This window comes from Salminus brasiliensis, chromosome 16 (assembly GCF_030463535.1).
Source record: "Salminus brasiliensis chromosome 16, fSalBra1.hap2, whole genome shotgun sequence".
NCBI lineage: Eukaryota > Metazoa > Chordata > Actinopteri > Characiformes > Bryconidae > Salminus > Salminus brasiliensis.
This window is the reverse complement of record NC_132893.1, coordinates 3819774-3891690: the sequence shown is the minus strand read 5'-3', so window position 1 is coordinate 3891690 and position 71917 is coordinate 3819774. Positions and strand designations below refer to the sequence as shown.

The 71917-nt window shown below is 46.0% G+C and overlaps 2 protein-coding genes across 9 annotated transcripts in view; both read right to left on the bottom strand.

Annotated features, from left to right (window-relative positions):
• Window positions 1–21104, bottom strand: part of usp25 (ubiquitin specific peptidase 25) — a 36992-nt gene extending 15888 nt beyond the window's left edge. For both annotated transcript variants that reach the window (XM_072658963.1, XM_072658962.1), the window contains exons 1-18: window positions 20903–21104; window positions 15425–15502; window positions 15159–15303; window positions 14005–14128; window positions 13604–13766; window positions 11515–11601; window positions 10024–10161; window positions 9607–9683; window positions 9194–9267; window positions 7199–7350; window positions 5905–6032; window positions 5466–5561; window positions 4935–5099; window positions 4508–4770; window positions 3398–3468; window positions 3047–3275; window positions 2518–2763; window positions 1214–1353 (exon numbers count right to left, since the gene is read on the bottom strand). In XM_072658963.1, coding sequence (XP_072515064.1) covers window positions 1214–1353; window positions 2518–2763; window positions 3047–3275; window positions 3398–3468; window positions 4508–4770; window positions 4935–5099; window positions 5466–5561; window positions 5905–6032; window positions 7199–7350; window positions 9194–9267; window positions 9607–9683; window positions 10024–10161; window positions 11515–11601; window positions 13604–13766; window positions 14005–14128; window positions 15159–15303; window positions 15425–15502; window positions 20903–20944 — 2418 coding nt within the window. In that variant the 5' untranslated portion in view covers window positions 20945–21104. The remainder of the gene's footprint in view (window positions 1–1213; window positions 1354–2517; window positions 2764–3046; window positions 3276–3397; window positions 3469–4507; window positions 4771–4934; window positions 5100–5465; window positions 5562–5904; window positions 6033–7198; window positions 7351–9193; window positions 9268–9606; window positions 9684–10023; window positions 10162–11514; window positions 11602–13603; window positions 13767–14004; window positions 14129–15158; window positions 15304–15424; window positions 15503–20902) is intronic.
• A 9031-nt stretch (window positions 21105–30135) lies between these two features.
• On the bottom strand, window positions 30136–67961 carry nrip1b (nuclear receptor interacting protein 1b). 7 transcript variants are annotated; one of them, XM_072658831.1, is made up of 4 exons: window positions 67667–67961; window positions 56884–56956; window positions 54276–54408; window positions 30136–36657 (listed from the first exon to the last, which is right to left on the bottom strand). In XM_072658831.1, the coding sequence occupies exon 4, from the start codon at window positions 36288–36290 to the stop codon at window positions 32994–32996; it is 3297 nt and encodes a 1098-aa protein (XP_072514932.1). In that variant the 5' UTR covers window positions 36291–36657; window positions 54276–54408; window positions 56884–56956; window positions 67667–67961; the 3' UTR covers window positions 30136–32993. The 7 variants fall into 7 exon arrangements, with proteins under 7 accessions (XP_072514932.1, XP_072514935.1, XP_072514934.1 ...); XM_072658834.1 differs by lacking the exon at window positions 56884–56956; XM_072658833.1 differs by lacking the exons at window positions 54276–54408; window positions 56884–56956; window positions 67667–67961 and adding exons at window positions 51673–52100; window positions 52249–53231.
• Between the last annotated feature and the right edge of the window lie 3956 nt (window positions 67962–71917).

Genomic DNA, 71917 nt, shown 5'->3' with positions numbered 1-71917 from the left:
AAAAAAAAAAAAAAAAAACAAAACAAAAAAAAAAAAACACTTGATCGGAACATCCCTAGAAACAAAAACGATTAGTTATGAATAAAGCACAGATCCCAGGCATTCCCAAGCTTTTCCCTGAAAGTCCAGACTTCAAAAGCAAGTAGAGGCTTTTTGTGTGTCTGGGCCATTCATGGGTTTGGAAAGGTGTTTTTCTAAAGGTCTCGAAGCTGAAATGAGAAACTACCGTACGAGTTAATAAGAATCACTGTACTGTGCAGAGGTTTCCAGCACCTAAGGACATTAGTTCAAACCATTAATATCAGCAATACGACTGCGCTTGTAAAACTCCAGATCTCATCAGAACAGATTCAGGTGAACATAAATCCTGTAAAAAGGAGAAACAAGAGCTTCTCATTCTGAAGAAAGAAAGTAGTGAGATGAGCTAGTAGTAGTCGGTGAGCTAGTCTGAAGAACAGAGCTCGATTCCTCCAGGTTTCTCCTGGACGCCCCCCAGTCCAGCCAGCACAGCGTGGAGGATGTGTTCAACTCCAGCAGCAGCAGCAGCAGCAGTAGCAGCGGCGGCTCACCTGATTTACCATCATTAAGCCCTGATTTACCACCAAAGCAGGTGTTGATATGAGGAGAAGTCTAAATAACACTAGACTCCATGAGGAGAACTTTGGAGATGTTCTAATGATGAGCACAGTGATGGAGTGATTGAGTGTTTTACCCAGCGAGATAAGGTACCTAAAACCTATGCACAGTTCTGTATATGTCTAGAGCAATCAGACTAATGATGCTTGATGATGATGATGTGTTAATGTGTTATACGATGTACACAGCATGAGGAAGACTTTGAATAGCTGACGAAACCAGCTAGGAATCATGATTTGGAGCCAGTATCTGCACAGCAACCTCAAAATTCACTGTCTGCATCTGTTAGAGACAAGGCAGCAAATGCGCCTACTTTTAATCCCCCATTAAGAAATAAGACCTCGTTCATAGCCCAACATAAACGCCTACATCCCTGTCAAAGCAATCTCACAGCGTGTCCCAGTAGGTTCCTCCGAGTTCATAATGAAAAGAGAACAAACGAACTAAACAGCCCCACAGGAGTCGACCCAGACAGCCCTTGTCTGGCTCATCGCAGACATCCGAGGGGTAGTTGTGAGAGGGTTTGTGTGTCTGTGCATATGTGTGTGTGTGTGTGGGGGGGGGGGGGGATTCTTACAGCGCTGAGTAGTGCCTCGGGACTCTTCTCGTCCTGTTCGGCAGCAGCCTTGGAGATAGCTCTCTCGGTGTCCTCCTGCAGGTGTTTGGAGTCATCAGTGGGCGAGGGCTGCTCCATGTACTCCGGGTCCTGCTGGGGAACTGAGAGTGCGCACGCACACACACACACACACACACACATCAGCCTTTCCTTCCTTCCCAACTCTGTGGAGAGGCTCTTTCTCCACCTCTCAACTAAGATCTTTACCACAGCCAGAGAAATTCAGACCCACCAGGATTTCACTGATGCTTTTTTTGTGATCCCTGCAGCCTAAATACACGATTCTGCGGCAGCATTTCTCTAATTCTTCAGCAGTATTTGTGACATTTGTGAAATATTTATAGTAAAATATTTATATAAAGATGTCAAACCTTAAGTAATATAAATTGGCAAGTGCATCAAAAAGTATGTCATCGTAAGTGGCAACGTGCGGTGTCCAAGCACCAGTCAGCTCAATGATACCTTTGATTTACTGTTTTACCGCCCTCTATAGTCCTTAAGTTAACTTAGGGCAGGTATACCAATTGGGATAGCCGATAACGGGACAACGCATTGAAAATCTATGCACATATACACTCTACAAACTGCACAATAGCATCTGTACAATCGAGAAAAAGACTCTGGTATTACATATGTTTCTAACATGTTTCTGAAATACCAATCATTATTATAGAGCCCCTCAAAGGCAGATGTAGACCAACAAATTTGGTCTGTCCATTCCAAATTGGTCTCAATCAGGCAATGTATGCTTGAGTTGTTGTCAAGAAATCGATCTCAGAAAGCTCCACCCACACGAATGGGCCAACATGGTGCAGCTACAATCTGTTAGAGCCAATATTAGTTTTAAATGATTCATTATTTAATTATTATTAAGTCCATATAAGTCCAACTATTGTTTTAGGTTAATTTTTCATTTATAATTTTTTTAATCAAAAATCAGCAAACAGGAAAAATCTAAAAAACCATGTTTTTCAATGATTTACAACAGGAATCCACTAGACAAATAACAAAGGAATGGAAAAAGTTATTCATTTGTTTTATTAATTTGAAATGTATTAAGTGCCCCCTAGAGGCCAAAGCCTGTACCAGAGAGAAGTGTTAAAAATCTGCCCTGCTTTTGTGTAAGGCCGTTTCTGCATGGTTTGGTAAAGTAGAGCTACTCTGTGAGGTTTTCATTATTTACAGTGGAGTTTGTGTGTGAGAAATTACTGCACAACTGAATAGTGCTGTCCCCCCAGTAAAATACAGGTGTCCTGGAGTTTCACCTGTGTTGTCTGCAGGACTGGGCTCTGTGCTCATGGGCCGGGGGGCCGCCGCAGCAGCAGCAGCAGCGGCGGCGGCGGCTGCAGCAAGAGCCATCTTCTCCTGCTGGGCTTTCCTGGCCTGCATGGCATCCCACTCGACCAGCTCGCGCTCAAACAGCTGGTTATCCTCCTTCACGTACTCCTTCAGGTCCGGCGGGAGCTTGTCCAGACCGCTCAGCATCTGGCCCGTCTCTTTATCAAACTCCTCTGAGACACAGAGAGTCACAGCAATCAGACAGGATGGCTCTTAAACACTTACGAGGAAAAAAACGAGGCTTTTGTTCACTCGCTTAGCTGTCTGTCAGCGTTATGCAAACGTCTTATGCAACCCCCTGCCTCCCAGCAGCTGAAAACCAAGCATACGGCTCAAGCACACAAAAGCCTTTTTTTCCTGAGCAAGCGCGCTCTTTGCTTTAAGTGACAGGGATATTAGAAAATTACAGCTATCGAGCCATGGGGGGGCGGTGGAATTTCATGCTTGTGAGATTACCTTCAATGAGGAAGGGCTTCTTGTCGTTGATGTACATGAGGCAGTAGGCACTGGCGTTGCGGTAGCCGCCAAACGAGTCCCTCACCAGCTCCTCCCATGAGGACTTGGTGACGGAGATGTCGTTGTACTTCATCCAGCAGCGGTGGTGCGGGTCGTAGATGTATGCCCAGTAGTGTCCCGCGTTGGCCTGACCCTCGTGAACCAGGACCGCATGCAGCCGGTATGGCACCTGTTACACAGGAGATTTTTATTGAAAAACATGTGCTCATACCCAACACGTAAAGGACAAGCTCACTATGAAGCACTTTAAGCATTCTAATCTATCTGAAGGAGGCATTAGCTTGCACCCACCTGCATCATTGTTTTGTCAGAGTACATCAGCTCAATGGTTCTGTGGATTCTAGATATACTTCCTTGAAGATCTACAGATGTAGAGGGATGAGTGATTAGGAAAGCACAAAGCAGCAAAGCAGTGTACATACTGGATAATTCATGCATTTGTGTATCTATGTATGTGACATATTCCGCAAAGGTTTTAGACACCTGTGAGAGTTGTATTCTAAAAGCCACAGATTTTATTACATAAAAAAATTAATAAAAATGAACGCAAACAACAGTAAGTTTTAAGGTAAGGTCTATTATTTGGTTATTAATCCTAATGCAGAATATTATTTGTACACTATCTGGTAAACGCTTTTGGTTAGTCCCACAGGGTTGTAATTTAGGCCCTATGAAACTGATGTCAAATTGTGACAGTAGTGTAGATCTATAAATATGGCACATACACGGTTTTACTTATGTGGGTCTATATATATATATATATATATATATATATATATATATATATATATATATATATATATATATATATATATATATATTATAAAGCGTTTTATATAGAGTTTTTATAGTTTTTTTTTCTTTCTATTATTTATATTGTGTATATATTGATAATGTGTTTTGCATCCAAGTGTCTTGCTATCTCTTTGCTGCTGTGACACTGAATTTCCCCACTGTGGGACTAATAAAGGATTATATATATATATATATATATTTATTTATTTATTTTTTTTTTTTTAATTTCCATTTAACCTTTTCTTAAGGAATCCCAATTTTTCTTCCACGTCCAGTTCCCATCTTTCTTTTGTCCAGTTCTACCCACTAGCTAGGACTCCCTCAATCACCCAAACATGTGATGCTACCACAGCTAGAAGGGTGAGACCTAGCATGTGCTTCCTCTGAGACGTTTAAGCCAGCCAACTGCATCTTACCACTACCTGCCAGTTCTATCAGGTCAGCTAATCCATGCTGAAGAGTAACCCAACTGATCCGAACCACGAAGTGGGTAAAGCGTTGGGCACCAGTGAGCAGCACTACTGCTTTAATGTGTGTCTGTATTGATTCAAATTTGGTGTTTTTAAAAGCACAAAAACAGACAAATGATTTCAAAGACTTTCATACCTCTGGTGTCGTTCTCCACTTCGTTTCTCCAGCGGTGCAGGCAGCCCTCCAGCACTCGAAGCTCCTCTTCAGTGATGTGGCGGGGAGCAGGGTGCATGGGTAGGTCTGGGGGTACACGTGATTGGGTGAAGGGCTTGTGGATGGGCACACGCTGCTGCTGCTGTTGTTGTTGCTGCTGCTGTGGTTGCTGCTGCTGTTGCTGTGATGGCTGGGGTGCTGCTCCGGAGCCCTCTGCGGGGGCTGAGGAACCCTGCTCCACCACACTGTAAATGCAGACGATGCTTAAGACCAAGGATTGTTCATGCTTATGGTCCCCCTGAACAAAACCTCTCAAATGAAGTAAGTCACACATAAGCAACCACAATAGACTATATATATATATATATATTTTAAAAAAGCCCAAAAAGGAGGAAGAACTGGTCCTTGCCTTGGTGCAGGAGGCACCTGTGCGGTTGTGCCACCGGGTGGCGCTGACATGTCAATGTCCTCCACAGGCGAAGTGCACACAGGCTTGCTGGAGGCAAACTCCATTGCATACTGAAGGACATCCGCCAGAGGAAACCTCTTGGGGCCAGAGCCATAGCTGAGATACCTTCAACAGTGGAAGAGAACGTTCTGGTAAACGCTGATCTCACTCAGGGGAAACAGCAAGAGAGCGCGAGAGCAAGAGAGATAGAGAGAGAGTGCGAGTCAAAGAGTCATCTAGATTTCCAAGCTCTATAAATGGCAGCTGAACAAACCATGTTGTTGCCACGTCTGCCACACCGACAGCAAGTCTCCGCTGAGGCATTCGTGAAGCATATTCCTGCCAAATTCCCCGACAAATATTTACAGTGTAACAGCTTTTGATTAGCCCACTGAAACCATGTGCGAAGCCTAAAACAGAGGCGTGTGTTCAAACCCTACTCGCTAGATTTCACTCCCTGTGGTAACTCGGGCTTAGCTCTTTTAGCCTCACCTCTCCAGACGTTGCTGGAGGACGGTCAGATGTTCCTTCAGCCTCCTGATCTCTTCCCGCTTGATGCGTGTGATTTCTCGGTTCCTGTCCATGTATCTAAAAGGGAAAAGAGACGGTGGCTCAAATCTGACTTCAGCACTACTCATTCCAGCTGGATTAGATTTAGATTTTTGGAGAGCTACTATAATTTAAGTGATTGACAAGGGTGTCAAAAGTATTGACATTCATTCCTCAGGTAGAAGTGAGTAGAGATACTAGGGTTTAAAAGACTTCTATAGAAGCTGAAGTATCAACTTAAGCTTTTTACACCAGTAAAAGTGTAAAAGTACTGGTTTCAAAACTACTTCAACTAGAAAAGTAAAAGTAATGGAAGAAAAACAAAGGCCAGAAGCTTAGGCAGCGCCACAGGTGTCTATAGTGAGGTAACGCATAAACACACCTGTCCATATAGAGCATAGGGGGAAACTCCAGCTTGTTGTGGATCTTCTCTGGCCGACCTAAGGCTTGGTTGAACTCGAACCTGGACAGCTCGAAGGTCAAAACTGGTGGGAGTTCTGTGAACCAGTGCTGAAAGAAAGCAAAACAATTGTTTATTCATTTTATTACATGAAGATTTCATGTGATTTTCTGAAACAAACACCTGAGGAAGTTACCATGCAAATCATCTGAAGTAATAAGCGAGGCCTAAACTAACAGAGGGAGCAGGTTTGATGTGTATTTTCCACTGATGGCAAAGTAATGAGCGAAATGTTCTCCTAATTTTGTCTCGTAAACACCACGGCTGTGAGGAGCTGCTTTCAGCGCTCGTGCTTTGCCGGCGGCGGCCACTGCACACAGCCAAAACGTTACAAATCACTTTCTTTGCACCTGTGCTGAGAGAAGAGCCCGCTTCTCGGGTTTCTAACCGCAGGCTTTCCACTCATTTTCTCTGACCATGCTCCGTCTGAAAGCAGGGCTAATCAGAATATAGCAGCTGCTGAGGAGGCGGCCCAGTCAGGGTCAGTCCCAACCATTAGCCAAGAGCAGTGGGTGAGGGGTCACAGACGTGGGCATGGCCAAAACGTTACACAACGGAGTCAAAATCAACAAGCAGGTCTTAACTTTTAATGGAGTAATTTTGGAGCATTTCTATTGGTCCATTCATCATTACATTTTGATGCAATGTAAAGAACAACTACCAGATTCACATTTGCATGACATGGACAAATGTATTGGGACACCTGTTTATTCATCGTTACTTTCTGAAATCAAGGTTATTAGAGATATTATGCTCCTTTTGTTTAAAGAAGAGGTCTCTACTGTTCAGGGATGAAAGCTTTCTACTAGATTTTGAAGAATTCAGCGTCCAGAGCGTTAGTGAGGTCAGGATGTTGGATGATGATGATCACCACCCCACCTCATCATCCTCAACTCCTCCTAAAAGTATTGAATGGAGCACAAACCATCATCCCAGAGAAGAATCCAGTTCCACTGCTTCACAGCTCCGCGCTGGGGGGCTTTATACCCCTCTAGCCCACGCCTGGCTTTAGGCAGCATGGTGCCAATAAGTTCATGTTTGTTTATCTGCTCCAGAGGGTCCTATTCTATTGACAGTACTTCTTCTCTACAAGGACTAGACAAGCTGTGTGCTCATTGTGTGTGAGCGAAGGGTGCAACTTAAAGTAGCTGAATGCATCCATTAAACGGGGTGTCCACAAACTTTGTACACATAGTGCATCTATCTGAATCCTGACCTCTTGTCCAGATTTGGCAGAGTTCTCTGCAGAATGCAAAGACTCGATCTCGCCCTCCACCATGGCCGCCTCCAAACACTCATGCAGGTCTTTGAAGCCGTTGACTTGTAGCGGGTACTGCCCGAACATCTCTGTATTCTCAAATTTCTTTCCTGTGAATAAAAAAAAGAAAGAAAAACACAACACACGCAGGTATTAAAGACGGCATGTCCCTAGTTTACAGCTTCATTAAGCCTTCAGTGTCAGCTATACCAAGGCCAGAGTGCAAAAGTGGGTCAGGACTAACGTAACGGAGCATAGCTGTCCACACTGCGACAGTACTATAGAGACCGTCTGTTTATTCGGCATCCGGCCAGAGACACAAGTGTTGTCCCCTTGGTCCAGCAGTACACACGCAGAATGACACATACTACCAACTGCAAGCAGACGGTGCGAATCAGTGAAATGGGGAATCCCCACAGATAAGGTCGTACATTTAGGCCTACTCTATATCGGTCTATTAACAACCAGCCCTACAGTGAAGTCACCTCCTAATAACTAAACACATCACATGAGTGCTCAAACCAATTAATCACCCATGCAATATTGTCCTATGATACGAATCCACATAATAGTGTGTATATACCTATATAGGGACTTCATTACACATGCATTAGCACTGAGTAACACCACACTAAAAGCTATATTTGAGTATTCATGAACAGCTTGTGTCACTAAGCCTAAGCTCACATGTCGTAAATGACACTGCGTTGACGCAAGTTGCCTTAAACTAAAGTGACGGACATTTGTTCTATTTATAACACTCTTATAATGAGGCAGACGCTCAGTTAAAACACCACATAGCAGTTTTATATACTTGTACCAAAACAGTTGATAGATGTCTATTAAGGTGACCTAAGTGTACGATTCATTACTGCAACCATCTCAGCCTAATACGCTTACTCCAGAATGATGCTCCATAACAGTTTATAAAAGGAGGAACGCTCTACAACTTTAGTTTCAGCCAATAGTGCATCATTTACTCCATAAACTGCTAGCATAACGTCGCTGCCATGCAAACCTCCCGTCTCCATTTTCGCCGTTTTATACTTTTTGTCAATGTGAACTAGGCATTGTGTCACAGTTTCACAAAGAATGGACCAATGGAAATGCTCCACAGCAAGTCTCTGAGAGGTCCAGCCGACGAAGGCGCTGCCACTATGACCTGTGGATCGCTGGCTCGAATCCCAGGTCATGCTGCCTGCCATCAGCAGACGGAGCCAGAGAGAGCACAACTGCCTTGTTCTCTCAGGAGTGACTTGCTCTCTCTCTCTCCCCCCACATCACTTCAGTCAGTGTGATGCTGGCCGCCACAGGCATCTGCTAGCCAAAGCATCAGAGCTGGGTACCCAGCACTTTCCTCAGAGCACGTAGGTTGCCTGGTGACGTTGCATCAACGGCAGTTCGAAAAGAAGAGGTGGTAGCAGGTTGCCTCCCAGTGCCAGGAGCATTACATGTGATGAGGGGGGAAAGTTGGGTAACTAGCTTTCCAAATGTTGATAGGAAAATTGGGCAAACAATTTCAAGAATGAATAAATAAATAAATAAATAAATAAATAAATCACTTCTACTGACATTTTTTTTTTCTGGTAAAGTTGATGTTTTTGATGTAAGAGGCTTGGTCCGACAATGTTAATAAATACAACAGCTTATACATGTGTTGGCAGTGTCTGTGTAGACGCTTTTGTACTTCTTAAATATTTCATACTAATAATAATTATAAAAATACTATATAAAGGGGGGTGGGGTCCCATTGTTATTGTCCAGATCATGTTGCCCATCCCTGCTTCAAACCACATGTGCTTGTGAGCCACTATACCTAAAAAGTCATGCTGTCATGCATAACCAGCAAAACGTCAATCAGACATCAAGGATCAATGAAAGCCAATTACAGCTCATTGCCACTTGGGCCAAATATTGTCCACAGAGATCAAACAGAGCACAGTTCATAATTACCTTCAAGAACACCTACAGCCAGGAAACGCCCATAGAACAGCTCCACCATTGGGTTCTTTGGTTTTTCTCCTTCTCTGTGAAATGGGAAAAACAAGTATCTGCAGTGAGCCGTACCTGCAGACCAATGGGAATTCATCTGCACAGGGACGAAGGGTGTACTTTCTTATTTGGGCCACGATCAGGGGTTAGTCAATGGAACTAATTGAAGTCATATCATTAAATGCATCTCATTTATCATGACAGAGTTTTGGTAATGGCTAGATTACAAATGATCTGAAGGTCATGTATCATTTTGACTGATAAGGGTGCAGGGTACAGGAGAAAACATCAGGTGGATTGGCCGTGTAGGTCATTAAAAAAAAAAGTTTTGATGTTATGATGATGACTGCAGATTGATTAGTACCAAGACTTACCTGTCCTCCTCTGCCTTCATCTGAAAGGCATCCTCAAGCCAGTCTAGCAGTTTATGAGTGAACTCACTAACATCCTGCTGTTAAGAGACAGACACACACAAACACAGGTCATGAGAAGGTGATGGTTTCTGCACACAGGTCAAGCAAACTATTGTGAGGAATCACAGCGTGTCACAGTCAATGTCCCCTGTTTTGGTTTAAATCACCAACGCATATTAAAATGCAGCGCAGCATAAAAGGAGCCGATTGGGTCGATACCATTATTTTTGTGCGTGACTGTTGAACTATCGGCGGGTTTGTGGTCTGGGATTAACATTAAAGACGAAGGTGGTTCGAGGCGTTTGGAGAGATCGCCACATCCACTGCTCTTTATCCTGACTCAGCTAAGCTGTCAAAAACAGCAGCCAAGAAGCTTACCTGCTGTGACTCGCTGGACTTAAATGCGTCCTTGAGGATCTCCACGGCCTTTGATGGGTCCACATACTTCCTCCTGGAGCCCACCATCAAGGAGAAGAGATTCCTCAGCTCCTGCATGAAGGGCAGGTTCCGGTGCTCCTGAATGGAAATAAGCAGATAGGCAGTCAGCAAATCTTACGCCAATGCTGCAGAACCAGGACCTTAATCATGTAATTTGAGCCTCTGGAGCAGCCAGGAACCAAAAAAATGCCATTCCAGACTGTGTTTTACATTGTTTATTTGTTGCAACTTCATGTTAAGACAGGGTCTGTCAAGCTCAACCACCCAGTCACGTCACACAAATATATATAAACGCCCAGCTGAATAAACTGCTGGGTTATGTGTGCATTTTAGGATAGTATGAGCTGCTTAGCAGAAAGCTGCTGGGCTAGGAACTTTCCCCTCGAGGAGAACAGTGACCCATGCTAGGAGCTTGCTTCGGGGACACAAGAGAGAGGCCTTCATCAGCTCTTATGACCAGGATTTCCTCCCCTCCTCCTTCGATCACTGCTTGCAATGATAACAGATTACAGCCTAAACCCGGCAAGAGCTTTTCCCCCACTGACCACGAAGCAAGCGAGAAATCGAGTGCCGGGCTAAATCAGCGGCTTGTAGGTCCACTGGAAGCAGCTTAGCACAGATTAGAGGCTGTGGGTGCTGACCCTGTGGCACGCTCCTGGGCCAGGGAGGGAGGAAAAAGAGAGAAAGCACGAACGCAAGAGAGAGCACGAGAGAGAGGGTCGAAAAAATAAAGAAATAAATAAAAGCAAAGGCAGGGAGTGCCGCTGGTCTGCTGAGGTGGACACTGGGGCTGAACGTATTATCATCAAGTTGCTTAGCTTTTCTAGTTCCTGTAGAGAAAGAAGTACTGCCAATGGAATAGGACTCGCTAGAGCAGAAGGACATGAACCTATATTGGCACCATGCTGTTTAATGCCAAGCGTGGGCTAGAGGGGTATAAAGCCCCCCCCAGCATTGAGCTGCGGAGCAGTGGAAGAACTGTGTTCTCTGGAATGATAGATGGTGCTTTTGGGATAAGTTGAGGAGGAGTTAAGGATGATGAGGTGGAGTGGTGATCATCATCCAACCTCCTGACCTCACTAAGATGCTTGGTGCAAAATGCAATCAAATCCTCACAGCAATCATGGGTACTCCACTGTCCAGGAAAGGAGTGTTAGTGAGGTTTGTGAGGATGTTGGATGTTAATCACCCTACCTCATCCTAAAAATATATGATGGAGCGCCACCATCTTTCCAGAGACCACAGTTCCCTTCCACAGCTCAATGCTGGGGGGTTGGGGGGGGCTTTACAGTACACAGGATATATGATATAACCTGGTAGAATCTCTAAAGATATTCAGAAGTAAGCAGCTGCAGGCTCCCTGTGTAACCGTGCCGGAGAAGGCGAGCGTTTGTGCTGGACTGAAGTAAGGAGGTCCGAGGGGAAGCTCACCTTCTGGTTGCGGGGCAGGTCCTGCACCCTGGCGGGAGGAGAGTAGTGCAGCACCAGTCTCTGGAACTCCAACAGGTTGAACAAGGACTGGAAATATACAGCAATACTTAGTAAACATCTGTACTGCCCTGATTAACTTCACTGCAACAATTTTAAGGTCTCAATGTTCTCTAGATCGGAGACAAAAAGCTTAAAAAACGCAACACTTTGAAGCTATGCATTTGATCCCCCGCCTTATTAAACTTCCATTATAAAAGATTTTTAATAAACAACATCGCAGACTGTTGTATGGGTGGTCGTGACTGAGGCGCACCTCTTTGTTGACCCTTACGTAACGGACTCGACCGAGCTATCAGTATACTGTAGACTGCACAACTCAGCATGTCAACAGCAATCCCTGCAGCCTTCAAATGTGCTGTTGCTTCTTCAGGAGTCCAGTTACACACAGCAGGCAAACAGCATGTGACAGTGTATCCAGTGATCCTACCACATATCTCTTCATGGTTCAAATTTTACCACGAGACACCATGGAAGATCAGCACACCGCACAATGCTATCAGTAGAGGCTCTCTTGGCACAGCCAGAACAAACAACAGTCTGGTTACAATATGTTCCGTCTCTTTGAGAAATGTGTTGGGAGGTCTGCTGACCACATGGACGGAGTTTACAGAGCTATTAGGAGAATATAAACAAGTAATAAGCCCACCTCACGCAGACAACCGGGTCTCTGTGCAGCATTTCGAATGTGAATTTCATGAACAGCTTAATGAATGGTATTTTTGTTGCTCTGTTATGTAAGCCCTCCGCAAGAGTATGGCCATGCAAGTAGGGCTTCAGACTGATACTAGGGCTGCGTGATCCAAATTTGAAAACACTAAAATTGCAGTTATTAATGATATCCCGATCCGATTAGAGTATCTTGATGCTGACTTTTGGCTGATACTGATCCAATCTGATCTGACCTTGTGTTTCTATAAATAATACAACCCACTGCTTGGAGAAGACGTGCTAGTACACAACAGTGAGCCCAGTAAAATTTCTATTTTAGTACCAGTTCCTAAAATCAGACTCGAAAATTAGAATCCGATCTACTTTGCTTGGAGCAGCTTTCTGAACGACTGTTTTAAACTCTCTGGTGTTTTAATATCTCACAGTCCAGTCTGACTGACCTACCTGACCATTTAGCTCCCAGCTCCTTTAGCTACAACTCTGCAGTCTTATCACTTAGTGTGTGTGTGTGTGTGCGCATTAGCCTCCTCCTCGGTTCTGAATGCACCGTTCAGAGCTGGTTTAGAACCAAAGTAAGAAGTGTGGTTCTCTCGCTGGTTGAACAAAGCATTTCCACCATGGTTTGGTTTCTAAAGATGGGATGGGAGATAACTGGATAGAATATCTCTGTCGTTGCACAACTAGCTACAACCCGACTGAGCAGAGCGTAGAATCAAGCAACATTTTGTGGAAGAGTGAAGAGTTTAGATCCTCCTCTTCTGACTGATTACTCACTCTTTACCTGCTGCTTTGGGAGCTGCCTGCTGTTGCTGCGTCACGTTTACAACGAGGTTCTGAGTTAACGCTAAGCTAATGTTTTCCTCTTCCCCGAACTCCTACCGTTCCACCTTAAATAATGCAGCGGTTAGCTCTGCTGTTGAACTGTTCACAATGTAACTGCGGCACTATTTAAGGTGGAATGGAGAGTCAGCATTTGAAGCCAACTTTAGCTTTTGTTTTGGCTGGTTGGTTTGCAACAGTTGAGAATTATGTCTATTAATGGTGCTCATATGACGCCAGATGAAAAACCTAAGGTTTGGAAGTGTATTGGAACCTTAAAGCCATTAAAAATGCCTTGATCGGCACAGACATCGACATCCCCATCAATTACACTGCTACGTACTGAAACTGCACATAGCCCTTGCAGCATAGTCAAAAAGCACTTATCAAAAGCCCTCAAACAAATATCTAGACTCATGATTAGTCAGGATGCTTACAGCACACAACGTGACTGGCTAGTGGCCAATATCGATATTCCAAAGGCTGATATCACGATAATTATGACTAAGCGATATATTGTCCAGCCCTTGTAGAAACCCACCTGTATAACAGCACTGAACCAGCAGGTGTTGCCCACATTCTTCAAGCCCACAGGGCAGTTCTCCTGCCTCTTCCTGTCATGAGGATTGGGCGAGTCGCTCCACACCTCTGTGTGAGTCCTCTTCAGACTCGCCTTGTTCTCTGCTATGCTGGCCTCCAGCACTCTGAGGGCAGAGCAAAATGTCAATGTCAATTGCTGTGTCAATGCTGGGATTATCAAAATAATGCTATTCTGTACAGACGGACGTACAGTAACATGCATGCAGACATATATATATATTCTGTATATACAACAATTTGACAATTTTTCTCCTTCAGAATCACATTCAAGAACTGACCGCTCACTTTCTGCCTAATATATAGATCCCACCCCTCAAAAACTTAATTGGGAGGCTGACTCACCTGCTGATTGCCTGCTCCTCATCTGTGATTCCCGTCTCTCTAAAGGCCCGGTTAGACTCCTCCAGGCTGAGAGCGATTGCTCTCTGAAGGTCATCCTTATCATCGCCGGTCAGATCGATCACATCTGAAACAATACACATGCTTTAAATCTGTGGGGCCTGAGCCAAAGCCACTGTAGTTCTGTTATTCAACGACAACAACAACAACAACCCCCTGGGAACCTAAATCTGAGTTAATCTGGGTCCTCAGGGCCCCCAGTGAAAAAGTACAAACTCTAAAAGGGGCAGGTTTGCGTCAGCATACCCCCAACCACATTGCTCTAAGCAAAAGTTAGCAAAAGCTAAATCTGGCGGGCTACAGCTCGGGCCCCGTGTTGCCACTCACGCCTGGCACTTGTTGCCTTTTTGCTTCTCTGCAGAACTTCTTCGCTGGGTTTCACAACAGACGGGAGGTCCTGGCGAAGCACAGTAGTCAGAGAGATCTGCTACCTGCCGCACGCTCATACCGGCACAGCACGTAGACAGCCAGCAAAGTGGAGAAACACTGAGGTGATGGATGGGAGGGGGCCTGTGTATACCTATATATGCGCTGGTAACTCGGTTCCAGATATCAGAACCTCATTCATTAGAATATTAAGACCACACCCAGGTCTGATTAGTGCATTTCCCTGCTCTACCAGAACCTACAAACCTGTATTTGAGAAGGAAAGGCACAAAACAATGGAGAAATCTGGTCCTCCAGGACTGAAACTTGCCCACTCCTGGTTTACAGGGGTGAATGGTCAGGAAAGGACATCATTACTTTCATGACTCCTCCGATGATACTGCTGCAACGTAGCGCATTAGTCATTAAATTTAAGGAAGTGGAAAACCACATTTCCAAGTTGTGCTTTCCTACATACACTAATTTACCCTCCTACACGCATCGCTAATGAGAGCACTTCCCTTTTCTTAAAAGCTTACGTTCAAGAGATATGAGCTCTCTCATGACACTGACGTTATGATCTTGCTTTTAATAGCAAGAGATTTCTAGCAGGCCATGGTCAGTGCTTCGCTCTGTGCCAAGAGCGCATCATAAGAAGAATGGCAACGCTCCCCAGGGCTTGGGCCAAGCTTTGTTCTGTCAGGCCAGGAGAAGAAGATTTAAATACGTACTCGTGTCAGCCTGGCTGCCCACACTGATGTATCGGTCATTGCCAATCTGGGCAGTCTGATAGTAGGTGGCTTCATCCTGTTGAGGGACCTTGGCGTTCTTCTCAGTCAGGAAGGCTACCGCCTCAGCTAGGTCACCATTGCTGACCTTTTTGGGGGGGGGGAGACCACACAAAAACACTGCAAAATTGCTCTGGACAAGATGTTAAAACTCTCTTAAAACTAATGAGCAGTTGTGGAGAACACAAGTTCTCAGCCAGTCTCATTACCTGTAGGGCCTGCTGTAGCAGCTGCACATCTGTGGTGCCAGTTACTTCCCTCAGTTGATTCAGTAAAGTCTGCTGGTGCTGGGGACAGAAGAGGACAGAAGAGTTACAGTCTGTATTTCATTACCGAGCCCTGCTCTCATGGGAAGATCTGAATGAAATGCAAGCCATATGAGTGCTTCTCCTCCCTCCTCGAAAGGCCGCAACCACAGTTCGACCACAGTATGGTCAAGTGACCTTTAGCGGAACTCCACAGCTTTCTCACAGATCGGTACAAAGGCAAGCTCGACGCTGTTCATATGGAGGGTGGCCGCCTCCAGAAAAGCAGAGTCTTGCGGCAACAGAGTTCCTGGAGAGTTCCACCAGCAAACACCAGTAAATCACCAGCTCTCTGCCCCTGAACCACACCGGGGCCTTTCTGCAGGTTCGCTCCAGCTCCAGTGTTTGGGAGTAGCAGTTGCCCAGAGACACAGGAGCAGAGAAAACAGAGTCCACACCTTTTTGGAGAGATGGAGCAATAAATAATGCAGCCGCTCTTTCTCTGTGTCGTGTTTGTGCAGGGCACAGCTCTTTGTATAATAATCCCAGAAACAATGCAGAGTGCCAAGAGCACCAGAACGCAGGCGAAAATCACATACAGGGCACTCCTCCCCAGACAGGAATCTAAGGCAACAGTATTGGGTGAATCAACCAAAGCAAATCCTTCATAATTATGTTGATGTCGGCATCCAAACATTTTGACTCCCTCTGGCTTCTTCGGGACTGGGGTAACGGGCAACTACTAGGGGCGTAACGATACACAAACATCATGATACAACAGGAAAGCAAAAGAAACTAAACGTCCGCAGCAGGAGATGTGTCTAATAGGAGCTAAATTTAGGAATTTGAAGCTTAAGCCCAACCTCATGCAGTCAAAGTGGTCAGCAGATCGAGATCCACATCTAGTTTATCAGCACGATAAGGTCTGAAATTGTTTGCATGCAAGAGACACAGGACAGGGGCAGTCTCATTAGGCATTGCAGCATTGAGAGTAATGCAAAGGTCTTATTACTGTAAGTAGTATTATTACTTATTATTCTCATAGCAAGTTCTATTATATTATTATTATTATTATTATTATTATCATTATCAAAGACCTGTAGCTGTAGACCACCTCCATTAAGCTTACAGCGCATAACCATAGGCAGCGCAGATCTTTCCCCTGGATTCCCAGTTTGTCTAACGCCCAATGCAGGTCATGCAAGTTCCACTACAACTCGATGTAATGAACAGAAAGGCTGTGATGCAGGTCCTGCAGACGGCCGTTCTCTTCCGGCCAAGGCTGTCTGTCAATCACTTCATTCCAAAGAGTAACCCCGCCTTCTTACGATATAGTACACCAAGGTTTGCGCCAATATTAGCACAGGGAAAGCTAACTGTTGGAGTTAGACACTGGAGATGGAAAATGGGCTTTTTTGTCATTGAAACATATGGGGATGGGCGAAGCTACACATCATACTGCAACCAGCCAGCAGAGGCGCTAGACATGGATTGGAAAAATTACTTTTTATTAAATAACGAAGATCTGGGCTTTTGCTCCAAGAAAGAGTCAGCAATCTGCCCATTTATGATTTCAATTAGCCAGATTTGCATTAAATTGGCCAATGCCTTTTTTAATATTGCAAATTCAGCTTATAAAACATACTAGCCCAAATACTGCAGAAATGAACTGCAAAAAAATTACGATCATTAGATTTGAATCATATTTCCCAACCCTACCTAGAACGCAACCAACAATCTGCCTTTGCTGAGCAATGTCTATAAGCCTTGCTGTACAATGGAAGCGTCCAGAGACCATCGAAATGACAAACAGACAGGTTGTCAGGTCAGCTCTTCTCTACACAAAGATCTGTCAGGTAGATTTGTGTACTCCTGGATCTCCTGGATTTCTTGCTCCAGCACTTCTGGCTGAAGACCTTAAAAGCTTGATATGGTGAGAAGAAGAAGAATCCGGCGTTAGAAAAGGTCACGCTCAACCTTTCACTCACATTCAAAACAGACAAAGACGCTGCTTAAACAGTCTGTCTAACTGACATAAAAACACAAGCTGAGAACGCAGAAGTAACCAGACAGCAGTTCAATCAGTGCAATCACCAACTTTCAGCTTGTATAATCTCCAAAGAAAGAACGGGACGGCGGATGTGGGCTTGAGTGGTATGAAGCCCACTCAGCACTGGGCTGTGGAGCAGTAGAACTGCATTTTCTGGGGGGTCTGGAGGGAGCTCCATCCAATACCTTTGGGATGGATGAGCTGGAGTGCCAGAACTAATCATCCAGCATCAGTACCTGACCTCACTAATGCTCTGATGTGGGTGAATACAATCAACCCCTCATGGCAGGGTTCCAACATCCACTGTGAAGCATTCCCAGGAGAGCAGAGGCTGTTGATGCAGCAAACGGGAGGAAAACACAACAATACTTTAGATTTCAGAAGAAACACTGGAGGAGCAGGTGTCTACAAACCTATGGCCATAAAGTGGGGTTGCTCCACTATGCAGCTCCTCAGGTGTCTGCAGTGTTAGTGTTGGGTTTATAACAGTTTAGGTCATTGCGCAACCACACTGCACCACCGTCCTCATGACTCCACAACTCAGCAGTGGTGTCAAATACGGCTATTAGCTAATCGCTGCTTAAATCATCTGTGAACCAAACTCCTTTGTTGACATATAGCCAAGCGCCACAAACCCGTTGCCAAACCAGACACTGCAAACGCCAACCCAGTCACGTCTCGAGCTAAGGAGGGACCACAACACTTCACAACGGCAATCTGATCCAAGCCAAATCCAAAAAAAAAAAAAAGAAAAAAAAAGAAAAACAGGTGTTGAGGAGCAACATCACATCACACAGATTTTAGGCCAGACGCTCTTGCTTTGAGGTAGTCGAAGTGCCCTAAACACCACTATAGACTCTGGCCAGGTCAAACATAAACGGTTGCTGTAAGGCCCAAAGGCTGCTGTTAATTTAAGGGGGGATTTCCCTGATTTCTCAAACTTTCTTCATAACCAAAGAGTAAAGAAGTAAAGACAGATGTTCAGAGTGAGTTTGGTACGAGAAGCTCAATTCCAGAAGAACTTACCCAGGCAGAATTCTTCACACTGGCTATATTTGAAGCATTTATTGCCTGGAAAAGCTCCCTCACACTCCCCATAAATAGTCTTTTTGGAGTTCCCTCCATGTCCCCGATATCGTCACCAGCGTAGGTTCACCGGCGGTTCTGAACATCGAATAAAACGCCTATATGTGTAGCCAGTTTCTCTACAGTCTCCATCCAAACCCAAACTCTGAATGCTTAACCCCAGGCCATGTGTGGAATTCCCCATTAAACAGTGCAACACACATTACGCAGTTACTCAACAGTGCATGGCCAACGGTAGGACATGGGACTGTTGAAATAAGCCACGTAATCAACACGGAAAGCCATGGAAACACGGGAGAACATGCGCTCTCAAATCTGATACAGGATGAATCACAGCCAGATCCAAGATCAGATCAGTTTTAGCTGTAGTCATAAGAAGGCTATTACACGAAACTGGTAGGACTAGGCTGTCCAGACTCCATGTCAACAAAGGAAAAGTTCTAGGCCCAAAATAAGGCGTCTTCCACCGAAGACAGACAAGCATCCATCGTCTTCAAACGCAGACTGAAGACCACCCTCCTCTTCCAAAAGTACTTGGGCGAAGTGTGGTGTAGAGTGGGGCAGTGGTGGCTCAACGGTTAGATGACAGGGTTGTGGGTTCGATTCCCGGGCTCGGCAAGCTGCCACTGTGAGCCTTCCCTTCTCAAGGGCCCAAGACTTTACCCTCTCTGCTCCCCGGGCGCTGGAGTTGGCGGCCCACGGCTCTGGGTGTGTCACTAGCGTGTGTGTGTGTGTGTGTGTGTGTTTACCACCACAGATGGGTTAAATGCAGGGGACACATTTCGCTGTGACAAATACAGGCACCTTTACAGTATTGTGGTCATTCATACTGACCGAGTCCAAGCTTAGAGGGGTCTTTTGGGCTCTAGCCGATACAGTCGCTCTGGATGAGAGAGGGTCTGCTAAATGCCTTGGATGTAGATGTAAATGTTAATGCACACATGTGATACAGGATGGACCAGCATCAACAGCCAGACCTGCAACCAGACAGCCTGAGCTGTAGCTAGCTAGCTAGCATAGCCAGCTGTAGCTGTTTGACTCTGCCTATAAGACTTTTATTATTATTATTATTATTATTATTAACACATTATCTGTAGCTAACAGTCTTACCCTACTTCTCATCCCTGTCGATTCTTACTGCCATTTTACTTCGAGGATCAGCCACTTTCTTGGCTCCTTCTCTGCTAGCCTGCTCGCTCGTTTCTAGGCGTGTCACGCAGCTATGTCAACATTAGCATGCTGGCTAGCCGCTAGCGAACTTTCCCAGCCGCGTTAGACGACACTCCTCTTAAGAGAGCCGCTCGGCCGAGCTCGGCTGCTTTAACCGGGGGGACGAGGGTGAATGTGTCCGCTGGGACGTGCTGGACCACCGGGGAGAGGAGGGGGGTTGTGTCCTGGCGTGGCAATTAAGACTTAAGCTTAGCTTAGCTTAGCGAACTTTCCCCAAACTGTAGCTAGCGATGAACGAATCGTTCGGGTGAACCGAGTTGCTGGAGTGAATCAGTCCCACCGATTCCGAGTCCAAGTCAGATCATGAAACCTTGGTGGTGATTTTACTGCTAATAAATAAATAAATAAATAATAATTTATAATAATAATTTGACACACAATAATAACACACTGTATTTTATTAAAACCAACGTAATCTGAATCTGAATGTCCACCATATAGCTACTGTAGTTCTACAGTCTTTGTAAACTGTCCTGTGTCGTGTCCTCTTGACAGACTGATCGGACTGACTGGGTTTGGATGGGATTCCTTAATTTACTGTGGGTCTTAAAGGGAGATCAGACGTCCCATCACATACTCACATACACATAAACACGGTGTAATTGCAGGAACCCATTCAATAATCAATATAGTGATTATGTACATATACTTAATATAATTATGCATATTATATGTGTATATATATATACATACATACACTTATATACACTGCTTAAATATATAGCTATAGTGCTAGAGTATTATATGTAACTACTATGGATTACATATATATATATTTTTTTAAATAGTTTAAATAGGCTATATATAAACACACTGCTATATTTTAATACTACAAATAGAGATGTATTTATTGTATGAATTTAAGTCAATTAATATGTATTTATTTTATTATTTAAACATATTTATTATGTGAACTATTTACCTATGCACCCCCAGAACGTTTCACTAATCATACGACTCGATTCCGTTAAACGGACATTCCCAAAGGAATCGGCTCAGAAACTGAATCGAACTTCAGCGCTACAAACTGGCGCAGAGCGAAAACATTAGCTTAGCTTAGCTTAGCTTAGCCTTACCTTCTGGGAATGCTGCTGGAGGACATTCTGCTCCACAGTCATGGCTTGAAACGGGCAGGAGGGTTTGAAATGAAATGAACTCGGGAATTAAACGCTTATCCGAGCGAACCGGGGCGATGGAGCTGAAGTGCGGGTGATCGGAGCGGAGTTCAGGCGGAGCCCCCGCTGGAGAGCGCAGCCACGGGCTCCATCAGGACAGACTGCTCCATTAGCGCGGTCTGGCGGAGCGCCGCCAGCTCAGACATCAATAATAGAAACTGATACTCAACGCTGATCACTTCTGAGGACGTGATGCTCTTATTCATTTATTGATCATAAAATTAGATGTTTAAAATAAAAATAGATAGAAAAATAGATCAAAGAAAACATATATATTTTTAATATATTACATTATAAATTTATATATATTTAATATTATATAATACAACGTAATATATATGTACAATCATATGAAACCTCATAAAAACTCTTTATTTTTAATATATCTTTTGTAATATATTTTTAAAGTCTTTTGTAATATATTCAAACATATGGACAAGAAAAAGAAATGCATTTACCATAATTTGTAAAATGTAATTAATTTCCTGTGAGAAAAAAATACCCCCCCCCCCTCATTTATTACCACTTCAAATGCAACATTTAGGTTAGATTAGAATCAGAGGGGTCTATAGCTCCCCAGCATCAAGTTGTGGAGGAACACGACGAGTTAGGCGATGAGTTATGGATAAGGTGTGGTGCTGATCATCCAAGATCGCTGAGTGCAATCAAATCCTCACAGCAATGCTCCTTGTAGACAGTTACTCCAACAAAAACAAATACAAGATAAACTAGTTCTAATACCCTTGCTTTCATAAGGAACAATAATATATAATATGGTGTCCAAATACTTTTGTCCATATAGTGTATGTCTATGTGAAGTGAATAACATCATTTATCTGGTTCCAGTGGCTCCTGTCGAGGGGTGGATGTACAGTGTTAGGCTGGGTCTGGGTCAGAACATCTCCAAAACATCTGGCAGGTCTTGTGGGGGGTTCCCCGTATGCAGTGGTCCACAAAGTGCCTTACTTCAAGGGCACCTCAGAAGAAAGTGCGGAGCCAACCCCCTGGGCATGTGGCAGGTGATTGGTCGAGGAACCCAACTGGGAATGGTTTGTCCTGGGGTTCCACGTTGGCCCCACATATGGATGCCCACCAGGGTCAGTGACGGGACTAGGAGAGGTCCCAGCTGGGTTGGACACTGCTCATGGAGCCTAGATGGGACCTATGTGAGATTAAGGTGGTCTGTAACGATGGGGCTCATTTGGGACATCAGGCATGTCTTGTGGGGTGTTCCCAGAATGCTGCTGGGCTGCTGGGCTTCACTGTATCAGCTGAACCTATATATATATATATATATATATATATATATATATATATATATATATATATATATAGATAGAGAGAGAGAGAGAGAGATAGATGGATAGATAGATGAGTGAGGCAGGATTCCCTCCAGCAGAGGGCAGCAGTCATCCTTCACAACAGTGCATCAGAATCCAGCCTCCTCATTTTACCCATCTGTGGTGGTGACCCCAAACGCCCCCAACCCACACACCCACCCACACACTCGCGACTATGAACACCCGGAGCGGTGGGCTGCCACCTTATCACCCAGAGAGTAATTGGGGGTTAGACACCTTAGTCAACGGCTGTTCCTTCACTCCTATCCATCCACCCCATCCCGCCGTGTATGGAGGGCAGGGGCGGAGCCAACCCCCTGGGCACCTGTAGTAGGGCATGTCAGTAGAATTCTTTTAAAGACGGGGAGAGCAGGTGGTTGGTTGAGGAACCCGGCTAACATGTCCATGTGAGGCCTGTATGGCCCCGCCCAGCTGGGATCCAGAATGTTTAATCCTGGGGTTCCACGTTGGCCCCACATATGGATGCCCACCAGGGTCAGTGATGAGACCAGGATGGGTTAAACATGGGCCGGCCCCATCTGGATTGCACACTGCACGTAAAACCTAGATGGGACCTATGTGAGATTATGGGGGCTGTAACGATGGGGCCCATTTGGGAAGCACAGTAGATGCCCAACTTGAGTGCATGGAGGGTAAGCTTACACTCCTAACCCAGTAAAGATAGCCAGTGGGGAAAAGCAGAGGCAGTAGGAACACCTCCATCCGGCAGGCCTGCAGACTGAGTCGACTGAATGGTCCAGAAACTGGATGGTCCAGCAGATGGCACCAGCGCACAACAGATCCAGAGGGCGGAGCGTTGCATAACCCTGTTATTTGTAAGCCGCAATATAGGATACATGTAAGACCATATTGTTTCTAAGTAAGGTCATGTCCTCTGAGGCTACAGCGAGGCTTCCACCCTGCGCCGCGCTAAGCGGTGACCTTTTTTCTTCCTTCTGTTGTGTGAAGCCATTCGATTACAATAGACTTTTCTATTAAAGACATGAATCAGATTGGCCATGATTTATTGATGCCTGTTTTTCATTTATCCAGATTGAACCGCGCTGCGTAGGACGTCTCCGTTCAGATAAGCGGACTGTTGCAAAAGGAGCCTGCAGAGAACCAAGGTCACCTTCACACTGTCATCTGAAGTAATGATTAGTTCTGATTTTAGGGAATCTTTTCATGACTGCACAAAATATAGAAATGTTTATATAATATAAAATATATTATATATATGTGTGTGAGTGTGGCCAGAATTCCCAGTTCCCATCCAACACCTAGTTTATCCATTCAGGCCTTTCCTAAGGGTAATCAGACGATCTGCTGGTGGAGTCCATACAGTCTCTAGAGCCTACAGAGAGGACCAGCACCCAGGGCCCATTATATCAGCTCCACTGACCGTATAGGAGCACTTGGTAGGTCTATAAATCCAGGCTGTATCCATCTGTTTCTCTGCATACTTTATTATTAGCCTCCCTTCATCTTGTTCTTCAAAGGTCAGGACCCCGGAGGACTGACCACCGCAGAGCAGACAGTAGTATTTGGGTGGTGGGTCATTCGCATTTTCAGATTTAGCAAATCTTCTGGACGTTCCACTCATCTGAGAAGAACTAGAAGACTACCCTGTGAGAAGTCTTAAGGACATAATCTAAGGCCACCCTATATGGACAAAAGTATTGGGACACCTCATTCACCTAATTTCCTCCAAAAGTAAGAGTTGGAGTAACAGTCTCTGCTATACAGGGAAGAAGGCTTCCTACTTGGGTCCCTTGAGGGTTAGTGAGGTCAGGATGTTTTGATGGTCACCACCCCAACCTCATCCACCTCAGCTCCTCAGCTCATCCAAAAGTACTGGATGGAGCACCAACCATCATTCCAGAGTACAATCCAGTTCCACTGCTCCACAGCTCAATGCTGCTGGGTGGGAGGGAGGCAGGGGGGCTTCTAGTGCCAACAGAGAACCCTTTGTAGGACCTTCTTTTCTGAGCCACGTTCATTTAATCTGCATTGTTTATAATCAGTAAAGACTTCCAATCTCACAGCGAGCGCCAGAGGAACTGTGTCTGGAATGGAAAGGCTTACCTCGGCCTGAGCGCCTGTTTAACTGGAGCGTGCCTCTATCTTCATTTAGATGTGAGTGCGCACCGAGTATTGATTTTATGACTGCAGAAAGAATGAACCAGTCTAAGCTAGATGGATTTGGATAAAGGACACTGTTATTTATTCGCCGGGTCTTGCCACAAGAACCGCCTGACACGGAATTGCAAGTCGAACTGCGGCCTGTGGGTCTTCTTACCAGGGAGGGGTGGGGGGTTTCTGGAGCGGATGACCTGAGCCCGTGGACGGCCAATGTCAGTCCCTTCGGCAAAACGAGCCGGCGCTGTCAAAACAACTGAATCATTACGGCTATTTTGCAGAGCGAAAGCGTCCGTCTGAGAAGTATCGGAGCCGCTGAACCACCCCGTAACGTCTCCTCTGGCGCTCCCGACATATATCTTAACTGCTCCGCTAAAGGTTACCCAAGGGTCACTCTGATGTATTGGGCTGTGTTGAAAGTCTACTAACTCTTACCTTTGGGAGCAGAAATGAATCTCGGCGAGCACACGGCACAAATACGTTTGGCGCGGCCCCTCCGTGACCTTCCGTCTCCGAAGCCACGAAGTTCTAATCTCCAGCCGGTTCCTCCACGAGATTGGTTGACTCCGAGGCACCCTTTCACATTTGAGTGTGGTTTGTGGAAATGTTTACTCTGGGAGTGCACGACCCATGCAAGTTGGCTCAGGGGTGGTCATGCACGGAAGGACTTTATTCAAAGCTCTGAAAGATCACCCTAGCAAACGTGCTGGAGACGGTGGCGGATCGTGTGGAAGTACAATACCGTGCGGGTTTATTTGCATGTTATCGTGGAGTTTGGACTTTCTCCCCCCATCCCTAACAAACGGCCTCGTTGTGAGACCATCAAAGGTCCCCAATTATGGAGTTACGCTTGATTTCGGAGCGAGGAATCCATGGCTTATCGGCATTCCTTTCATTGCCGTTATTTATCTTCGCCTGACCCAATTTCCATCGCGAATGAAAAAGTCTGAGCGTGAATCAATTTGAAGCTCTTTAACTAATCATCCAAGACACGAGGTTAACACACACTTTGCCTGCTCTTCCAGAGCCGGGCCCGCTGAGCCCCCCACGCCGCTAAAGGCCCCGGAGTGTTAATGGAAAGGAAGGTAGATTACTGCTGTCTGCAGACATATTGAATGAAGGAAGGCCTGCTGGGAAGCAGGGTGGGCGTACGGCTGCAGGCCAATCACCCTCCGGCTTGGAGACGTCACACCGAGGCAAGGGTCACGACCTCTGAGGCTTAAGCAGGAGCTTCGAGAAGCTCACCTTCAACAGGGGTCATGGGGGGCCCTGCGAGTCAAAATAAGAATACTTTCTTACTTTCAATCTGAGACGGTTGAAATAGGAAACTCTTGTAGGAGACGCTACAAAGGGTTTTCTGAGAGAACCGCTATTGGTTCCTTAAAAAACCCTTTAAACACTATGAAGAACCTTTAATATGTGAAAAGAGAATGTTCTATATCAGCGTAAAAGTTTTTACTAGAAGTTGTAAACTAGGTGGAGGCTCCTTAAACTTTAGAAAGGTTCCTCGCAAAGGTTCCCCTAAAGAACCATCAACTTAGGGTTCCTTTACAGCATTACTTGTAAATTCTTAAAGAACTCAGGTTTCCTTGCTCACAAAATGTGGTTCTTTGTAGACGTTCTTCAGCACTTCTCATTCTGCAACTCTTTAAAGAACCACCATTGAGAAGTTCTTCATGGTTCTTGCATGGTATTATGGTGTTCATGGTATTTTGGTTCTTCCAGGAAACTTTATATTATATCAACGTTCATTAAACTTTAGAAAGATTCTGAAAATGGTTCTCATTCACATTCTCATCTTCTTTCAATCAAAAATGGTTGAATAAAGAACCATCAACTCAACTGGTTCCTCTATGGATTGCAAAAAATATTATTTATTTATTTTTATTTGCTTGGACATGTGGCTCGAGGTAAAGATTTGGAAAAGAACCAGGCCAGGGGCTCTGAGTCGTCCGGTGGACTAAGGCGAGGTCACAATGACCTGGGGATTGCCAGTTCGAGGTCAGTTAAAAGTGTACACGCTTACGAAAGAAGGTTCCTAAGAGTTTTTTAGGTTTGGACATATGGATTGTGCTGCCTGCCATCAGCAGCCGGAGCCTGAGTGAGCACAATTGGCCTCGTCTGCTAGCCAGTGCTTTAGAGCTGGGTGTCTGTCGCTTTCCTCAGAACGCGTTGGCTGCCCGGTGACGTTCGAAAAGAGGCGGTGGCTGGTTGCGCATGTGTCGGAGGAGGCGTGTGATAGGGGGACAGTATTAACGAGTGGGTTGGGTAAACGCTGATCGAAAATTTGGGAAGGAAAATTGGGTAAAAATGAATTAAATAAATAAAAATGTAAGAAAGGCTCATCACACTTGCACACTTTCACAAAATCTTTAAGCAAGATCCATCAAGGAAAATTCCTCTCTGGCTCGTTTTATGCTTCTCACATGGCATCTGTTCCACAAGAACCAACCATGGTCACCTTTTACTTTTTACGGGTAGACGTTTGTTTGGTTCTTGACACTTGCTCGTGACAGCAGTCACACCAACCCAGCCATAAAATGCATTTCCACACCTTCCCGCGGGTGTTTTCTGAAACAGAAGCTGAGGATCGCAATGAGGCGAGGTTAAACATTGACCCGGCCGGCCGTGCCTAAGCTCCGGAGAAGCACCGCGACTGGCGGTGACCTGCAATTGTCGCTCCGGAGCATTTGCTGTCGGGTAGCCTTCACTTCAGCAGTACAGAGTAAACGTCTGTACCGCGTCCAAACCCGCCGCCTAACAGCAGACCTCCAGATATCAAAGCGGGCGGACAGACAAACGGCCGATTGTGGACTTTTAAGCGCTGACCCCGGCTTAAACCTGCGACTCGTGCCTTTGCTCGCCTCTCTGTTCTGAAGCCAAAGGAAATAAGGGGTTATTGGCAGTTCAGGCATGATAAGAATCTAAGGATGGAGTTTATGGAGAGGAAAGGTTATTTGAAGTTGAAGGAAAGGAAACTCATTAGAGGATTAAGCAAAAGGGGAGTCAGGGCTCGGGTAGTAAGTCGGCTACTGCAGTGCAGACAAGAGAGCAAGATCGAAGGCCTTGGAAACACACCAGTTTTCGCAGAGTTCGCAGCTTGCTGGGCTTCATTTATTACAATTAAACGATTGGGTAAGACACCAACCAGCCATAACATTAAAACCACTGACAGGTGAAGTGAAATCTTCTGAAATCAATCGACAGCCTCTACAGTCCTTCTACTAGCTTTTGGAGCGAGCACAGTTCCTCCACTGCTCCACAGCTCAATGCTGGGGGGCTTTATACCCCTCTAGCCCACGCCTGGCATTAGTCAGCATGGTGCCACTAGGTTCATGCTTATCTATCTGCTCCAGAGAGAGTCCTATTCTATTGGCAGCACTTCTCAACAGAGACCAGACAAGCTGCACGTACATTTGCACATCTGCACATCTGCATCAGTGCAATGGGTGCAGCTTAAAGTAGCTGAATGCATTCATTAGAAGGGGCGTCCACAAACCTTTGGACACGTGGTGTATCAGGCAGCAAGTGAACAGCCCGTTCTTCTCCGGAGCCACTTCGACCAAGAGAACCACACTGTGACGTTCTAGCCGAGTCAGACCGGGTCAGAACATCTCCTAAGGTGGTTTTTGTGGCATGCAGGGGTCAGTACCTACCAAAAGGGCACCTACGGCCCTCATTGATGCGATCCATGGAGGCCTTGCCCACCTCACCACTTACAGGATCTGCCTCGGAGCTGTTCTGGTGGCACAAGGGGGCGCTACACAATATTATATATTTGAAGTTATAGTCAATGTAAGGTTTCCATGACAACATACATCAAAAAAGAAAACCTTAAGTCTTATTCTTAGTCTTATTGTTTTGTCTACAGTCCCCCAAAGGAAGCACACACGGTAAAGCAATCTCCACGATTAACGATCATTAAACAATCGGCTTTTGATTACGGGTGCCAATTTATTCTTCTGTCTTTGAATGGCACGTCAACAATTCCCCAAATCCCACCTCACCATCTCTTTCCTGCCATTGTTTGGGAAGTGGGAATTGGGAATTGGCAAGAGGACTTAACATTGTACCTTGAGGAGCCGAGGTTTAAGCCGTTACACATACACGAGCTCGGGCAGCTCAAGGACAGCAACTTCATTGATGTGGTTTAAAGAGGAACAGATGGATGAAGGTTTTAAATGAGTCTGGTTATTCAGCCACTGTGGTGCCATTTAGCCCTGGGAACTCTTAAACACTCAAGCTTTTCTTCACTGAACTAAAGTAAGCAGAAGCTAACTCACTTCACAGGCATTCTTCAGTGTAGTTGTGTCCTTCAGGAACGGACGAGACGTCCGTTCCTGAAGGACACAACTACACTGAAGAATGCCTGTGGAGTGACCGAAGCCTATCGAACTCTAAAACCTTTGATCTGCCATACCAAATTATTATCGTCAAGGTACAGTCATTATGTTTAGATTATGTTAAGTCACAATAGTGAGAAAATGTTGTTATTTTGTAACACTAGGTCAATTTTATTTTATAAAATTTTAATAAAATAAAATATTATGTAAATCCTGAGTTTTTTTGTTTATATATATATATATATATATATATATATATATATATATATATATATATATATATATATATATATAAAGTCAAAAATAATTTTTTATTACATAACAAAATTCTAAGTAAAGTTATTGGAGACCATATGCAAGCTGAAAAATGAGAAGTCAGAATCCTGAAAACGTCCAGACATTATTGCAAGAAATGTATATTTTGTAGTTAATATTTAGTAAAAAATTGGAAAAATGGCAAAACATCTCTTTATAACCATCTTATAGAGACAGCTAGCTATAAAGAGAAAATGCAGTGTTGGCGTTTTCAGCAGCAGCTAAATGTATTTTCGGAATTTGGAATTTCTTAAAACCTTTGATCTGCCTTACCAAATTATTATCGCAAGTCATTATGTTTACATACAAAGTCACAATACTGAGAAAATGTTGTTATTTTGTAACACTAGGTCAATTTTATTTTATTATATTTTATTAAAATAAAATGTTCTGTAAATCCTGAGATTTTTTGTTATATATATTTATATTTATATATAAAGTCAAGAATACATTTTATTACATTCATTTTTTTTTAGAAAAGTTATTTGAGACCATATGCAAGCTGAAAAATGAGAAGTCAGAATCCTGACAACGTCCAGACATGAATATTTAGTAGTTAATATTTACTATTTTGTGAAAACTAGAAAATTGCCAAAACAAATAAAACACTAAAATAAATCTAAAAGTCTGAGAAGCATTTTGAAATACATAATTTTAACATAATTAACTGAGAAAATGAAATAGAACAAATTTAAAACATTAATATTCATGATGATTATGAGAAAGTCATTATTTTAACATGAATAAAAAAAGACTACGTTGTGGGGGAAAAGCCATTTTTTGAAGTGCAAATCAAACTTATTTTGGAAAAAATAAATAAATTAGTTTTTTGAAAAATAATTCAACACAAATAATAATTGAATCTTAATCCAGTATAAATAAGCTGTTACGTCAACATATGATCTTAAATGTTTGAGAAAACAAATCATTTCAAAACAAAAAATATTTAAAACTACATACATTTGACAATAATAGCAATTTATTTAAAGATTCGGCTTTCAAACATCCTTCTTGCCACATGTAGAAAACAACAGACCTGTAACTTTGTGCATTTTGATATTTTATTCATATCAGTGCAAATAAAACACCAGAAAATAAACATTAAAAAATGTAAAACATGTGGTTGTCACAAGGTTATCATATGAAACTGATATTTATTCATTTCTTTTTTTGCTACAAATGCATTTCTTAGACGCACAGCAAATTGAACCGGTAACAGAAGAGGAAATCACACAAAAGTGACGAAAATGAAAAACCAGAAGCATATCCCTCCAAACTCTGAGCTCCATGGCTGCCTTTGTAGACTGGTGATGCTTTAAATAACCATCGATTCATGATTTCAAAATAAAAATACTCTTAAGACTCGACATTTCCCCCATTCCCGGTACTGATACACAGGTGCTTCCCATGCATCTGCATGCAACAGGTAGCAGTGTAGAGATCAGACGTAACACGACGTGTCGCAGAACAAAGATTATCATTAGCTCACAACATAGAGACATGCAAAAAAGAGTAGGGCATCCTCTGTCATCTTATGTACATTATTACATAGATATCATATTTACAATCCAAGACGATAAAAACTAGGCTTTTTTTTTTTTTTAAACAATACAAAATAGTAATCTTTCGTCATGAAAGCACTATTTACACAAATGTATCTAACCATTGTCAAAACATCCATCATACAGAGGAAAGATGGAATTAAACAGTCCATATGATTATGCTTTTTAAGACTGCGTGGTTAACGGGGGCTTAAAACCCGAAAAAGGACCTGGAAAAAAACAGCAAACAAAAAAAACGGGGGGTGGTGGGGTATGGGTTGGGGTTGGGGGGCAGGCAGGTATCTGATCACTCGAACAGACTTTACAGGTTCTTCTCACAGTAGACCGCCAGGTTCACATGATACTATTTCTCCAGGATTGACCAAATAAGCTAGTAACTACATCTAGAAGAGTCATTCTATGAAACCGGTGCCCTTCGCTTCTACGCTCGATCAGCTAAAAGTGTGCCAAAGTGTGTTTAAGCTTTTAATTCAGGGGGTTCTCGTTGAGATGATAAATAAATCAGTACAGTCCATCTGTATCTGTATTGACCAACATAAAAAAAACTTTAAATTTAAGTGCGTCCCTTAGTTTCAATTACCACCCTGTCACACGAACTCGTTTTGTCTATAAATATAAAAGTACCGTAGCTTTAAATGACATCACAAAGAGAAAGTGACATCATTATCCCCTTATCTCCTTAATTGGTACTGCCAACTAACCCACCCGACACTAGGAGGGCAAGGCCTAGTCCTCCGATACATGCGAAGCCAGACACCTCCTCTTTTCAAACTGCCACCGATACAAGGCTCAGAGGACAACGCCGAGCCTCCAGCTCCACCGCACCAGATAACAGACGCTCCAGGGGGAGTCCCAAGCGGCACGGCTCGGGATTCGAACTAGCAACCCCCAGCCAGAAAGTCAGAAGTCTTCAAATCTGGACCCCACATCTAGTCTCCAACACTGGATTTTGAAATCTTTGGTAAGTCGGACACTACAGGTCCAATCAGTTACGTTAACTGTTCCCTTTAACGTCCAGCGAGAACAAGATCCAGGACTGGACACTGGATTCGAGGCCCAGATTTGAGGACCTCAAGTGACATCAATTGAGCCTTTTGGAGCTGTTGTTACTTTTTAATCAATATTTCTACCAGTATGCTGACCAGTATTTGTGCTAGGTCAAGGACTTGACCACAATAAGAACTACGGCCGTTTTACGTTGAACTTTTAGCACTTTATGCAAATTTGGAAAACTGTAGTGTGGAAATGGCACATGTTACACAGAATGACTCAGAAACGGAACAGAAAGCAGAAATATTCTCATAGTTCATAAACATGAAGTCATCTTTCTTGGGGGGGGATGATGGGGTATAGTAAGTTTTCAAAAATGTCTATTTGACAGCATAAGCCTGTGAAATGCTACATATACTGTATGTATATAAAGTACAAAACAATGAATGATACAAAACTGTAAAAAGATAAAAGATACTTCTGACAGCTCAAAACATGACACTCAAGTTTTCTTTATCCATGCCTTAAACACCAAACAACACCTACAGATTCATTCCTGATGGAAAAAATATTAAAGCACTGTAAATTCAACATAGCTTACGAGGGGTGTTCACACTTTGCCAGCAACGTCATCCCGTATAAAACCTTATAATATAATAGACACGCATCTCTGGGCTCCATTTCTGTAGTGCATCCGGTTATCAGTCATCTCGGCTGGAATAGGACGGAAGGTACAGCCTGATGAGTGACGCAGGTGCGCTACCTTTTACGGCCCTTGTCGTGGCAGGACGTGCGGACGCCACGAACGCATTAGATGTAACTTTGTGCTTTTCACCGTACAATTTTAGTTAGCCTCGGGAAACAGGGATACCGTCCCGTTTAGATTTAGATGAGAAATGAATAAAAATCGAGGTGTAACATTTTGTTGGAGTCATCGATAATAAACGATAGGATGTTCTTCATTAATCTTTTAGATGTAGAAGAGTGAGGAAGCTTTTGATGGTATCGTACATTTTTTTTTTGTTTGTTTACCTAAACATGAGGAGCTTCTTATGTCTCGAAACGTGAAACCCAAGGAAAATGACAGTAAGTGACAAAAATGAGGTGACATTACCGGTTAGAGATTTTTTTTTTTTTTTTTTTTTTTTTTTTTTTTAGATGATCAGATTTTTTTTGGGTCAACTTGCATCATTAAAATCACATCTGTTGGTTGTTGTTTAAAAACATAACAAAAATAAAGCGAAATCTAACCAATAAAAGTAGCTTGCGCTCATTTCTCGAACACGTCTCAGTCTTTGGCAGTTCAGATTCCCGTTTTTTGTAAGGAGCCATTGAGATGCTCGCTACCGTTGCTTTGTCTCTCGCTGTGGATCGGCGAGCGCTGTACAGCGCTCAGTCTGTGCTCATGGTACCTGCCGTCAGCAAATGCCTCTTCTTTAACCGTAACCCCACAGTGTGTCCTTTGCACGTGATCCTGCATCTCCTTTCTGAGCTGGCCGTTCCCTCTCTGAAGCATATAGTACAATATAGGGTTAGACCTCGTCAGAGGCGGAGAATCAGGTCTGGCTTCACATTTGCCGTCCCCGCCTAGCGCCCACCTTGGTGAGCATTCGGTCTCTTTTTTCACAGGTGTGTGGGAGCCCTTGGCCCAGGGTGACCCCTGGGTGCTGTTTCCTGGCGGGGACGAGAGCGGTTTGAGATTACCAGGCCCTGAGTTAGGAGTCTGGGGGAACCACGGAAAGTTCAGGAGTTCAGAATTGTAACTGGGTTGAGTGAAGTTCCCATTGGCTTTGCAATGTGCCTGAGGGAGAAACGGGCTGGGCGTCCCCCGAGGCTGAGAGAGCTCTTTCAGACAGTTGTCTGACAAAAGGAGCTGCTTCAAAACATTGAAGCCTTGGCTGTCTCTCGTGGGAGCTTTACCCGCAGGACCCTTGACGAAAGAGTCCTCTTCTTTCGGGCTCGGTAGCCGCCTGCCGTTGCGCTCCTCGGGCGTTCCCGACACCTGTCGCTCGCTCACAGTATCCGGCGGTCTCTGGCAGAGTTCGCTGCTGAGGTGTTCGGCCAGCTCCAAGCAGAGTTTCCTCTTTTTAGGAAGCGGCCCCTGATAATCCTGTCGCTCCTCTTTCACTGTGCTCACATGCGGCTCTGGACGGGGACTCGAGTGATAGGTAGTGCTCTGCTGTTTCAACAGCTGGCTGAGAAGGCCGTACTTGGCGGCGGCTTCTGCGGGACACTCCTCCGCCTTGACATTGTCGTGTGCTTTAGCAAGGGGACTTTGTCTCTCATGCCCCGACCTCCACCAGCGCCCTCCGTCATCAGAGCTGTCTGAAAGAAGACTCTCCTCTCCTGGCTCTGTTTTGATCTTAATGTTCAACGAAGGTCCGTTTGAGCTGTCAGAGATGACAGAGGCCCCCGGAGGCCTTTCAAAAGCTCCCATGGTCGCCTCTGTGCTTCTCCTCCCACTGGATTTCTCCTTGTGGGAGGCAGTGCCCAGCAGTAGCTGCAGTACATTGCGCCTCTCCAGGAGGTTCTCAATTTGTGTGGATGCTGGAGGTGACCGCTCCTGTCCAAAAAGTGTGAAAGTGGCAGGGGGTGGTTCAAACAAAGGCGTTTGGTTCCTCTTGACTGGAGGAACTATCCCGTCAAGAAGAGACTGGGGCCTGTCGAGCTCAAGTTCTGGGCTTTGCCTTATGCTTGCAGGCCTGTGGGCTTGCAAGGGAGGTGAGGGGGATGGGTTCTGTAAACCACACTGAGCCAGATTTTGTAATAGCTTACTGGCACTGAACGCAGGCTCTACCATCTTTTCACTGGTGTGATTTTTAGACTTGCACAGGTCCAGGGGACTGGACTGAACAAGGGGAGATGAGTAAGAGTAAGGGGAAGGAGTGTTGCTTGTATCCCCACTGAGAGAGAACGTGGACAGGCCGCCACCCGCCAGCCGCTCAAGAACGTTCTGGGTCCGGCTCTCCTCCAGAGTGCCAAGCCGTTTAAGTGGGCCTCTGGCCACGTTGCTTAGGGTTGCGTCATGCTGCAAATCTGGATTATCTGCAATTTTGTTTACCTTCTCGTTATTTTTGCGGTCCAACAGTAACTGCATGAGAGTGACCTTATGATGGGATTTCATGTCTGGGCTCATTTCCAGCTCCCTGGCCTCAGGGACCTTTGGCCCGGGAGTCTCCGGCTTCCACTTGTTTATAAGAGTCTCTGTGAGCTTGTCCAAAGATGAGGCGGAGGAGGGGGGCTCTGACTTTTGGCTAGAAACTCGGCTCCTAGTGGAGAGGTCAATAGGGGAGCAGCTGGAGTAGCAGCTCTCTGCGTCACTACTGTCTTTGGTCAAGCTGTTCTCCTGGTTGGAATACTCGCTGTCGGACTGATGAGAGGAGGCTCGGCTAGGAGGTGCGGCGCAGTCGTCCTCCAGGTGCCCGTTCTTGGTGAGGTTCTTCTGGGAGTTGTGGTTGTTGAGGAGGAGCAGGAGCAAGCTGCTGCAGTTCTGCGGAGGCCGACTACTGTGTCTGTCAAAGGGGCGTTTCTCTTTGGGGGGCTGGGGAGAGGGCCGAGGGGAGCCGGCTGATAGGTTTTGATTTGGGGTCAGGGAGGGGCTCCTCTTGCTGGAATTTAATGTAGGTGAGGGGAGTGTTCCGTTTAGGGCGTTTAAGGAGCTTAGCATGTCTGGGGCAATCAGCGACTCTCCCATGCTGGGAGGTCTCTGATCCATCGTTTGCTGCGTAGCCATGGCTGCCAGCCTCTCGCTGGCTGTTCGGCCAGATAATTGTGCTTTTAAGGCCTGCTCTCGGGAATACTGCTGCAGATGGGCTTCACTGGAGAGCAACAGGGCCAACTGACTACAGGCCACGCTGGGCTTAGGAGAAGAGGCGGGACTGGACCTGCTCTTCACCAGACTGGCCACAGCTTTCAACCGCTCTGCGCAGGACATGGGGTCAGAAGCAGAGCTCTGCGAGCTGCGTGGCGACTCCGAGCGCCGGTCTTGGCTGCAACGGCGACTGTAAGGCACGGTGTTGTGGCTCTGTTGCTTGTTTTTCCTCATCAGGCCTTTGAGGCGACTAGAGGCTGTACAGAAGCCCTGGAAGGTGTCCTTGTCAGCGGGAGTACTCTCGCTACTCTCTCCATCAAGCTGCTTGTTGCTCTGGGTGATGCACTGCGACATGGCTACGGTCTGTAGGCGCGAGCTGAAGGACTGGAGCAGAGAGGCCAGCAGTGTGCTCTCTCCCTGTGCAGAACTATCCAGGGCTGCTGTATGGTGTTCCTTGACCTGCCCGTTCACCTGCCCAATGGGAAGGTCTTTTTTCTGGTTGTCTACCTCACTCCAAGCCCCAGAACGCAACAGTCTGGCCTTCTTAAGGTGCTGGGAGGATGCTCCAGGAGGGCTGCCTTTCTCTGGTGGGCTCGAGCCATGATTGGGCAGCTGAATGCCCCTGCTCCCCTGGTTTCCAGGCTCCCCATTATTGTTGCCAGCCTCTGATCTCCTTGTTGCTGTGGCACCAGGCCCAGACGCCACCGGATGCATTAGTAAACCTTCCAGATAAGTTAAAACAGCTGAATCCTGGTGTGTCTCAGGGCCAGGCTCCTCCCCATGAGTCATGTTCAATAGTAGGCTCCCCTTGTGTGATTGTTGACAACTACTGAAAATGTCTTACTGACTTCTGTGCCATGGATGAAGAGTACAGAAACTCTTAGGGGGGGCTACTGAGAAGTCCACTTCGTCCGGTCACACCTGTTTACACGGAAAAGCGTCGGCCGTTTGAAATGCCATCACAGGGCAACCCAGCTGGCATCACGCAGCTTTAGAGCTGGCTTAGGAGTAGGGCTAGCAAGGAGTCAGCAGGAGTGCTCCGTTGCCCCGCTGAAGCGTTCCATGCTGCTGGATGTTTGGGATGTCCGTCCCAAAGCCCGAGGGGCTCCGTGCCGTCGTTCTATTCCCCCGTTCGTCAGATCGGGCCACGTGGGACCTGCAGCAGAGGGAGAAAATGCAGTTTTTTGAGTTTCGAGAGTTCTGCATGACCACACATGTGACTACAGTGGTCATTCTGGTCTTCAGTTTCCTTATGAAGAAGGGGGGGGGGGTTTGCTTACAGCATTTACAGTATTTGACAACAAGACCTGCCACCAATTGAACCCTTACTGCGTGGGAATGTGCACCGGCAAACAGGACATAGGACTATTGTTTGAATTTGAGGATTAACTTGCAAAACAGCAGGAGTCTATAGATTCATTTCATAGGAATATCAGTAATTCCTAGCAAAGCCTCCTCTATGTGCAGGCACATCCTGCTACGATGCTCAGCAGCGAACCTCTCGATAAATGTGCCTCTGCTTGCTCTCACATGTGAAGGGCCTCTGAGCACTGTGCCTCTCATCACACATGCAGCCGATAATTTCTGAGGATTATCCCCACATAGGCACTCAAGGCACTGCTCATGCGACTCTGCGTTGTTGCTGTTGCTGCTGCTGCTGCTGCTGCTCCTCCGCACGCTGGGAGGAGGCTTTGCGCTGACCTCGTACTAGTTTTCACATTATCTAAGGCTGGGATTTGTGTACAGGGACTGGACCTAGATCGGCCAGTAAAAGTGCTGGAAATGCAGGCTGCCTGGGAATTCTGGGGTCTTTACAAATTTTTAAGAGGTATGGTAGAATTATTCCTAGTAGGGTAGACTTCAATTCCCTGAACCGGCAGGAAATGGGCACAGGGAGCGAAGGGAGAACACTGAGGTTCCCTCAAGCAAGACACCTAACCCCCAATCGCTCCCCAGGGCCTGAGGTGGCTACCTACCGCTCGGGGTGTGTCCGAATTTCGCCAAAAAGTGGCCTTTCCATTCCTTACCTTTTAGCTTATCTACTTCCAAACACAAAATATCCTCTGAGGAATTAGCGCCGGTAGACTTGGATATAGCCCACCCCCCCCACCCGCCATTTAACAGCGTCGAACACAGATGCGTTTTGTCAGCGAGATCTGGCTGGCAGAGCCGAAGACAGCCTTGCTGAGTGGCTGTGTTGACTGCTCTGACAGTAGCTGTAACAGCAGAGAGATGTGAAGCCCAGTGGTGTGCAGCGCGATCCCTCCCGCGTCCGGCCTCCTATCTCTCGCATTTGGCTGCGTGGCAGTCTCCAAGCGGTCAGTAGATAAAAAGCGAAGAGGTCATCCCCCTCTGCCTCGCCTCCTGCTCAGCAGTCACTTCTCTCTAAAGCCAGTGTCACACGGAGACGGTACACAGCGCATACACCTTCAGCCACAGGCTACGGGATGCCGTGAGATATAGCCACGCCTTTCTCGCTCGCTCGCTCACTCGCACACACTCACACCGTGTCAACTCAATGGGAAAGCTCTGCCTAAAAGAGGCCTGACATCTCTGCGTGTGATTTCTCGCTGGAATGAGGAGCGGCGTGTTAAAGAAAGAGAGCGGGGGGGGGGGGGAAGGGAGGTTCAAAAGACAAGCCATTATTTAGCTGGAAGTGGACAAGGCATTATTTAGCTGGGAGACGTGTTTTGGGAATAAGTGTATCTTCCCTCCTGACACATACCAAGTGCGTGTTTAGCACCGACACTGTTCTCCGCCTGCCGTTAGCTGGTTCTGGAGGTGTGAAAGCCCCTTTCGGATTGAAGCTGGCTGTCATCAGTCTCCCAACACTCCGCCTGGCAGTGGCTTGGCAAGGCTGGCAGGTGTAAAGAGGAGAATGGAGGAAGGGGGGGGGGGGTAGGAGGAGGGAAGAGGAGGGACCTGATGCACCTGTCAGGCTGCGGCTCCACAGGGCTACAGCATCACAGCTCACACTCTGTCAAATAGCATGACGCTGCCAGTGGCTGTGCGCTCGCAGACCCTGGACCTGATCCCTGTCAGCTCCGGCTCCACAAACAGCCCTCGCTTCCCACAGTCAGGGCCACAGCCACAAAGGTTAATTAATACAGAGCACTCCACCTTCCCCCGAGTGCCATTCAGTTGCCAGAGACTGTCTTATCCTTCAAGTCGTCCTGCCCCGGGTGCCGGAGTAACGCGTTGGGAACGGACTTGCACAAGAAAAAAAAAAAGAGGCTTGATGATGAGGACCTGAAGGCACTGCAACAGCTTTCAGAGGAGCAGTCAGCAAACCGTTGTGTTGTCGTTGTCGTTGTGTAGCATTAGGATTACCTTGCTGCGAAGCTAGCAGGCCTGACACACAGGTCCGTCTGATCTGTGACTCCGCTGTTTGTTAACCTTAGCACGGTTCGGCCTCATGCAGATCGGTAAAAGGTTAGCCAAAACCAAGCTCAGAAAAAAGCCTCCAAAAAAAAGGACACAAGGAGGAAATGGAATTAATTAATTAACTGATTGATGAAGTCGTTAATTCAGACCGGTCACATCAGTCTCAGTTACGGCAGGGCTGTCCTAATCTGCTAATAAGTTTAGCAGACTTGGGTATCGAACCAACAACCCTGTGACTGATAACTACTGGCAGTGAACACTTCCACCCACACACACACCTGGAGCAGTGGGCCGCCTGGGGTGGTCGAAGCTTGGGTGCCTTGCTTAATGGCACCCCAGCCGGCCCTGACAGGTTCTGATGGGTTCTGCTCGGATTTAAAGCACAGGGTCGTCGTTCCTAGCAGCATGAGGCCTCCGTATCTCCGTACAAAGGTGCCTGAAAGTGTCCGAACATGCAGGGTCCGCCATGCAGGACCGGTCATCGAGTAGAAGTAAAGGACCTTGCTCAAGAAACCAGACAGTGGCAGTCTAATGCAGCTGGGTATCGAACTCACAACCTTGTGATTATTATAAAACACTGACCACTGCGAACACACGAACACACACTCCGTGGGCAGCCTCAGGACTTGGGAGCGGAGTCGGGAGCCTTAGGGGCACCTCAACAAGTCCTAATCTGCTGACCCATATTTGACGACAACAAAAGACACCCTGCTACAACAGGGCCATCTGACGTCTCCTGCTAATCATAATGGGCAGGATTAAGTCTATTTCCCCGCCGCTGGCTTAGGCTCAATTAGAAAAAAGCAACGTACACAGCGGGCCAATAAAAGCGCTCGGTGTATTTTTGTATCCAGGGTATCGGGGTGTTTAAAACAAGGAATTGGACGGAAACCAAATGGTGCAAAACACAAGACACCGAGACAAGGAGAACGAAGCGAAACGACTGTAGAAAGAAAGCAAACGAGGAGCGAAGTCCCGACTAAAGCTGGATTAAAACCAGATCAAAGCAGATCAAATCTCAGCCTACATATGTTTCACAATGGCAGACCTTGGGGGAGGGGGTAATGCCAAGGTCCATGCAAACCCAGCACTTATGCGGCTGTATGGCTATCCATGTATGCCTCAGGGAGCGGGAGGTGATGGGATCCGGCATCGGGATGGCACTAAAGACAAGGAAACGCGTGTACTACACGATCTTGCAGAGCACATATCGAGAGTGACCTTTCGCATCCGTGAATCTGTCCTCTGCCCTCGCGCACTCTCCCGGCACCACCCTGCTGGACGTACGAGGCAAAAAAAAAAAAGTGTGCGTCCCTCTCCGTCTCCTCTTTTCGCTCGACTTACCGGCCTCCAAGTAATTATCCATTATCTCTGACAATGTCAACCAATAACACCCAACAGCATTTTAAGTGATTTCACTCGCCGGTGGCGGAAAAAGAAGCAGCAGCAGCGGCGGTGGCGGCAGCGGCGGGCGCGAATGCTTTATCATCGCAGCGTGTCTTTCCTCACTCGCCGAGACAACCAAGAACAGGAAGGTCACAACACTATCAGTGGCTGAGAGGCAATTTCCAGCTCGGAGTTGGGGGAGAAAATGGACTGTGCTGCCGGAGAGGGCCGGACCTGATGCAAATGTCAGGGATTTGATATCCAAAAGCCAATCTACCATCGTTCAACATGCGGGGTACAAGATTAATTGCAATACCCTTCCACTTACCACTCCCCCCGTCCCCCACCACCCCTCCCAACACTCCCAACACACACACACACACACAGCAAAAAGAGCTAATAAATTACTTCCATTGTCAGAAATTGTAATCCATTTAAGCCATTTAAAATGCATGATTAATAGAAAAGGAAAAGCCATCCACAGGATCCGCGGTGGAAGTCAAGGTCGTCCACCTCGCCGAGGCGCTATTTTTTTTTTTTGCATGGACGCAACAGCTGCTATCCATGCAAAGCTCTCAGTGTTAATAAAAAGTGACAATGCAGCCCTGGCTGTGTATATCACTAATATCGGACACGGGGGCTGGCAGATGTGCGCTCGCACGCTGCATTTAAAGGTAAGTCAAGGTTAAAGGAATCTAAAGGAGGAACCCAAGGCTAAACACTTTTAGATTATGTTATCGGAGGCAGGGGTTGCGGCAGCTACTCAACAGGCCTGCCTCACTTAGACATTCAGTGCGGTGTGTGTAAATTCAATATGGCTCAGGTAGATTAAATAAAACAAAAAGGCTCACTACCTGGCCGAATGCAATTGCAGAAATCTCCGCCGGTGAACACGCCGGGCTCTGTAAGGAAAGTTTGATGCCGGAGCCGCCATCACCTTGGGAGGTGCACAGCAAATAAACAGATACGGGGAGACCTCGTGTGGCCAGAGCGCTCAGTCAACCCGAACAAACCAACATCAAAACCCTCCCGAAAAAAAAAAATCTAGGCCGCTGTGACCTAATTCCAAAGAGCCATGACCGACTAACTTACCCACACACTCACCCTGCCTATTGCATGAGCCCTTTGAAACATACTGTTCATTACTACCCCCAATTACTGCGCTGAAGCCCATCCCTAACATCAGCATGACCTACATAAGTAGACTCAGGCCCACTCTCTTATCTCCTCACTATGAACGCAGAAATGAGGAAAAAGCCAAAGGGGCACGCAGCGTTCCTCATCAGGTTGGGTAATAATAACGATGATGTGCCTTTATTGTCATTTATTCTCCTATGATACAATGAAACTCGTCTCTTGTGTATAACCCAGCTTAGAAAGCCAGGGTCAGAGCGCGGGCTGTAACTACAGCCATGCTATAATGCCCCTGGAGTAGATAGGTCTGGGATCTTGCTCAAGAAACCCAAAAGAGCCAGTTTAGCAGACCTGGGTATCGAACCAACAACCCTGTGACTGATAACTACTGGAAGTTAGGTGTGTGTGTGTGTGGGTGGGTGTAACAGTGGGCGGCCTGGGGTGGTCGAAGGTTGGGTGCCTTGCTTAATGGCACCCAAGCCGGCCCTGACAGGTTCTGAGGGGTTCTACTGTTGGTTTGCTCGGACTGACTGAACGCTTTGGGATTTAAAGCACAGGGCCGTTGTTCCTAGCAGCATGAGGCCTCCGTATCTCCATACCAAGGTGTCTGAAAGTGTCCGAACGTGCAGGGTCCGCCATGCAGAACCGGTCATGGAGTAGAGGTAAAGGACCTTGCTCAAGAAACCAAACAGTGGCAGTCTAATGCAGCTGGGTATCGAACTCACAACCTTGTGATTATTATAAACCACTGACCACTGCGAACACACAAACACACACACTCAGTGGGCAGCCTCAGGACTTGGGAGCGGATTCGGGTGCCTTGGGGTGCCTTAGGGGCACCTCAGGGGCTCCTCAGCAAGTCGTGGGGATTGGACCAGTGACCTTTCGCACCCTTCTTGGCCCGAGTCCACTTCTCTAACCTTTACTAAACAGTAAACGCAGGTGAATTCTGTTCAGAAATTGAGTTGCCACGGCAAACATTAACCAGAGCAGCGTAATGTCGGGCTCAGACGTCGATTATAAATTCGTTTTGCGAGGCGTTCCCAGGGGACAGATATGTACGAGATGATGAATCACCTCAGAAGTTTCCTGAAGAAAGTCGTAGCGGCGGCTGTGTATGCCTGGCCGCACTATGAAGTGGGGAAAAAAAAATAACACTGCTGATACGACTCAATGTTTGATTTATGCTGTAATGGATGTGTTGTGGTCAAGCTGGGAACACGTCTTGAATACACTCCTTAAAACTGTGGGAGGGTAGGGCAGAGCTTGCTGTCGGACAAGTCTGAACAGCAGCAGCAGAAGCAGCAGCAACAACAACGGCATACGTCTATTACGGACGCGGCCCACCTACATATGGAGTTCTATATGGGCAGCAGCTAGGGCCTACGTCTTCAATCAATTAAGTGCACTTAACCTATTAGAAGCTAAAATGATTACGTGTAACCTTCGGGAACAAACCTCGGGTGAGCATCAATTCAGCTGGCAGGCCTGGCATGGAGCAGCAGCCAATAAAATGCCAGGTCACCAAAATGTGATTACCCTGTCCCTCTCAAGCTCCTACTCTAATCACTGGAGTTCAGACTTCTCCAGCCTTCATCTGATACTGCATTCTGTTACGCTCCCTCTTGCTCTAATCATCGAGCATCGTTACGACTCCTCCAGACTGAGGCTCTGACACGAGCACTACAACTGACCCTACAAAGTCACCCTACAAAGGTAGGCCTTAGACCAATGAGAGCCACTCCTGTCCTTGGTCGCTGGTCATGGGTTGCAAAGAATGGTGAAGACCCCCTCCCTCACAACTGACCATGCAGACGAAAATCACCCAAGGCAGCATTGCCTTCCTTCTTCCTCTGTAAAGCACCCCCCCCCCCCCCCCGGTGGTACGTCAGCCATCAAACGCAGTGGGACTACAGTGTGTTAACACCGTACACCTGGTGATCAGATCTAACAGAAAGACACCCTCCTTTAGTGACTGTACCGCATGTACAGTCACGCCACGCCAGCCTATCTTTTCCCAAGCTGTGCACGCTGATACAGGTAAAGTGTGGTGATCAATTTGCTCTACTGACAAGGAAGCTTCGGCGGAATACTAATGACCCCCCCCCTTCGAACGCGAATACACACACTTACCATGCTCCTATCTGCACTCCCCACACCCCTCTCGCCATTTTCCCATGCCTTGACGCGGCCCGTGGCCCAGACCACAGCCGATGGTTAAAGGAGGGTGCGCGGTCTTCTGCCCAGATAAGTGTGCTGCCACTAATCAAGGCTACGTGTACCAGGGCAAGGGATTAGAGGGCCGTCGCGAGGCTCAGACGCTGGAAAGCTACGTGCGCAACAAGGTCACTGTTAAACTGTTAAACCTGCGGTAACCCAGCCGCCTCCCTGTCACTCAGTCTATAAACAGAAACTCTCACACACAGACACGCACACACACACACACACACACACACATACATTATATACATCAGTCACTCGAGAGGACGGTGGACGGCGCTCGCAACCAGCTTTGCTTCCCTCAACACTCACAGAAACACACACACTTCCAATACAAGACTAGGACGTGCAGTCTCACACACACACACACACATTTATTTATTTATTTACCTGTACCTGCTTATTATTATTTATTAAAAATTACAAGAAAAACATACACATATAAAGAAGCCTTCTCCAACTGTTAAGCAAGGGAGAGGTTGTGTTGCAGCCAGTGGCACGGGGAGCATTTTTACTAAAATAAAAAAGGAAGAACGGATCCAATTAAAAAAAAAAAGCAGGAGAGGAAGGATACTGATCCTAAACACACCTCACAAATCAAACTGAGCCACTTGAAGAGGTGCAAGCTAATGGTTTTAAGATTTTAAGATGACCCACACAGCCCCCCAACCTGAACGTCTTCAAAAAGACAAGACAGCTTAGGGTGCAACCCATGAATCTCACAGAACTGAAAGCCTTGTGCATCCAAGGAAGGATGGCTGAAAATCCCCCAAACGGGATCTGGAAGACTCTCAGACCCCGTTCACACCTGGTCACTTCATCTGTTTTGAGTATCAGGATTATAGCTGGATGCCCGAAAGGAGGCTTATTCTACCCGTCCCTGGATCAGGAGAGAATTCTGCTGGACTCGTTTTTCCCCACAATTCCTACAAGTCCTACAATGTATGAAAACAAACACATGTCCACATTCACACACACACACACACACACACACTATCGCCCTCCTGCCTTGTGATTCCTCAATACAGTCACGCTGTAGCAAATTGCATTTGCCAGAGAAGGAGTTCTGGGCTATAAGCTGTGATAGACATTAATGGGGAAAGTTGGCCATGGACTCTCCGTCAGCCGCACGGAGCTGGTCTTCCTGCGCCGGCGTGATGCATTAAGACGACGTTCATTAGAGATTCAGCGCATACACCTCAGGCAGGAAATTGGAGGGGCGATCTGGAGCTTTCCATTTACGCTCTGACGCTTCCGTCTGTCACACGCTGCAAATGCACTGCACATTTGTCATTCGCTGTTCAGGAGATTAGCCTCACGTGGGAATAAAAAATAAATAAATAAATAAATAAAACCCACATATTTATATAAAATCGCTGATCTGATCATAATATGCGCTTTTGATATGCATGTTTTCATATGGGGGAAGTGAGGGGGGGTCAGAAAAAATGAGCAGTTTAGATCTAGGCCTAAATATGATCGTGGGATCGGTGGGCTTGGTGGGCTTGGTGTTGATATTGCTGAGGAAAAACTCCCGTATTAGCAGCCATGTCTTCCCCACTCAGCGATAAAGAGGCCGGCAGCGGTGGAGATGAGACAGGCGAGTCAACAGCACCTTTTTGCATCAGCAGGAATATTTCATTATGTACATAACGAGTGCCATTAATCGCTCCTAACAAGAGGACGCAACCTCACCTTGGCAGTCTCGCACACAGCTGGGGGGAGGAGACAACAGAGGAAAAGGGAGGAAGGGTTGATGAGAGAAAGCGCGAGAGAGAGACACAGAGAGAGAGAGAAAGAGAGGAAAGTGAGTGAGGCAGGAAACTGCCATCTTCTGCCTGCTCTCACACGATCCCAGAACGAATGAACGAAAAGGGATCGAGAGCGCGAGAGGCCGCGCGAGAGGCAGCGAGAGAGAAAGACCGCGAGACTGCAACAGCGCCCTTGACATCCTGACACGGCCCCGTCGTCATGTGACACTCTGTCATCTGCCACCTGGCAGAACCCCCACCTTCTCATGACCTCACCCTCTGGTGACCCGGGCACAGCCGAACTCTCAACACCCAACTACCCCCCCGCCCCCAAACCCTCGGGGCCCATCCCTCTCGCAGCTCGCAGGGAAGGTCAAGCGGGTCGCTGTGCCCTCATCTGTAATCCGCCGCTATTCGTCAGTGGCCCCGGCTGCAGGAGACGGCCGTGCTGCAAGGGGAGAATGCCCAATTAGGCAGCTGTCACGCAAAGCTGCAGAACCATCCTCCTACCTCCTACCCCCCCCCAAAACCCCCCCAAAATCCCTGTCGGACGCCAGCGCAGCTGCAGGTGTAAATTACAGCGACATATTTCAAAATCGCAGGAAAGGTCGTGGCGGGGTGGCGGTGGGGGTGTGGCGGGTTCCAAAATTCTGAATTCTACTGAATTCGATACAGTGCTGTGACTCCTCAGCTGGTTATTTTCGGTAGGCTACACACAGCTATGGCCTCTTGACCATCTCTCCACCCTCCAAATAAAGGTGCTGCGAAGGGTTCTTCTTCTGAGCAGTGCCACAGCAGAACCGCTGTTGTGTAAAGACCAGAAATGCACCGATTCATCTTTTTCTGTTCCGATACAGATAAGATACATGAACTTTGCGTATCGGCCGATACCCGCTACCGATCCGGTACCACTGTTGAATTAATAAATATATCGGACCTTGGCACAGTGTCGTCTGGGCTCAGGACTTTTATTCTGAAATTCGAAGTCTGAGAGACTAAAGAGGAGTGAGCAGCCCCTCCCTTCTCGGTTCTTCTCATATGGAAGACGAGCTGGATTACTCGCTGATAGTTGATTGATGACAGATCGAGGGCACTCTGACCCTGACTTATGAAGCCTAGAATTCTGTGAATGGATCGGTCCTTTGAATCAGACTAATTATCCGACTAATTATCTGATTTTGTTAGTATTGAGACCGATATCCGATCCTAGTATTGGATCAGTGCATCCCTAGTAAAGACCCTACCAGTTTGCAGCCAAACCAAACGCTATAATAGTCTTGCACCGTGTTCACCTACCCAGTTCCAGCTACAAGCTAATGGGGTGTGGTCAGGATCCGATCAGATCCAGAAAACGGTTCCAGTGTCTCGCAGGTTGGCTGGGTTCAAGCCTACCCAATTGCCTGGTATTGGGGCTCCTCAGAACTAATCACTGGAGTTATTGAGTCAAAGCCCAGACTGTACCAAGAGCCCTTTGAGCTTCAAGTCCAGCTTGGCTTGACCCACCGTCTTCCAACAAGCATGGAAGACAAGCATCAGCAACAGTCATCTAAATTAACTAAAGTATTGGGACACCTGCTCATTTATGGTTCCTCCTGATACCAAGGGTATTCATTAGTTTCTCCTGCTTTTGGAGGAGCATTGCTGTGAGGATTTGACTGCAGTCAGTGACAAGAGTGTTCACCTACCCAGTTCCAGCTACAGGCTAATAGGGTGTCGCCAGGGCTCTCCTACCCACCCTTCCATCGTTTTACCTCGCCAAGCCACCAGCAGGAAGGATTTCAAGCTATCCGGTATGGCGTTTTTCCACCTAAGGACAGGGGAATATTTCTGCCACAGACTACATCTCCCCGACTTCTCCCTCGCCTTCTTCTTCGACTTCTCCACATTGTCCTCCTCCCTGATAGTGGCTAACTGCTACGCCGAGCCCACAAAGAGCAAGCAGTAGACTTGCACAAGTTTAATCAGATCTACATGAGCCTGCAGACCCAAGTAATCTCCCCACTCTTAATTAAATGATGGAGGAATGCCAGGCACATTCAAAAAGAAGAGCGACCGTGCTCCTGGTGCTCTCAGCTCCCCCTGCCCTACCCCAGATGGGAGATCTCGGCTCAGGTCCTACGCGAGGGACGTTTGGCGTGCTGCAGCAACAGAGTGTGCTGAGGTTTTCATGCGTGTGCAGTCGTGACGGCGCACGTCGTAAGTCGAGAGTGCGGCGGATATCAACTGATGACAAATTCGCTGTAACCACCTAATTCATCATCTCCAAACACATCTGTTTTGAGTAATGGGACAACTAATCTGCAAAAATGAAAGGGAAGGAGTTGGACAGCAGCCTGCGGAAGATTTACGGTCCAGCGGATGTGGACCCGCGACGATGCCTATTGATCGCTCAGTCCGCTGTTTTTTCCCCCCGGTTTAATCAAATGGTTGACCGAAACAAGGAAAACAGTACTGCTGAAAGTGTCCGAACAAGAAGGCACCGAATTCACAGCGCCACTGATTGACTGATCAGCTCAGATCCAGAAAACAGGTCCAGTGTGTCGCAGGTTGGCTGGGTTCAAGCCTACCCAATCTGGCTCCAAGGGGTTGTGGCCCGTTTACAACGTCTGGTATTGAGGACTCCTCAGAACCAATCACTGGAGTTATTGATGTTACAGAAGCAAAATGGACCGAATGGACCAAAGCCAAAGATGGCCCAGATCATCCCTACCTGATGGCAATAGTCAAAGCCCAGACTGTACCAAGTCCAGCTTGGCTTGACCCACCGTCCTCCAACAGGCATGGAAGACAAGCATCAAGACTTGTCGCCCTGCCCTGTAACCATGGTGGTGGACCAATCTGACCAATCTGAAGACTTTGACCACTAATACGAAAGTATTGGGACACCTGCTCAATCATGGTTCCTCCTGATATCAAGGGTATTCATTCGCGTCTCCTGCTTTTAGAGGGGGGGGGGGGGGGGTGCTGTGAGGATTTGACTGAAGTCAGCGACACAGTAGTTCCACAGCTCAGTGCTGGGGGGCATTATACCCCCTCGAGCCCACTCCAGAGAACCCTAGTCTAATGTTAATCCTTCTCTACAGGGACTAGAGAAGCTGGGTCAGCAATGGGTGCGACCTAAAGTAGCAGTAGTAGAAGAGGTGTCCACAAATATTTGGACATGTAATGTACTTTTCTTAGGAATCAGGTACAGTGTAAGGAGTATAATGCATCTGTGTAGCTAGGTCTCGGTACTGACTTGTGTACTTGGCAGTATCTATGCATAGAGGCAGGTCTCTCTGGACTCCAGCCTATTCACACTAGCTGGACAACTAAACACTTGGGCGAGCTGCTCTGGATAAATGCCATGAATGTGAATGGAAACAGTCCAAAAACATATAAGACGTTACTCTGGTCAGCCACTTCGGGAAGTGCTAAACAATTCAGCACCCAAAGAAGCCAGCTAATGAAGGCCCTCCTGAACCGCTAAACCCGAACCTTGCCTTTCTTCCTATCTGGGTCACATCGTCCTGGCGAGTGCTGGGCTTTGTACCGTGCTGTTTTCGCGTCCCGTCAGCTTTTGTCTACGTGTATCTCCGTCGTAGCCATAAGCAAATGTCTAGAAGGGCTAAAAAGCAGGAATTCAAAAGGAGGGGGAAGGGGCCACTGGCGACTGTTTGGACAGTCGTGAAGTTCAGCTGGTCGGGGAGCCCACCGCAGCAGACGAATTTGGACGGTTGTCTCTTTAAATAACTTTAAGACTCTCCCCCTGCCCCCCCCACAAGTTAACACACACATACACACACCGGAGCACACACTCTGGCTCTTGCTTGCATATGTGGCACTACAAAGCTGCCTTGGCTCCTTTTCAGCTCTGCCAGACGCAGAGTGGGGAGCAGCCCTCGATCACAGTCTCCCAAACAAAGCTTATTGTGAGGCACAAGACGAAGTATATCTGGCCGCAGAGCCCCTAGTCGAGTCACCAAGGGGGTTAAAGCTTGTTTTTTTCCCCCCTGTACGCAAGAAAGGGGCGCTGGGGGTGGTGGTGTGAGTGGGGGATGATGGATTTTTACAGTGCCCACCCTCCCCTCCCCTCCCGTCCCGTTTCCTGTTGTTCCCTGAATGTCACAGGGCGAGTGTGTGTGACCTTGAGCGGCATCGCTGGCACGGCGCGAGCTGCCTCGCCTGCAGGCGCCCTTGAACTGGATCTGCAAGACAAAAACCTTCACGCTGCCTGATAGACATCTCAAATCTCCTCCGGTGTCTCTCTCCCTTTCTCTCTCTCGCTCTCTCATCCCCCCCCCCCTTCTTCTTATCCCCTCTCTTTCAATCTGCACGGCTGCTCTTATCGGACCCCCAGTGGGGAGAGCATTATCACAACGTTGGATCTCTAACCCTACCACTGAACTCAGAGATACAGGCAGAATTTCAAAATGTCTGACTGGTGTATTTTTAACCTCCGCCATGAATTCAGCCCGCTAATACGGGCTGGTGGGTGTAGGGTGGGATGGTGGCGGTGCCACTGGGGGTGTGTGGATCTCAAGCGGAAGAAAACAAAAGGTATACCTGGAATGCGTTAACATTAGGTGCGGAGAGGCCCTGGACGGACCCAGGCAGCATGCTTCAGCGAAAGGGCCTGAGGATAATGAGCAGAACCCTCCGTACTGATGTGGCCCTGAGACAGCTGAGGAATACAGCAGGCAAACAAGAAAAAAATAGAAGAAAAAGAAGAAGAAGAGCCCAAAAAAAAAAAAAAGCATTGCTTGATTTGCTGAACAAGCTGCTGCTGGTTTATATCAGACACTGTTTGATGCGAGCGCAGGACGGGAGGAGAGGAACGATAAAGCCGCTTCATGAACTGAGCCTCAACTCCGCATTCTTAAACCTCCTCAGCAGCCCGGTGTTCTCCGCTGATGCCTCGTGGCGTGAGGACAGGATAATTCTCCGGAAATAATTCTACAGCGGGTGCGTTCCGTGGGAGGAGGGAGCGAATTTTTATCACCATGCAAATGTAGTGCCCTTGGATGCACCAGGGTGCTGCACCAAGGTTCATAGCTTTAAGCAAATATTTGGACGGTCCTCTGTGGCTGTGACGCTGGAGCGTGGGAAGAGGAGGTGAGATGCACATGTTCTCGTACTTTAACACTCAGACGCACAGCAAACGGGATGAGAGCTTGATCTTACTACGCTTCGGACCGAACCCTCAAATAATCAGAGCACATTCTGAGGGGTTCTGACCAAATTTCTGTCCCAACCCGAACTGCATCCCATCAAAAATTCTGTCCCAACCAGACTGCAGAAATACTCTCAACCTAGATGCATCCCATCAAAAAGTCTGTCCTAACAAGACTGCAGCCCATCAAAAATTCTGTCCCAACAAGACTGCATCCCATCAAAAATTGTCCGAAGACTGCAGCCTATCAAAAATTCTGTCCCAACAAGACTGCATCCTATCAAAAATTGTCCCAAGACTGCAGCCTATCAAAAATTCTGTCCCAACAAGACTGCATCCCATCAAAAATTGTCCCAAGACTGCAGCCTATCAAAAATTCTGTCCCAACAAGACTGCAGCCCATCAAAATGTCTGTCCCAACAAGACTGCATCCCATCAAAAAGTCTGTCCCAAGACTGCATCCCATCAAAAAGTCTGTCCCAAGACTGCATCCCATCAAAAAGTCTGTCCCAAGACTGCAGCCTATCAAAAATTCTGTCCCAACAAGACTGCAGCTCATCAAAAAGTCTGTCCCAAGACTGCAGCCTATCAAAAATTGTCCCAAGACTGAAGCCTATCAAACATTCTGTCCCAACAAGATTGCAGCCCATTAAAAATACTCTTATCCCAGATGCGTCTGACCAAAATTCTGCCCCACCCAAATTGGTCCATCAAAAATTCTGTCCCAACCAGATTGCAGCCCATCAAACATTCTGTCCCAACAAGATTGCAGCCCATTAAAAATACTCTCAACCCAAACGAGTCCTGACCAAAATTCTGTCCCACCCAAACTGTGGCCCCTCAAACATTCTGTCCCAACCAGACCGCACACCAAGAAATATTCTGCCCAGCAAAAACTGTCTGAGCCTCACTGCCACCCAACAAAAGCTCCCTCAACTTGACTAGAGCCCAATAAAACGACTACACTCTACACCCATAAACACTACTAATAAAACTACAGCCCACACACACGCCTAATGGAGCAACAAATACGAGTGACTTCAGTATGTAATTACTAAATAAAAGTAAGGAATAGGAAGAATAAAGTCTGGAGAACTGAAGACAGTGGCCAACATTCATGTGAGGTGGGATACAAGAAACTTACCCTAAAAAATGAAAGCTGACTGAAGCTCAACAAGTACTGCTTGTCCGAACACCATGTAAATTGTCCAGTACCGCTGCGATCCGACAAACGGCTCAATCTCAAAGCGGGATGCAGGAACGGGACAACGCAGAGCTCGTCCTTTGCGGGGGATTTCGCTGGCCCAGAGTGCGGCCAGCGCTATCGGCTGACCTTTCCTCACTGTAATGCTATCGCATGTCATCTGTGGTCCTGCTGGAAACCATCTGTTCTGTTCCTCGCTGCCGGCCCGCTGAGCGGCCGGAGCCAGTCCTGAACCGGCTGCAGGCCTCCTCACCTCCAGCCAGACTTCATCAGATTACTGCACACAGCCCAATGCTCTGGCACAACCTGCCTGAGGACGCCGCTGATTAGTGCGAGGGGCTTTCGCACCGAGACCAGGTGCCCATAGGCTAATAATAACAAGAAATGTTATTATTATTATGCAACCTGTTGGGTTCAGACCCATTCAAATACAAAAATACACAATGCTAATCTTTGGCCTATAACCCAACTCCAGGCTGATTTGTAATGTGCCATTGCAACTGAGGGTCTGCACACCTGGGTAAATATAGCACGCCTTCAGCGCAGGCTACAGGACCTCGCCAATTTGGGTTCCATTAGTCAGAGCACTTGTGGGTGCTGCAGCGGGCCGGCCTGCGAATCACACTTCAGCACAACTCAAACATTAAAAACACACAGATCAGGGTCAAAGTCCCATTTGCTCCCTCTTGAATTCCTACCTCTCAGCAGCCATGGTGAAATAAGGCTCAGCGGGATTCTCTCCGGCTCTTGGTGTCGGTGTAATTTTTCGGCAAGCCTGCGCCCTCACCGCTTCAGCCCTGAGCCTGCATATGACTATCGGGGTGAAAGGGTCTTTAGCACGGCTCGGAGCTAGGCCGCAAAACTGCAAGGGAACCTCTCCTGATTTCGACAAGCCATGCTTGGGAAAATGGTGCGTTCTGAAACCCCGGTCAAGACCATGCACCTTTTTACTGCAGGTCTGAAATTCGATTCATTCGGTCTGGACTGCAATGAGGTGTGGAAATCCATCAAAGAAGGCATTAAAAAAAATCTCTTACAATGTGAAGGATTCTTTGACTGTCACCCACCTTTAAAAATATGCATATTCCACCTGGAGTAAGGACACCTGGATTTGGAATTAGTTTTCACAGTCACTTACCTGATTCATTATGGTTAAGTGTGCTTTTCTCTCTCTGTGCGTGTGTATGTGTGTGTGTGTATAGCTGAGCTAAGTATTACATTTCTTCAGGAAGAATTTCTGCAGGGCCTGCGTGTCCACGAGACGGGCCTGGGAAAAGCGAGGACCCTCCGTGCACAGCCTGGGGTATATAATCTATGGTTCATTTGCAGCTTCCTCCACAATACGACAAGCCGTTTACAAGATGTAGCCTTTGCCGCTGACCCACTTCTGTGTCGCTGCGTCTGGAGACAAGGCCCTGCCTCCCTATCAAGCCCTGCTCCCCATCTGACTGACGACAGCCTTGCCACCCTCTGCCTCCGTGAACTGTGAGAAAAATAGGTCGCCATGACCCACTTTTCTCTCCCTCTCTCTCTCTCTCTCTCTCTCTCTCTCTCTCTCTCTCTCTCTCTCTCTCCCTTTTTTTCCCTTCCAAGAGTGCATGTGAAGAGCGCCGCAGAGTCTGATCAGGCACCTCGAAGAGAAGAAGACAGAAAAGAGAGGAGAGATAGAGAGAAAGAGAGAGAGAGAGAGAGAGAGAGAGAGAGAGAGAGAGAGAGAGAGAGGTGGGGGAAAAAAGACGAGGGGGAGACTAAGAGAAAGACAGCGAAAGTGAGAGAGAGCGAGAGAGAAAGAGAGAGAGAGAGAGAGAGAGAGATATTGTACCTTCATTAACCCCAGTGCTCTGAGAGCAAGCTCAGCTCGGATCAGAGATGTATGAAGCCCTTATCAGGCAGCTTGCGTGGAAGCAGCTCACGCCTTAATTAAATAGCGCCTGCAGCCAAACTCAGCCAGCCTGGCCACTGGATTCTTCTCTCTGTGACAGTTTTTAATGATATTCCATGAGCTGACATACCGTAACACAAGTTGAGGATTTGAACAATTTCAGTGAACCACAGTACGATCTGGTTTGGCAGTAAAATCCTAAGACTGAAAAATGACCAAATACACTGTTCAGTTTCCACACAGGGTGACCAAGTCAACACTGCATAGCTTTCAATCAATGTTAAACCGTCAATCTCACCATTACACCCGTTAAACCGCTCTGGATAAGGAGAGAGACGCTGGTTAGCATTAGCTTAGCTAGCAGAATAACAGTCCACAGAATCTCCACAGAACTAACTCAGGCAGTCTGACTGAAACTCCTCTATACACTCCACCTATAAACGTCTGGTCCTGATTGGATTTGGATCTGTAGCTTAGCCCACCTGCTGAGCTAGCCTTTCCTAGCCTCAACTAGCTCAGCTACAGCGAGACAGAGAAATGAGAGGCCGGTTCTGCTGGGCTTGGACTCGGGTAGTCGGCTATCTAGGCTTAGATAAGTTAGCTAGCAGGCTGATCACCGCAGCACAGGCCGTGTTTCAGCTAACTGAGGCTCGAATCACACCTGTTTAGAGGACGAAGAGTCGAGGGAATGGTCTTAGGAGTGTTTCCCACTGTTCACAGGCTGATTGGTTCCCTTTCAGGTTTCCTTGTTGTTCAGGTTCTCCTACCAGGGCATCCCTCTTCTCTCTGCTTGTCTAGGCAAAAAGTATAAAACAAGTACCGTCATGTTTTTAGAAATTTAGCATCGACTTGGTACTGAAGTACTGGTTCTTGCGACATCCCTAATCTGGCCTCAAACTTTACTTATAACCATAAGTTAAAACTTAGGCTAAATAAGTCCCTGCATTCAAAATGGGCTTAATTTTCTTAAATGGGCCGTACGCATAGCACATACTATGACATTAAAGTTTTTTATGCCCTACTATGGGCTATTTCGACGGTTTGCCAAAAATCTAATTTACACAATGTCCCCTACACCTCAAATGTTTGGAGCCTGTGGTTTGCTTCTTTAGGTCTGCACTGGTGCTATGAGGCTACTGTACCTTAAAAGCTCTGGTGTCACCTAGGTTATATCACATTAGCCTCATAGCTGCTCCAATGCAAAAACGCCAGACACCTCCTTTAACATCAGTAATTATCCTAAAAACTAATCAATGAGGTCACTTATATTCATCTGTATCAGGACAAGGCCTTCTCGTATCGTCCCATTCTTCCTTCCAGTCTATAAAAAGCACCATCAGAAAATAGAAAGATGCCATCCCTCAAAGCCCTGCATCCAGACCCTGGTATACGATCATCTCGATCCCCCCAGCCCCACCGCAGCCCACCCCCAGCTATACACACAGAGCACTTATACTCATTAACTCATGGTTTACACAGGCACTGCCTTCCAAATCCCGAGAGCTTTACGGGGCAGATCAACAGCCACCTCTCGATCCGGCAGTGTGGACGGCGGCGCTTGCTGCTGATAACGGGGGGCGCGCACTCTCGCCCCTGCGAGGATCCTCCGTGTGATCCTTGTAATGTGAGAATATGTTTCCAGGCAACACAAACAGACAAATGGTCAGATATATTGATCCTGGTTGCACCATCAACAGAACATCAATGTGTCTGTCTTTCTCCGACATACATAATGAATGGCGCTTGTACGAACCGACGGGCATCGCACACGGCACCTTCTCGAATTATGCGAGAACAGCCCGACAACTTCACAAGGCAGAAATGTTGCCGTGTGGTTAGAGTGCAAAACAGGTGCACATGTCTGACTGAGAGCTTAAAAAAAATGGTGCATTAACCTTTGTCTGACATTCCACCCACAACAGACAAGCGTGACCCATAACTGCACTCTTAGGGGAAAAAAACACAAGCACAAAAACATGAAATAAATACCTAGTATAACCAAACAGATTCACATATATGACAAAATTAATAGACTTTTCAGCTACAGAACCAGATAAAAGAGCCCATATGGTGGAAAACTGAGGTTTCCTAGCTTTTTTAAAAATAAAATATGTTTAAAATATTTAATTTTACTAATATTTAAAAAAAAAAAGTCTCAAATCAGTCCATATATGACGACTAAGCAGCAAAACAGTCCATTTTCAAGTTAATGTATATGTGATGTCACAAAAACAAAGGCATTTACATACACACACACACACACACACACACACACACACACACACACACTATTCAACCTACAGTAGCAGGTTCACACAAGCATTACACACAGGGTTTTAGCCCAGCCTGCTTCTTAAACAAGGCATAATACATGGCAGCCAATCAGATCAGGGGCCATTTCAATATATAACACTCTTACAGAAACATGTTTCTTTCATAGGATCTATATATATATATATATATATATAAAGTTTGATTAAAATTGACAAAAGTATTGGGACACCTGCTCATTCACCATTATCCTGCTTTTGTCTCTACTGTACAGGGAAGTAGGCTTACTACTAGATTTTGGAGGAGCACTGACAACAGCGTTAGTGAGGTCAGCATGTTGGAGGATCACCACCCCACCTCATCCCAAATGTACTGGATGGAGCACCAGCCATCATCATTCCAGAGAACATAGTTCCTCCACTGCTCCACAGCTCAATGCTTGGGGTGGCTTTATACCCCTCTACCAGCCCACGCCTGGCATTAGAAGGCATGGTGCCAATAGCTTCATGCTTATCTGCTTCAGAGAGTCCTAATCTATTGGCTATTCTATTCTAATACTTCTCTCCCATCAACGGAAGTCCAGGTCTGCCAGGTCTGCTCAAGGCTCTGGTGGACGTTCCCCTCCTCAGCAGACACCTCTGCAAGGCATTAATAAGCTGTCAAATCAAACTGCTCATTGACCTTATTAAGCCCATTTAAATGTATTTAGGTCAGGCCCTGCCTCCCTATAAGCATGAAGGTCAGCCCTGAATGGAAGGGCAGGTGGCTTAGAGGAAGGCTCTGCTAAATCGGAGTCGTCTGGCCTCTGTGACTCAGACATGTAAACACAGTTACACAAGTGGAGCAGTAGCACATTTTCAGCATGCAGCCTCATATCAGAGCCAGCGCTCTCGGCTCCCCCAGAGACTGATTCAGGCATTCCAATCTCAAGATGAGTGTGCCCAATATTTCAAACGGCCCCGGCCTCTAGAAACATTCATGAAGTGGCAAGAAATTACCTCCGTGATACAGCCTATTTCAGCCGGGCTCCAAGTCAGGGGCTCCTCCAGCAGAAATGCCTCGTTACAGCTGCTGCAAGGTGACACGTACCAGTTAATGGAGAAGCGGAAGCGCAAAATAAGCATCTAAGCAAGTTTCATGTCGTCGCTGACATATAATAACCTCGTTTTTTAAGCCATCTGTGAACACCAGCTTTTCTTATACATGTCCTGTGAACATTTCATGGTGAATGGCTCAATAGAAATGGCTCACAATGGCACAAGGGCTTGTGATATTAACGTGCAGCTGTATGATCCCTACTCGTCTTCTTTTAAAATTCTACTTTAAGAGGTATAAACCGCTGTCGACATGGTTAGGGTTACTTAAACTTACTTAAACATATCTGTAAAAGTAAAAATACCTTGAAGAATATTATATGCATGTCATATTTTCACTTCCTCTGCATGAGAGTGCTGTAAGAGAGTCTATAAAGGAGTTATACAGTCTTATAATCAGAGATCTCCTACGCCGATCCTTTGTTTTTACCGCTGTGTTCCAGCAGAGTGCCCATTACAGCCCTTTAGGCGCCATTAATGGACATTATTCCCAGCCCATAGGAGTGAGGATCATTTTCAGAAGGTACCAGAACAGTTTAGAGTCTGCAGCGTGGAATTATTTTTAACATAATATCTGTGGTTCGAATGCCCTGACTGCACTTGAGCTGCTTTTCCTCCAGAAATTCATCTACTTCCTGTCATTTTTGCCCATGCCAGCAAAACCATGTGAGGAAATACCCTCCCTTCATGCCTTTACTCTTGTATTATGGATATTTACAAATGAAAGCACAATGAAAAAGCTCTGTTTTACCAGCAGGAGAACCGCACATGCTTCTCTGGATGCACTGAACCAGCCTGTGGACTGCGAAGGGGCTAATGCTACTGCACACCCGCCAACAAAATCACAGCACATTTATGTCACATCATTAGTCGGCCCAAAACAACAGATATGGGTCCCGAGTGTGAACTACGATAAAGACACACATATAAAGAGTGTGATTAGACTGCAGTGCTGTGAAGGAGCTGGGAGCTGATTGGTCAGAGAGGAGAGTCAGACTGGATTATAACATATTAACCACCATAAACTAAATCAATCAGTCCAGAATGTCTCATATTATTGATAGAACTGAACCAATATATGCCAATTTCAAGGTTCTTGGATCAGAGGCATTGGATCAAGACATCCCTACTTGCAACAATCACAACCCCAACATGAGAACTATTAGATATTTGACCATTTGACCAATATTTGACTATTTGACCACCTTTAAGATGATCTCACTTGCAGTGGGGACAGCCGTCCATTAGCGTTCTGCTACTATCCCTGGTTCAGAACTGGACAAAGCAGTTAAAATTAGTATCAATGCTCTCAGCTTAATTTACAGCGCTCCTCAATATCAACAGGAGTTGCCATCAACGGTGATCCTGCCCAAAAAAAAACAAAAAAAAAAAACACAACAACCCACAACCCTCACCCAGGTTTCAGACAAGCATGTTACACAAACCCTCCAAGTGCACTTAGTCAAGCAGGGCCTCTTTGTAAAGGGAGGGAGGTCACATGATTGAATCTTGTTTTGGAGTGTTATTTAAAAGCTTCTCCAACAAGGAGGTCAAGGTCAGGATCGTCTTAATGCCTGCTCTCTTTCACTGGCTCGGCTTCTAGAAGCATGAAGTGGCTCTCTGCGCTGCCGGGTGGGGGGGCGGAGGGGTGCATCTATCTTCCCACGGTGCCCAAGGACATCTCCCAAACTGCTGGAGGAGCAGCGGGCGGGCCACGGCTCTAACTCATCTCGTCCAAGAGCTCGCAGCTAATTGGGATGCAGGGACAGTAGAAGCGGGGCAAGGCTGAGGACTACGGCACGCAGAGCAGCGATACGGTGTTCCAGCGAGGGCTGCTGATAAACTATGCCACACGGAGCTTTTCTCAACCGATCATGCTGATGTACAATGTTTTACATGCGCGCATCTGCGGATTCTCATGCCGATACAGATGCACGAGCAACGGCAGCGTATATCTACCTGTGTGAGAACTGCAGCAAAACATAAACAAATGAAGATGCACTGATCAGCCAGAACATTAAAACCACCTGTCTTATATGGTGTAGTAGGCCCACGGGGCCTTGGGAACCAATGATTCTGTTGCCGGTTCACCGGTTGACCTTCCTTGGAGCAATTTTAGTAGGTACTGACCGCTGCATACCAGGAACACCCCGCAAGGCCTGTCTGATGTTTTTGAGGAGGTGCTCTGACCCCGTCGTCTAGCTATCGTCTAGCGTGTGGGCTCAGACCAGACTGGCTAGGCTTAGCCACCATGTACATTTAAAAGCCTTGGGCGCCCGGCCCGGTTGTCCTTCCTTGGAGCAGATTTGGTAGGTGCTGTCCACTGCACCCCAGGAACACCCCAAAGGCCTGTCTGATCTGATGTTTTTAAGGTAGATGCTCTGATCCAGTCGTCTAGAATTCCCACGCATTAAATTTAACCAAACCAAAATCAAAAGTATGAACACATCCAAAATTCATCATCAAATTGGCACAATACCAATTATTGATCTCCAATACCAATACTAATACTGCAACCTTGAGTATCTTCCGAAACCAATAGCAAATCCAATGCGATTTTTCCTCTCTCTTAACCCTTAGGTCTCTGGGCCAATTTTGCGGGATGTTTTTGATAGTTCGATGCTACTTTATTTGCCAAAAAATTATAAAGACTTCATTAGAAATCGTCCCACATGCCTTGTTATTTTCAGGGGATTCTATAATAACTAAACATGTTCCGATTTGAGATGTAAATAATAACATAAGTTAAATATTCGCACAATTTTTCCCCCCTATATTTTGATCATAAATTTACACTGCACTGTAGAACCATGTTTAGAGAGGGTCAGTATTGCCTCTTGTTGCTTCTAGTATGTGTATCTATCTATAAGTTAAACTGATCCAGAGTTATAAAGCCTAGAATACCGGCATGTAGGCTGGTGCCATGCTTTTTGTTACGTAATAGTTTAGGACAACGGGTCAAATTTCACATTTTTTTCTTACGATATCCAATCCAGAGTGACTTTGATCAGTATCAGACCGTTACCGATACTGAGCCTCGGATCGACGCGCCCGTAGTTTGAAATATCGGTTAGATATAAACAACTGTCCAACGGTGACCAATCTTTTTAACCCAACTACCTATCAATACCGCAGGTACACTGCAGGTACAGATGGTACAATATCGTTTATATTCTCTTCCGATACCAATACTGAAATCTAGAGTATCAACCAATACCAAGAACTGAACATTTTTTAATAGGTGCCCTCCAATTAAAATGTGCATCCAACTATAGCCTTATTATTCAAACCCTGTACTACCCAAAAAAAAAAGACGATACCCACAGCTAGAGCTGGGCAATATGACAATATTTTATCGTATCGTGATACATTTTGTTATCGTGATGCACTATGCATCTTTCTAATATTGTTAGTGCTTAATAAACACTGATCAACATGTTATTACAATTACAGTGTAATTAGACTGGTTTAATTAGACGAAGTGCAGCAGATGTTGAATAAAAATCCGTGTATTCAGTACGGGAGAGGATCTGAATAGTAGCTTTAAGGAATAAGTCGCTAGTCTGTGATTAAATTTTTTTTTACAATATCGCCCAGCCCTACACACAGCCTACATCGCACAGCGGAAGTGTGTGCTGTTTCAGGCTAGATATCAGCCTGATACCGATACCCATCAATACTGATATGCATATTGACATTGATATATTTGTAATTACTATTATTTTGTATATCGCCCACCTTTGATTCTGGCTAAGCAACACAATCACAGCTAAATAAGCACAAACAAGCAGCTGTAAATTTGTCTGTAAATGATATGTAGCTTTATACTGTTAACACTAGAGAGTTCCTAGTGTGTGTAAACATACTTGGCCAATAAATCTGATTCTGATTCTAAGCACTGTAGTGTTGTGCCTCTTATTCACTCATTCACATCCACATGCGAATACCTCAGCAGGCTCAGCAGCAGCCCGCCCCGCCTCTAGCCTGTTTGAATACACCAGTGTCTGCAGCCACTTCAGGCATAAAAACAGCATGCGGAAAGCTGGGCTATGCGGTGGGACTTCATCAACGCCTCAGCGCTGACTGTGTCCTAGGGACAGAAATCTACTCTCCGCCATCTTCGCACCGGAGAGGTGTCTCTTGTTGCCCGGCAACAGCGCAGTTCATTTTAACCCCATAGTGAAGGCTTTTGTGCTCCAGCAGCGGGTGCCCGGTGTCACTCAGCTTTGGGAAGTGAGACGACTTCATCCCCTCGCAGCTTTTTCATGTGCCATTTTGTGCCTGGAAAGGCTTAAAGCAGCTGCGGCTCTCGAGAGCGGCCGAGCTCCCGAGCTCCAGCCCTGCGGGAGGGGAAAAGAAAGAAAAAAAAACGACGAGGGGCTGCACTGTGACAAGACTGTTAACTTAATTGGAGAAGTGACAAAAAGCAAGACCCAACCGTGGAATGGGTCACTGTCCAGTAATGACTCTGAGAGCATGAACGGCTGTGATGTATGAGCTGGGATTTCGCGGTTTTCCTCGGCGAACTCCTCCAAAGTGTGAAGGAAACAGAGGTTAAATAAAGGGAAAGCATATGATCGCTTCGCTACAGCATGGCCAAAAGTCTGTGGACACCCGATGATGACAACGACGACACCAATGTCTGTTCAGAAAACAGGGGTATTAAAATGGATCTGCCTTCATGCAACCTTCCGAGAACACTAGTGAGGGCAGGTGCTGATGTTAGGTGATCGGTTCAGGCACAAATGCACTGGATGGAGCTCCATCACTGCAGAGATGGCAGTTCCATTGGCGGAGGGCTTTATAGCCCTTAAGCCAATGCTTGGCATTGGGCATGGTGACCTTAGGCTGCTTTGTAGCTCCTGCCGAGCATCCCATCCTTTTGGCAATGAATCTGAACACCTGTGTCAGCAGTCAGTGCACCTCAATGCAGCTGAATTCATTAATAAGGATGGGTGTCCGTAAACTTTTTAAAGGTCTGGTGCATTTGGGGCTAACTAATTTTAAATTATATACATCCATATGGAGAATTTCATTGATGCTTCATTTTGAGTCTATATGCCACTCTTCATTTCATATTTACTGGAAACCTCATTAAAGGTCATAAATATTCCAGATACAATTCCACAACATGTGGAACTATGTCTGACTCTTACTTGGCCTCCTCCCAGGCCAATATATCCATCTTTCATTCATAAATTCTGTGGATTACTCTTTAGCTAATTGCGCCGAGTTAAAAAACGCAATCCTAACGGGAAAGCTTTTAAAGAGGGACTGACGTAATGAAGTCGGGACCTTTCCCCCACCCCTCCAGCCCTCCTCCAGCCCTGTCCAGGGCCGGTATGTGTGCAGAGAGTCAGACACCTACGTTTAAGTCAGGTCATTCCGTAAATCTCTCCCGCCACAGCTTACTGCGCCAGACGCTGTGTCCTTGCCTCGGCTTTGAAGGTTCCCAAAAGGACAGGCTTGCTGAGAAGTCGTGAAGGACAGTCCCAGTAATAGGCTAGCACCGCGATGGCCTTGGACTTTGAATTCCTCAGTAGACAGGCTCATGCATCAATCCTTCAGCTTACACAGACAAGGCACTAACCTTCGCAACTCTTGGACTCACTAGGAATGACTGGCATTTCACTTAGCCAGACCCTCTCTCGCCAATCTTTTTTTTCCCCCTCTCTCTCTCTCTCTCTGTCTCTCTTTCTTGCGCTCGCCCTCTCGATCGGTCTGACTCAGTGCAACCTGTTCAAAATAAGGCACAGTCAATGGCTTTGCAAAACACTGCAGAAACAGACTGAGCATTTTAATCAAACTCAGTGACCCCATCCTGTCCCAGACACCCCCACCCTGTCCTCCAACACTTCACAAGATCAGAGGACACCACCTAGGCTATATATGGTAGTCTCAGATCTACTCTGACAGTAATTGTATTAAATTGAATTATATGCTACTAAAGTAGCAGAGATCACGTTTCTCATAATCAGCAGCTTTCCATTTTGGAGGCCAAAAGTATTATACAAGTGACCTTTACGCCGAAGGGACAGGCGAGGTATCTAGTGCTGAGGAGTACAGCCTAGGTAGGGGTGGATAATGAGCACTAAGGCCACGATTACCCTCTATTCCTGAAAAGAGAACAGGGTCACTGTTGACCGGCGATTTGTTGTTACAGTACTGTGTACGGTTCCCTTTACTGTAGAAGAGGTTTAGGAAAGGTTATGTCAGGTCTGTGAGATCAGCCATCAGGACTATGGTGTTTATTAATCATGCAAAAGTACATCTCTACAAGCAGAAGCATCCTAAAACCAGTCAACACAGCCATTATTTCAGTAACGTGAGAATATTATAATATTATTCTGATTATTTTGAGAAGTCTCAGAAGATGTTTTAAGGCATTTTATCTACAGAAGCCGTCGTCTTCCTTCGGCAGATCCTTTTACCCATTTTAAGAATGAACGTCTATTTCTTAACGCTGTTCCAGAGCTGCTGGAGGTTTCAGGCTCACAATTGGTCACTCCTACACCCTTAAAAAAGGGTTCCTCAGTAAAAGCAATGGTTCTTTAAACTTACCTCACGGTTCTAAATAGCACACTAACTGCTTATACTGTTGTTACATAAGCTAATGGTTTCATGCACTCTTTAGTAAATAGTTCATATAATCATGACAACACCACTGAACAGTACGAATCCTGAAATGGTTCACAGGGTTCTCCATGATGGATAACTTCTTGTTTACGGTGCTTAAAACTTCCCTTAAGGTTCTAAATAGCACAATAACAGGTTCTACTATTGACACATCAAGACAATGGTTGTTTGTAGAACCACAATGAACCACAGAACAGTATGGATGCTGAAACGGTTCTTAGGGTTCTCTATGACGAAAAACATCTTGTTTACGGTTCTTAAAACTTCCCTTAAGGTTCTAAATAACAATATTGGGTTCTACTATTGACACATCAATACAATGGTTTTAAGCACTCTTAATAATGGGGTTCTTCAAAGGTTCTTTAGTATAGACAATGGTTGTTTGTAGAACCACAAAACAGTACGTATGCTAAAACGGTTCATAGGGTTCTCTAAGACGGAAAACATCTTGTTTACGGTTCTTCAAACATCCTCTAAAGTTCTAAATGGCAAAAGAACAGGTTATACTTTTGTTACATCAAGGCAATGGTATTATACACTCTTCAGTAAATGCACAAGTTCTACAGAGAACCAAGGCAACACAAAGAACCGATAAAAAGGTTCTTTGGCTGGTTAAATGGCTCTTCTCTATACATCCTTTAAATTTCTACACAGCACACTAATGGCCTTTACTATGGTCATTAAAAAGCCACGGTTCTAGACTCTTTAGACAGCAGTTCTTCCATGGTTTGTCAGTAAAGGAAATGGTTCTATATAGAACCACGACAACCCAGAGAACAGTGTGAATGCTGAAGTGGTCCAGATTAAGGCTCTATGATAGGAAATGTGTTGGTTAAATGCCTTAAGGTTCTACATCGCATAATAAAAGGTTATACTGTTGTAAAGGCCATGCAGGTTCTTTAAACTCTTAGCTCTAAACAGAACCATAACAACTCAAATAACCACTTGAACGCTTAAACGATTCTTTTTTGGTCAAGTAGTTCTTCTCTATGACGGTAAACCTCTAAACCTTTTGAAAAGGACGTTCCAATACTTCCAAGAACCCTTAAAGAACCCTTTTGTGGTTAGAGAGTAGGCGTAACAAGCTTATAGGAATCTCTAATGCAAAGTAAGAGGCAGGTGAACATGAAGTTCTGAGCTTTCCGTTTCGAAACACTTAAATAACAAAAGAGCCCGAGGCCCGAGCTGCTTCTGGGAACGCTGGTGGATGTCACTGCCTGGCACAGATATTTCACAGCTGCTGTTTTTAAATGGGTGATGATGGTGAGGGTGGCCTGCCTAATTTATCTGACCTGCATCTTTGCCTGGGACTGGAAAGCACATTCAGCAAACTATAAATTATTAACAGTAAAGCAATCAGCAAAAATCAATCCATTGCTATAAATGAAAGAGTGTTGCCACTGGGTCCAAGGCAAAGGCGCAAACGCTTTCAGCAGAGGAGCCTCTACCCCATATCTCACGGCCACACTCCCGACCATTCATCTTTGCTCCAATGGTTTTAATGTGCTACCTTGCTGCATTTCTAGCGTTGGGAGAAGATTAATGGAAAACCTTCTTTTTTTTCTTCGCAAGAAACCGGTTGATCTTCATGCCATCCATACTCACTCTTAGACGTGCAGACCAACTCAGCAGATGTATACTGATCACACGCCATACCCTAACGACGAGACGTGAACATGCGATCCGGCCCACTCCAGAAAACCCTCGTAGATACACAGGCTCACAGATAGATGCAAGGCCTTTTTTTGGTTGTTTTCCAGGCAGGTGCCGAGGCCATTGGGACAGTTTTAAGGTGGCCCAATTGCCCGGCATTGTTTCCGTCGGCACAATTCCCAAGCATAAAGGAATAGACAATGTGGCCATTATCATTTAACCAAGAGACCATCAACACCATCCATGAGTCATTCTCACACTTAAACGAGCCCACTAGCAACGCTCACACCATCAGTTCAGGACTGGAGCTTTCAGTGTAGGCCTTGTATAGTGTTACAAACTAAAGGGGGGGGGGGGGGGGTTATTAACAGGAGGCCTATCTTTATATATATATATGCATGTTAACGAACAGCACAGTTCCTGTAGATGGAGGTTAGGACTGGTGTGCTCAATAAAGTAAGCTCTAAAACTATCCTACGTTCATTTGCAAGCGTATTTGGGCGATCTCTACAACTGAATGACTGCCCACGACAGACTGGGTAGATATTTCAGAGGCGTTGGCGCCAGTAAACTCGAGGGAAACTTCTCGGCATGCAGTTTTCAGATACACATTAACTTCAGGACAGCAACTATGTTCACTCTCCCTGTCCAAAAGCATGGGCACTCCTGATTTCCCATGCAGTTACCCATTACTGTACACCAATTAGCTATAACGCTCCAACCAGTAACGGCAGTCAGTTCTGGAAGTGAAAAAACAGACAACAGTAAATCCACTTAAGACAAGGGCCAGATTACGTTGGCTAGACGACTGGGTCAGAGCATCTCCAAAACATCAGGCAGGTCTTGTGGGGGGTGCTCCCGGTAGACAAAAGTGATCCAATCCAAGGACAATCAGTGAACCAGCGGCAGGGTCATGGGCGCCCAAGTTTCGCTGAAGGCCCCATTTCACAACGTACAGGGCTTACTAAAAGATCTGCTGCTAATTTCTCGATGCCACAGGACAGTTTCAGAGAGTCCACCATGTATCAATGGATCAGAGCTATTCGGGCGGCCTACTCGATGTCAGGCAGGTGGTTTTAATGCAATGGCCGATGTGGATGGACTGGGATGAATGATACACTCCGAAAAGAAGCTGCAAGTTATCAATATACTAAACAACAGCTTGAGATCTTCCTTGTTTGGGAGTTTTTGGGGAATCATCCTCAACAAGAACACTCAGGTGGGCCCACATTTGGGCCTATCGAGTCTAAAGCTCAGGTTTAACCCAAAATGAACCCCAGTGTGGACTAAATAAGTTGGATAAGATCCAACTGACCGTCTTCGTCCACTGAAAAGTCCATTATACTCAAATCTGAAGAACCACACATGCCATGGCCAACCGTCCAACATCTGCGCTACAAGGAAACACCAACACCCGGTCAACCATTCCTTTAACACTCCACCCAGGCAAGACCCCTACTAATTCTATTCTATCAAGTCTATTTTTCTCTCCATGAACTTGTTATTCTTCTTCCTCGCTTTGCCTTCACTCAAACGACATCGGCCAGCACCTGAACTAACAGTAGCAGGCCCCAACTGTGGCATCTGCTCGGTGACTCCCATAGCCTTTTGACTCTGACCTCTGCAGTCTCTCCTTATTGACCGAAAGCCACAGGAAACCTCATGATAACAATAAACACGGCACAGTCCAAAATCCATAGCCGTCATCTGGACATTAGTTCCCCGAGAACTAACAGAAGGCTCGGTCACTTTCGGTCTGACTGGATTTGCCAGGGGCCGATTCGCCACCCCACCTTTTAGAGTGGGCTAGCTGCTCGGAGGGGGCTTCGAGAAACACAGTTGCTTACATAGGGGTGGGCAATATGACACCATTTACCAGCAATTGTGACAAATGATCAGATTAGGCCTTATTTTGAAATCTTGACAGCACTTGCGGATCACGAAATGCATGTTTTTGATGTTTAATGTCATTTTAGCACTTTAACATGGATTTTTAATGTGTTCCACGTTGTTATAACCCCCCAAAAAATAGATATCGTGAAAAGTTATCGCGATATATCGAGTATCGTGGCGTGTTTACTGACGTATCGCCCACCGCTAGCTCGGCTAGTGATGTTTTTATCAACTTACAGTGAAAAGTCAGGCAGAAATGGACTTCTGCTTTAGGTAGAAGATATTAAATATGTCTTATAAGAAAAATACACACATTTAATGTTAATTATGTAACGTTTTCGTCCAGCCTTTTCTCTCTCACACACACACACACATATATATAGCTACCTAGCTAGCGACGAAGAACCGTTGGGAGCTGGGCAGAACATTTTCAGTCACATTTAGAGGGAAAAACGGACCTACAAACACAATAATCATAATATTTCCCCCAATCCTCCACACTTACCTGCAGCCACCGCCGCTGCCACCGCCGCCGCTGCCACCGCCGCCGCCGCCGCCGCTCCTGCCGCTTCTCCTCCGGCCACCCTAAGGAGGGAAAATCCGTCACCAAAGTCTCTTCACCGCCAGTCTTCAGCGTCCTTTCGTTTAAAACACCACGTTTCAGCGAGTGCCGCGATATGTCAGTCCAACACAAGAGTCCCAAACGAAAAAAAAAGCACCCCCGGGTCTCTGACACACGCTCGCCGGGCTCCGCGCCCCTTCTCTCGGCTGAGACTGAATTCGTTTGCCACTCTCGGAATCCCCTTAGCTGTGGAGGAACCGCTCTGTGCGGGGGTTTTTTCTTCCCCACCCGTTTTCCGACAAGTCCCGCCTTCTCCGCTTGAGGATTGGCGGGGAAGGTCGCACGTTCTGCGCTTCGGTTGGCTGGCGGCGTTCCCGCCTGCGCTGGGATTGGCGGGTTAAACGTTTGGTGAGTATTCGCTGGAAGCCAATCCGAGCGCTGATGGCGCGACCAATGCTGGCCAATCAGGGTGTAAGGGAGGCGGGATTTCTCGGAAAACGGGTGGGGATAGAGGAAAACCGCTGCAATGTGCAACTCCTCCCAGACAGGCAGGCTTAAAGGTGCAGTGAGTAACTCTGACACACTTCTGAGAGAAAGACATGATGATCCCATAATGATCACCAACCCTTGTTGATTCCATAAAATAATAAAATAATAAAATAATTATTTATATATTAATAATATCTATTAATTCAATTAGGCATATTTGCATATATCCACCTGTTTAGGCTACAGCAGCTCAGCCCTGCCCACTCTCACCACTTGCACCGCAGGCAGTGGTGGCTCAGCGGTTAGAGCAACAGGCTATTGATGACAGGGTTGTGGGTTCGATACCCAGGCTCTTACCAGCAAGGCCCTTAACCCTCCCTGCTCCCCGGGGCGCCGCAGTGCTAGCTGCCCACTGCTCCGGGCATGTGTGTTCACTGTCTGCTGTGTGTGTGTGTGTGTGTGTGTTTGCTAGTGTGTTCACTGCACAGATGGGTTAAAGATGGAGGCCAAACATGGTTGTCTTTGTCTATGACTTGTCTATGACTATGAATGAGTCAAGTACAGAGCAACCAATCAAAACAGAGGCCATTTACATGTAGCAGCCTTAAAGGGACAGTACCCTTTTTTTGTGTGTTTTTCACTTTTTGACAAAATTCTAATCTGGCGGTAGATCTTTACAACATATCAACAATTCATGATGAGTGGACCAATAGAAATGCTCCAAAATGACTTGGAATAAAATACTTGCACATTGACTTCAATTGAAAGTTGAGAAGGTTTTTTCCTTCTCCTGTAAAGTTGCTGTACAGGAACATTTAGGATACTTAGATTTTCCGAAATTACAAAAATATACCATAAATTCCAATTATTAGCATAATTAGATATTGTACGATATCTAACTGACATATGCAGGTGCTGGCAAAAGTTTTGGCACCCTTTAAAAACAGTTCCATAGGGGAAACAAGCGAGTCAAGCGTTAGCGTGGGTCAGTATTGCAGCTAGCAGGCGCATCATAGCTGGAGTGGACTTATCCCACTCAGCTAAAACCTGGGAGATTGTAGTTGGTAAGGTCCAGTGCATTTTTCAGTGAGTGAGCACTACCCACAAACTGACCACTCACCTGAGTTAACACCAGAGCCAAAAACACTGTAATGGGCAGATCTCACTGGCCACTACTCTACGCATTGAGACGAGCGGTCTGGCTCTAGCCACTACACTATTACATATAATTGAGTGACACACACACACACACACACACACTGCAGCACTCTGATCCTCTTCGGTTTCTGAAACGGGGTCACTGCGAGGCACTGGACCAGCAGTCTGAGCGCTTTCTGGCTGAGTTGACTCCTGAACTCAAGCGACCCTTCATCTCTGCACTCCGACCTCGGATGCCACATGAATGGAGATACAATATCCTCCCTTTCATTCCTCCCCCAGCGAGCCTTCTGACCTTTGCCCCCCGCAGCTTTTCACAGAGCTGTGGTTCGTGGAACTTCCACCTTTGACCTCGGAACAGAGGAGCATGTGTGTCTTTTTGGGGGATTTTTACAGCTATCCTGTACATTGACCACCGAGCTCACATTATAACACAGCGGCTCTGCTTTACACACACACCGCTGCACGCTGGTTAACTGGCCCGATGGTGGGTGTGTGTATGTGTGTGAGGGGGGGGGGTGAGTTGAATAGAAGTTAGCATACAGTGTTGTCATAGTGGGCTGGGACAGCGGTGGTCAGATCAGGTATTATATAAATACACATTAAGGGGCTTTACTAAGTTTTAGTAGTCGTGCAGTGGGACTGCGGGACAGTGGGATTGTGTGGTATGTTGCTGCATAATGAGCAAATTTGCATATTCCATCCCACACAGCAATCAGACTTCAGTCTGACCAATGTCAGAGTCAGATTTGAGTGTACCGAGTGTAAACATGTGGTTACACTGTCTCAGGATTCAATCCAGAGACCAGTCACATGACCAGGTATAACCAGGAGTAAAATGGGGTCATAGATACCATAACTGTAATATTAGGAACAACAACAACAGTAATATTGTTACAATAGCAATAATAATAATAATAATAACAACAATAATAATAATAAGATGAATCCTACATTTATATGTATTATAAATTGTGTCACATGTGAAAAACATTATTATTATTATTATTATTGTATAATCAAAGGACATAATAATATTGTACAAAGTGTCTTATTATTATTATGACTGTAATACCATAATTATAACACTACCCAACAACATTAAAACACCTACAAACACCAACAAAAATAACAATGATGTTTTACTACTACTAACAATAATAATCACAAATATATTATTAACAATAAATACAATAATAATATATTGCAAATAATAATAATACTTATTATATACACATTATTATATACACATTATTATAAATACATAATATATACAAAATATATACAAAAATAATATATATTTAAAAACCACTATTAGTAATAGTAGTGTTACTACTATTTTTTTTAAATATATATTATTTTTGTATATATTTTGTATATATTATGTATTTTGGTGAGGTTGTCAGTCTTATGGATTAATGGATAGTCTTAATGGATATTTGTTATCATTCTTTTTAATTGATAAACATTTTAATTCATATTTCAGGTTTTTAACAACTTTGTAAATCAGGGGATCCAGTGACAGACAGTAGAGGAACATACAGCAGAACGTCTGTCACGTCGGAGGGGTCCACTGATTTGGGTCTAAAAGGAGTAGAAGTTACTGTGACTGATAATCAGAATGATTTCACACCGACCAGAAACGTCACAGAAGAAACACCCCAAAGTCCCAAGAGTTCAGCTCCACTTCTCTAAACAATGCTGCTCTGACCGCTCGCAAACGTCAGGTCGAACACGTTGCATAAAGTATGTAAATGGCAGTTTCAGATGGCAGTTAATACTCAAATCCTTACAGACACACGGCTGGCCCGGGTCACTGGCAATGAGAAAGTCCGGGTATGTTCCTCCTACATGCTGTGAATAATGACGGGCTTACGTAATGCAGAATATCACCTCGCACTGAAATACAGGCAGAATCTCAACATCTTATGCAAGGTTCATCCAACTTCTGCACAAGACAATGACCTGAGGAGATCCCGCTGCCTTTACCAAATCTGTCACTCATACTGTTAAGCAGCCCCTCCAAAACACTAAACCCTCCACAAACAAGAGTTCACACAGCGGTTACTGGGGCAGATTAAAATCCCAATCTTTGGACGAAATCCACGAGAGATTTGATCTTATGTCCGTGAGCGCGCCAAAGCCAGCGGTGCCAACAGAATAGGCCTTTATGCAATTTCACTCGTCCTCTTACACGTCAACAAAGCATCAGGGAGCGGAGCGGCGCTTTGACGGGTCAGACTGCTGGGACTGGGAGGGCATTCGGGGGCAGTCTGGATTCCGACGCCTAGCTGTCTCAAGGGGTAGAGGCCTCCGGGCCAGAGGACATTAACCTTTGACCTCTTGGCCTCTCTGTGGTATAAGCCACCGTGTTGCTGGTGGGCAGGAGAAGCACACAGGTGCAAACAGACAAGGCAGTTGTGGTTTAAGGAGTGGGAGGTGGACACTAAGAGGCTGACCGCTGCCTGTGAGGGCAGTGTTCAGCTTTCGCACCTTTTTAAATATGCTAACCGTAACCACTCTCTCCTTTTAAGATTACTTAGATTC

What these genes read in the sequence shown, in the direction of transcription:
- nrip1b (XM_072658831.1), bottom strand. Translation starts at nt 36,290, where the DNA reads ATGACTCATGGGGAGGAGCCTGGCCCTGAGACACACCAGGATTCAGCT.